Below are 72,089 nucleotides of genomic sequence, written 5' to 3'. Positions count from 1 at the left end.
CACTGAGCGCCGCTGGAGCGGCTATTTCAACCTCCGGCGGTCTCACTCACATGTTCGTTCAACGCCGCATAATCTGCCTTGAAGCTCTCATGCTTGCAAGCATACCTCGCTATCGGAACCACGCTGCTGATCCCTGTATCCCGCTACCAGATCATCCGCTCTTGCCGAACCTCTCCTCTACTACATTGCTACTAGTGATATGTACCCCACAGGGGAAACCGCTATAACCTTCATACTAAAGCTTACACTATCTAGCTCTGCATACTAAGGACTATTACTACATCTGCATTAACTAAGATTGCTAGCTCTTGAGCCTAATACCATCTGCTCTTGCACTGGGTTGGTCTATCCTGTATGTTCACCTGCTACTCTATCATCTGCTACCATACATGATTGCTTAACCTATCTGCATCCCATCTGCTACTATCTTACTTTCAAGAACATTCCTTTCAAGTGTCTGTCATCTACCATCTCTACCCAACCTGTCTCTTCAGCCTATCATCACTATATTACTATACATATAAGTCACTCTAGGAACATCTTATTGAGTGTGTGTATCTACTTGCTGAATTGAGACTATCCACACATGATGAGTCTTGGGAGTTGGGATTGGTGTCTCAGCGTTTCTCTACATGACTACTGAAGTGGAATATTTCTGCAGCTGTAAATCCACATTATACATAAAACGCAGGAGCGTTACAATCCAGTCCTATGCTGTGCAAAATCTCCTCCTTCAGGGAACGAACGACGCCGACAATACGTTCATGTGGTATTATAGGAACTGAGGGAACCTCGGTGCAATCATTCTCGGCTAATCGTGAAAGCGCATCCGCTTTTTTATTTTTGTCTGCAGGTGTGTAGGTTACTAAAAAATTAAATCTCAAAAAGAATAACGACCACCGTACCTGCCGGTGGGAAAGAGTTCTATTAGTCTGAAGGTATTGAAGGTTTTTGTGATCAGTATATATAAGATTTGGCAATTGAGTACCCTCAAGTAGATGTCGCCAATTCTCTAGTGCCAGTTTTATGGCTAGCAACTCTTTCTCACCTACTGGGTAATTCACCTCGGGGCTGCTTAATGACTTTGAGAAGAAAGCAACTGGGTGAAGAGGTGAGGTGTTTGTTGGTCGTTGTGAGAGAACTGCTCCTACTGCCATATTTGACGCATCTACCTCCAAGATGTATTGAAGGGATGGGTCTGGATGGCGTAGTATGGGAGCAGAAGTAAAGCTTGATTTCAACAGACAGAAAGCTCCATTTGCTTCTTCTGACCATTTGAATGATTTTTTTGTGCTTGTGAGTTGTGTGAGAGGTTTCACAATCGCAGAGAAGTTCTTAATGAACTTTCTATAGTAGTTAGAGAATCCGAGGAATCTTTGTAATGCTTTGCGAGTTGTTGGCACAGGCCAATCTAGAATACAGGATATTTTGCTCCTGTCCATTTTGATTCCATTTTTGGATATAGTGTATCCTAGGAATAGTACCTCCTCTTTATGAAATAAACATTTTTTTGATTTAACATATAAGTTATGTGCAAGTAGTCTTGACAACACGAGTCTTACATGTTTTATGTGCTCAGGTAAGGAATGAGAATAAATAAGTATATCGTCCAAATATACTACAACACAAACATCAAGCAAGTCTCTGAATATCTCATTTATAAAACGTTGGAAGGCTGCGGGAGCATTACACAACCCAAATGGCATCACGAGGTACTCAAACAGTCCGTATCTGGTTCTGAATGCTGTCTTCCATTCATCCCCCTCATGGATTCGAATTAAATTGTATGCCCCTTTTAAGTCCAATTTTGAAAAGTAGGAAGCTCCGCGCACCTGTTCGATAAGTTCAGGAATAAGAGGTAAAGGATAACGATCCTTTATTGTAATGGTATTTAATTGTCTGAAATCAATGATAGACCTAAGACTAGAATCCTTATTGCGGACAAAGAAGAGTCCAGCAGCAGTGGGGGAAGTAGAAGGTCGGATGAATCCTTTGCCAAGTTTTCATCCAGATATTCCTTGAGATGAGAGAGTTCATCTTGTGAAAGAGGATAGACGTGACCGAAAGGCAACTTACTTTTAGGGAGTAGATCGATACAACAATCATAGTCCCTATGGGGAGGCAACACTTGAGCGTTTTTCTCAAGGAAAACCTCCGATAAATCCTGATAACATTTTGGTATAATGTCATCCGACACCACAGACAGGATCCTACCATATGGGGGGAGATTACACGTAGTTTCGCAATAGTGAGAAGAGAAGGCTAGCGTTCTTGTTTTCCAATCGATGATTGGTTGATGTATGTGTAACCAGGGAAGTCCCAAAATAATGGGAAAATGTGGTGAGGTTAATACATCAAAGGTGGTGGTCTCCACATGAGACTTGTCAGCAGTTACAAGGAGTGCCTGTGTCTGATTGGTGATGGGACCGGAGGATAAAGGGGTACCGTTAATAAAACTAACAGAGACAGGTTTGGGTTTTGGAACAATAGGTATCCTATTTAAGGAGACAAAACAAGTATCAATGTAGTTTCCACAAGATCCAGTGTCGATCATAGCCTTGGTGGTGATCCTAGTTTGGTCCCACTGCAATGTCAATTGAACAAAAAGATAAGGACTAGAAAAGTAAGTCGTCAGTCCCCCCAGCAAGACATTTGAACACTCACCCTCTTTTTTGCGGACAAGGGGACAGCCGCTTATCAAATGATCCGAGGATGCGCAGTACATGCAGAGATGTTCGGTTTTCCTCCTGGCACGTTCGGAAAGGGTCAAAGGTGGGCGTATCATTCCTACCTCCATAGGAGTAGGGTCAGCAGGCGACATCTGAGAAGGACTGGAAAATGGTAAGCCCATCTTCTCAGCCTTTCTTTCTCGCAGTCGTCTGTCAATATTGATACTGGTCTGCATCAGGCCATCCAAAGTGCCAGGTAAATCCGCTCGGGCGAGCTCGTCTTTAACGGCCTCTGATAGGCCGAGTCTGAACTGCGTTCGCAAAGATGTGTCGTTCCACCCTGAATCAGGGGACCATCTTTTGAAATTTGCCACGAAATCTTCAACAGGTCTCTTTCCTTGTTTTAAAGCCCTCAATTGGGTATCAGCAGTACTCTGCCTATTGGGGTCTTCATATAAACTAGCGAGTTGCGCTAGGAATAAAGGATAGGAGTTAAGGAGTGGGTCATCTTTTTCAAAGAGAGCGTCTGCCCAGGCCCGGGGTTCACCCGTCAGATAGGAGATAATGGTACAGACTTTAATTTGGTCAGTGGTGTAGGTCAGAGGTTTTAACAAGAAAAGCAATCGACATGCGTTTCTAAATTCACGAAATTTACTCCGATCACCAGTAAACACTAGAGGAGGGTTTATCTTAGGCTCACGGGGCTGAGCAACAGAAAGCTGCGTGAGACGGCCAACCTGCTGTCTTAAAGCCTGATTTTCGTTTTTTAACTTTGTAAGAGCAAGGATCAATGCATCTACTTGCTGTTTTAATTGTAGTACCTGAGTGGGTAATTCTGCTGAATCCATAATTTGTTTAGGGCTCGTTCAATCTGTAACGCTCATGCGTTTTTGTTAGTGGATGGATTTGCAGCTGCAGAATTGTCACACTCAGTAGTCGTGTAGAGATTCTGTTGAACAAACATATCCAACTCTCAGGACTTCATCACTGTGCACAGCCTGTTTATGCAATATACTTACACTCAATCTGATGTTAATGGAGGGATAGAATATGTGAGAGTATATAGGTGAGAGACAGGCTATAGTATGGTGAGCACCTAGGAGTAGTATTAGGAGAGTGTTTAGGTGATGGTAGTAAGCAGATAGGTTCTAATGTCAAGTATAGTGCAGATGGTAGGGGACAGCAGATGGAGTATACAAGACAGAGTAACCTAGTGCAAGGATAGTTGATGGTAGTCCCAAGAGCTAACAGTCTATGCAGATGATAGGAAATAGCTTAGATAGAGATAGTCCTGGTATATGCAGTAGATGACAGTAGAAGTGCAGGTTAGTAAGGAATCCCCTGTGGGGTACTTATCACTAGAGGTAGTAGTAACAAAGTTCAGTAGTGAGAGGTGATCCAGTAGCGAGATACAGATCGGCAGCGAGGTTCCGGTTCAGTTCAGGCAAAGGGAATAGCCAGCAGCTCCAGCTTCACAAGAGAAGGTGCGGTGAACATGCGGTTTGAACGAGCAATGAGTGAGAGAAAGCCGGCGATTGAAATAGCCGCTCATAGCGGCGCTCGGCGATGATGTCATTGCCCTTAAAGGTGTATTCGTCCCATTTGGATAGCAAGATGGGACGCAATATTAAGAGAGAAATGTGGAAATAAGGGTACCAGAGGTACCAGAACATTACAAACCCTTCCTTTCTTAAAGAACCTCCAAAATTTTAGTCCATCCCCCCATTATCTACTACTTCAGTTTCTTCAATATCAATTCGCTTTTCCTTCTGTAGTCTGACATTTCACCAACTATTACTACAAATTACCTACATTTCCGGCCATTTACTCTCCCACTGACCTGTTCATATTCTGTTCATTCAAAACCTTATTGTACACAAGGCTTTAAGATTCCTCTAAACTATTCTCTTTCTTTTCACATCAGACATGACCTCAACTTTAAAGCATAGTTCTCAACCTTATAAGATGAGACATATAGACACACCCCTACTATGTCCACAGTAAATGGGACAAGAGGAAATAATTTTCCAAAAATGTTTGGTCAAAACCACATGTCCTTTATTGACCCACAAATTTCCTTAATACTAGCTTAAAGGAGTTGCAAAACCTAATTAAAAAAAAAATAATAACAAACATGCCTGAACCTACCTGCTCTGTACAATTGTTTTGCACAGAGCAGCCCCAATCCACTTTATCTAGGGTCCCCTGCTAGTTTTCAAGGCCCCTCCTCTTCATCATGCCGCTTTCCCCGGGGGCACCCGTGCGGGCTAGCTCTTGAGTCCCGCTGCTGTGTGCAGTGACACAGACAGCGGGACTCGCCCCGCTCCCGCATCACTGGATTTGGTTGACAGTAGTGGGAGTCTCCCCCTGCTATCAATCTGTCCAATGAGGAGAGAGACAGGTAAGAAAAAAAGGGGTCTGGGAGGAGCTGCAGCACAGAAGGTTTTTCACCTAAGGTGAAAAATCTTGAGGCTTTACAGCCACTTTAACCACTTAAAGACCAGAAGGTTTTACCCCCTTAATGACGAGGCCATTTTTGTGATACGGCATTGCTTTACTTGAACTAACAATTGCCCGGTCATGCAATGCTGTACCAAAATAAAATTGATGTCCTTTTTTTCCCCAAAAATAGAGCTTTCTTTTTGTGGTATTTGATCAAATCTGTGGTTTTTATTTTTTGCGCTATAAACAAAAAAATAGCAACAATTCTGAAACAAAAAAAACAATATTTTTAATAACAATCAATTATTAATTAATATTAATTATTATTTATTCACAATAAAAAAAATAAAAAATCGATTTTTTTTTCATCAATTTAGGTCAATATGTATTCTGCCACATATGTTTGGTAAAAAAAAATCCCAATAAGTGTATATTGATTGGTTTGCATATTGTGTCTACAAACTAGGGGATAGATTTATGCCATTTTTATTTGTTTATTTTTTTACAGCGATCGGACACCTAACTGACATTTTTGAGGGGACCAGTGACACTAATACAGTAATCAGTGCTAAAAATATGCACTGTTACTGTACTAATTACACTGGCAGGGAAGGGGTTAACTTCATGGTGATCAAAGGGTTAAGTGTGTCCCTAGGGGATGCTTTCTAACTGTGTGGGGGATCGACTCACTGGATGAACACAGAGACCTGTATTCCTAAATAGGAGTAACACAGGATCCCTGTGTTTATCTCTGACAGAACAGCGGTCTGCTGTGTGTACGTTCTGTCTCCATGAGGTGCGATCGTGGGTGGCCAGCGGACGTCCCATCCCCTGGACCCGCTGATTGGCTCCCCCTCTGGCCTATTAGTGCCTCAAGGCCGCGTGCGGGTGCCCCCACTTTCTGTTACACGAAGCGAGGTACATGTATGTCGTTTCGCGTAATAGAGCCGACCTGCCACAGTTAAACTACAGCAACAGGTCGACAAGTGGTTAAATCATAACTAAACCCCAAAACAACAATTTAATGTATGGTAGCTTACCAATCGTTGGATGTGGTTGTTGCATTCGTTTTCTTTTTCCAGGCATTTATTTCTTCATTTTCACCTTGTAAATGTCCAGTAACACACCTTAAACAGTTACAACATTTTTTTTTCTTTTGGGAAAAAGATTTTACATGAATGAATAAAAGCTGACTATTGTAAGCACCCTGTTACTGTTAAATGATTTGCCTCAACACTCTAAGGGCTCTTTCACACGGGCGTTCCGTATGTCCGTTTTTCATCCCATCCGTTTGCGGATGAAAAACGGACATAATGTATCTCTATGTAAATACGGATGTCAGAGGATGATCATCCGCTGACATCCGTTTTTTGTCAGTTCAGTTTTTTTGAACAGAGGAGAATCCTATTTTTTCTTCCTTTCAGAAAACGGAACGGACGCAAAAACGGATGTCAGTGGTGTCATCATATTTACATAGACATGCATTATGTCAGTTTTTCATCCGCAAACGGATGGGATGAAAAACGGACATACGGACCGGATGACACAAGTGTCATCCGTGTCCGTTACACAAAAAAAAAAAAGGACCTGATCGGGCAAAAAAAAAGGAACGCCCGTGTGAAAGAGCCCTAAGGCTCCGTTCACATTAGCTCGTTCCGACATGAATGTCTATGCAAGTCGCCTCCAGGTCGCCCGGAAGTAGTACAGGACCCTTTTTCTAAGTCGGAGCGACTTGTGTCGCTCCTATTAGAACGGGTCCTGTACTACACAGTGGGAGCGTGAGGACAGCGACTTGTCAGGCTGACAAGTCGCCTGACAAGTCGGATCAATGCGAATGGAGACTCCCTCTCAAGTTTTGTAAACAGCTTGGCCTGTTAAAGTGGTCATAAACTGCTGCACTTTTTTTTTTTTCTTACCTACAAGGCAAAGGCATAATGTGCTAGTATGCATTATGTGAAACGTACTTCAAAATGAAGCATTCCAGCAATGAGAGGGCATCCATTTTCACCCGATCTGCATTCTGAGTTCGGGGACTCCGGCTCTATGACTGTCCGAAGCCGCGATAGTGTCAATCCCACGCATGCACGTGGGAGCCACCGGTCATGGCACAGGGCTTTGAAAAAATGGCCCGGGCGGCCATTCCTTCAGAGCGCATGCGCCAGTGATTTCACTGGCTGCATGTACCGTAAATATTTCCTAAACGGCGCATGTTATTATAGGCTGACCTATAGGTAAAACTTAAAGATGGAAGTTTACTGCTGTGTCAAAGCTAGATACAGACTGTATTACATACAGTATGTGATTTTTAATTTTGGCCATGGTTGCACTTTAAAAAAAAATAACACTTTGCATGTGTATATATATATATTGTCAAAAGAATCGGGACACCTGCCTTAACACGCACTTGAACTTTAATGGCATCCCAGTCTTAGTCCAGAGGGTTCAATATTAAGTTGGACCACCCTTTGCAGCTACAATAGCTTCAACGCTTCTAAGAAGGTTTTCCACCAGGTTTAGGAGTGTGTCTATAGGGATGTTTGACCATTCTTCCTTGCTTTGTACACTGGTGTGCAGTCATGTTGGAACAGGAAGGGTCCATCCCCAAACTGTTCCCACAAAGTTGGGAGCATGAAATTGTCAAAAATGTCTTGGTATGCTGATACCTTAGGATTTCCCTTCACTGGAACTAAGGGGCCAAGCCCAACCCCTGAAAAACAACCCCATACCATGACCCCCCCCCCCCCCCCAGTAAATGATTTGGACCAGTGCACAAAGCAAGGTACATAAAGACATGGATGAACGAGTTTGGGGTGGAGGAACTTGGCTGGTCTTCACAGTGTCCTGACCTCAACCCGGTAGAACACCTTTGGGATGAATTAGAGCGCAGACTGCGAGCCAGGCCTTCTCGTTCAACATTAGTGCCTGACCTCACTAATACGCTTCTGGAAGAATGATCAAACATTCCCAAAGACACAGTCCTAAACCTTGTGCACATACTTCCTATAAGATTTGAAGCTGGAATAGCTGAAAAGAGTGGGCCAACTCAACTCGGACTAAGACTGGAATGCCAGCAAAGTTCATGTGCGTGTAAAGGCAGGTGTCCCAATACTTTTGACAACATTGTGTGTGTGTGTATGTGTATATATATATATATATATATATATATATATATATATATATATATATACAGTATATATATATATATATATATATATATATACATACATTATATATATATATATATATATATATACATACATACATACACACTCACTGGCCTCTTTATTAGGTACAGTACATCTGTTTAATTGCTTGGTAACACAAATTGCTGACACCATCAGCCAATCACATGGCAGCAACTCAATGCATTTAGGCATTTAGACTTGATGAAGATGACTTGCTGAAGTTCAAACCGCACATCAGAATGGGGAAGAAAGCGGATTTAAGTGACTTTGAACGTGGCATGGTTGTTGGTGCGCTGGTCTGAATACTTCAAAAACTGCTGATTTACTGGGATTATCACGCACAACCATCCCTAGGGTTTACAGGAAATGGTCCAAAGAAGAGAAAATATCCAGTGAGCCGCAATTGTGTGGACAAAAATGCCTTGTTGATGTCAGAGGAGAATGAGCATACTGGTTCGAGATGATAGAAAAGCAACAGTAACTCAAATAACCAATCGGTACAACCAAGGTATGCAAAATACCATCTCAACACATCAAACCTTGAAGCAGATGGGCTACAGCAGCTAAAGACCACTCCTGTCAGCTAAGAACAGAAAACTGAGGCTACAATTTGCAAAGGTTTACCAAAATTGGACAATAGAAGTTTGGAAAAATGTTGCCTGGTCTGATGAGTCTCAATTTCAGCTGCAAAATTCAGATGGTAGAGTCAGAATTTGGCGTAAACAACATAAAAGCATGGATCCATCTGGCCTTGTATCAATGGTTCAGACTGGTGGTGGTTTAATGGTGTGGAGGATATTTTCTTGGCAAACTATGGGCCCTTTAGTATCAGTTGAGCATTGTTTAATTGCCGTGGCCTACCTGTTGCTGACCATGCCCATCCCTTTGTGACTACAGTGTACACATCTTCTGATGGCTTCATCCCGCAGGATAGTACACCATGTCACCAAGCCCAAATCATCTCAAACTGGATTCTTGAATATGACAATGAGTTCACTGTACTCCAATGGCCTGGGTGGTGGAACGGGAAATTTGCATCATGGATGTGCAGCTGGCAAATCTGCAGCAACTGCGTGATGCTATCATGTCAATACGGACCAAAATCTCTGAGGAATGTTTCCAACACCTTGTTGAATCTATGTCACAAAGTATTAAGGCAGTTCTGAAGGCAAAAGGGGGTCAAACCTGGTATTATTACTGGGTCTGCTCACTCTGATTATGGGCAATCCAGAATTTCCTCCGCGTGTATCCTCCTCTAGGTTCTTATGATGGACTATTTTGCCCCCTTCCCCGCTTAAACAAGATCTTTCCGGTAGGGGTTAGCAGCCGCTGAATACATTAGTTACTGCAGATCATACTTACCCAGGCTGATGGCTTCCTTTTTTCCAACTTCGGCACCTTTACACACACCTTTCCAAAATTGGTTAATGGGATAGGGGGTTAATGCTCTTTGAGTCACTCTGTCTTAGGTGCTTTGACTGCCCTTGCGCGATATACACTATTCTTCTATCTCATGCATTCCCTCAAGGCGTGTATTACACCAGAGATTGTGAGAGAGAACTAGCCCATATGATTACTGCAGAAGACTGGAAAAAAATATATTTCTTTGCACTTTTAAATCAAGTCTCTCCACTCATATACAAGAGAGGAATTACAAAATATTTACCAGGTGGTATAGGTGTCCTATAACCACTTGGTATAGGTGTCCTATAACCAGGTGGTATAGGTGTCCTATAACCAGGCGGTATAGGTCTTCTATAACCAGGCGGTATAGGTGTCCTATAACCACTTGGTATAGGTGTGCTTTAACCAGGTGGTATAGGTGTCCTATAACCAGGTGGTATAGGTGTCCTATAACCAGGTGGTATAGGTGTCCTATAACCAGGCGGTATAGGTGTCCTATAACCAGGTGGTATAGGTGTCCTATAACCAGGTGGTATAGGTGTCCTATAACCAGGCGGTATAGGTGTCCTATAACCAGGTGGTATAGGTGTCCTATAACCAGGTGGTATCGGTGTCCTATAACCAGGTGGTATAGGTGTCCTATAACTAGGTGGTATAGGTGTCCTATAACCAGGTGGTATCGGTGTCCTATAACCAGGCGGTATAGGTGTCCTATAACCAGGTGGTATAGGTGTCCTATAACCAGGCGGTATAGGTGTCCTATAACCAGGCGGTATAGGTGTCCTATAACCAGGCGGTATAGATATCCTATAACCAGGCGGTATAGGTGTCCTATAACCAGGTGGTATAGGTGTCCTATAACCAGGCGGTATAGGTGTCCTATAACCAGGCGGTATAGGTGTCCTATAACCAGGCGGTATAGGTGTCCTATAACCAGGTGGTATAGGTGTCCTATAACCAGGTGGTATAGGTTAACCAGGACTAAATAGGATGTTTTCAATCTATCCGGAAAAGTATTGGTGCTGTAGAGGAGGTGTAAGCACATTGATCCACATATGGTGGACCTGCCTCCGGATAAAACTGTATTGGGAAACAGTGTTCCAGCTTTGTTTCTTAGTTACTGTGGCGACATTCCAGATGTCTCCAGAATTGGCCTTACTTTCTTTCTTTCCAGGTTCCCTGATGGTGGCTAAAAAGGGGAAACTTTACTTCCTCTTTTCTGCAGCATGGACACTTATACCTAGACACTGGATTACTCCGGCTGCTCCTACTATTAAAGAATGGGTAGTCGAAATGAACCATTTAATGAGAGTATAGGAACTCATGGAAAGTTTACAGGAACAGTACTCTACATTTATAGCAGCGTGTTCCATGTGAAGTGAATTTTGACTTCTGACACCTTGAGATCCTTTCTATGATATTAATCTGGAATTGGAGATATCAATTATAAAATGGTGGCTCTAGGAGTTTTTGGACAAAGAGGATCTCCAGCTGTCTTGTCTTTTTTCTTTTCCCCCCCTTGTTTGTTTAACTTTTTTTCCTTTTCTTTGCCTCTATTTTTTCTTGTGTATCCTGTAGCACAACCCCTATTTTTCTCTTGTTTTTGGGAAACACTGGCTTGCAAACTCCATATATTTTTAAAAATGATGTGCTTGACATGTGTCCAGCACTGATGTTATTGACCTCATCCTTAAGTGGGGTACACACTATAAGAAAATCGACAAACGATCGTCCTCGTTGTATCACAGCAAAGTCGGAAACGAGGAAGGAAATATTGTGCGAAAAGTCTTGTACGACAAGCGTTTTTTGTTCTTTATTGTTTCTTATCACGCGCAGTATTTCTTTTCTGATTTTCATACAAAAATGGTACACATTAAACGAAAATTGTTCCTTCTGTTCCCATATGAAAAAAATGTTAGATTTTCTTTCAGGAGGTCGGAATTGGCTGTCGAAAGTTGTGTACATATTATCAGAAAATTGCACAATCCTTCCTCCTTCTTATAGTGGGTATGAGCCATTAGCTTTCAATGATCTTATAGTCGGAATGTCATATTTGCGTTTTGTTGCTGTAATACTGTAACTGAATAGGACTATGATGTTTTACCGTTTGTGCTTTCCAAGTGTTTCCCCTTAAAGTTGTTCAATAAAATCTATTCTTAAAAAGGAAGGAAAAAAAAAAAAACGAAAAAAAAAATTGTAAATACAAAATGCAACATGGCCACAGCATATGTACAGCCAAGATAGGCTGTATTTTCATCTTTAGGCTTCATGCGCACTAGAAAGCTAAAAACTGCTTTAGAAACACTGGACAAAATGAATGTTTTAGTGTGTTTTTGCGTTAAGCAGTGTTTAGCCTTTTAGCTATATTTAGTAGCTTCATCATTAAGGAGCGGGGCCGCCGGTGCTCTTAACGACCAGTGAATAGCTTTGTTAAAAAGTGGGCCAGGAAGCCAGCTGACGCTTCTTTGGCAACGGATGAGTCATAAGCTGTCAGCGAAGTTGCCTGCTGACAGCTGAATGTTAAAAACAACATTGCTGGCAATAACAAAAATGTGGCTCTCCCCCCAATCCATACCAGGCCCAAAGGGCCTGGTATAGATTATAAGGGGAAACCCATGCTAAATTTAAAAAGAAAAGTGGCGTGGGGTCTCCCCCACATTCATACTAGACCCTTATTCAAGCATGCAGCCTGGCAGGCATGGAAAGGGGGAGAACGAGTGAGAACCCCCCCTCCTGAACCATACCAGGCCACATGCCCTCAACATGGGAGGCTGCTTTTGGGCAGGGGGGGCTCTGCCTCCCCCAAATTACCTTGTCCAAATTTTGATGGCCATGGTTGTAGGGATCTGCAGGCAGGGGGCTTATTGGAATCTGAAAGCCCCCTTTTAAAGGGGTCCCTAAGATCCCGCCCCCCCACATGTGAATGAGTAGGGGTACATAGTATCCCTACTCATTCACCAAAAAAGTGTAAAATAAATAAATAAAAACACAACACAAGTTTTTGACAAGTCCTTTAATAAAAAAATAAAAACTAAAACAATTGTCACCCGCTGTAGATCCATCATCAATGGTGACACCCTCTGCACCACCAACCCAAAAAAGCAAAACCTTCGGTCCCGATAAAGGCTCCCGCCGTCTGACAGCTCTTAAATAATAAAGGGGTGTGTCCTCTGCGTTTATCAGAATTTAGTAGAGTTTAGGAGCTGGTAGCATTTATTCTGCCAAAACGCTGCTACTCCAGAATGCCCTGGCCGAGGGTTTTTTTTTCTGCCACTAAACTCTCCAGCCAAAAAAATGCTGTTAAAAGTCTATGTGTGCATGGACTTATAGGATAACATGCAGGGGAGTTCAGAGGCAATTAAATTAAACCTTAAGAGCCTTTAATGTGATTTCTTGATGATTTTTGAAGATGAATTACTTCACAGTACAAGCTAGAGAGGTCAGGGATTGTTTTTTTCAAACCTCAATTACTGCTTGTTAAGAATATCTAAACATTTTAATGTCTATAGTCTGGGCACAGGTGTACTTTAAAATGTTCAAAGTAAACCTATAATTTTGATAATAGCAGCAAGGATAACAATACTGTAATACTGGTAGGGTTCTTATTAGTACAGTTAATCTGTAAATCCACAGCTGAATTTTGCACACATGTAGCGCTACCCAGTAGGAACCACTTAAATAGTCTCTCTTGCTTTATCTCTTTAGGCAGGTGCACAGTATTCTCCACAGCCAGGCACACAGGCTAATTTCTTAAATAATCAGTCTAGGGCTTTTGGTTGTTTTTGATGTTTTATTGAGAACTTGGATAGGGAAGGGTAGCTATATAGTGGGATACTCCAGATTTAACTAATTACAGGAAGGACAACTTCTTCAACTTGACTGTGGAATTTCTACTTGAAGAAACATGCAGTCTTGAACAAGTCTTCTATAGGACAAGGACAGTTAGACTATTGTTCTTCAGGACACTAGCCAGTATCCTCTTTCTGCTGCACCCAGTAGCTGACTTTCCTAGCATAGAGGGGTAGCCTACAAAAGAACAAGCCCCTAGATCCTTGGCCTGAACTCACATGAGTCGCATCTCAATCCTTCCAGGCATGGCAATAAGCTCTTCAGAACATGTGGATCAGCTCTCCAGCTTCCAGGCCCAGGGCCGGATTAAGAGCATCATGGTCTTGGTGCTGAGGATTTTGAAGGGCCTTAAGGGCCGTGCCTTGGCATGCACCCAGAGGAGGAAGGGTGCAGCCATGCCTGCCTAATTCAACATGGGATGCTGTCTCTGAAGCCCATAAACACATCCATGCATCGGCAACTGTCCCTCCTTGTCCGGCCTTCGTGCTGTGTGGGGAGGTTCTGAGGGAGCTGCCTGGGGAAGCGAGCATAGAAGCCAGACTTCTGTGTTTACAAGTGACAGAAGAGCGGTCACAGTGAATATGGCCAACCCGGGGCCTATATAAAAGGTAGGGGCCTGGAGCTGCAGCTCCAATAGCCCCTACGTTAATCTGGCCCTGTCCAGGCCTCCAGCATCCTCAACTGGACTCTCCTCTCCAGGCAAAGACCACTTCCTGGTTCTCTTCACTGAATGTAAATACCCCTTCCCAGCATGCATAGGGCCCTATTCCTGCAATTGGCTGAGATGGTATCCCATACCTGCCAATTGTCCCATTTTTGCAGGGACAGTCCTGGCAAATAGGACCCTGTTCCGGGTAATTTAATTTGTCCTGGCTGTCTGTAAATGCCCGATACGTAAAAAAATGCCCGTAAAAAAAATGGTTGCGGGCCGACATTGTAACGGCGCATGCGCCGTTCCAATGCATGTCGGGCTTGGGAAAGCTCATACAAGCTCGGTTTTGGGGCCAATCTCTGACAAGTAGAAGCATTCAAAGGAAAAATGTAAGAGATAGGCAGAGGCACTTCCTGGAATTAAACAACAGGGCTACAAGCACCATTGAAAACATATTCTGCACCTACTACCCTTCATCAAAAATAAACATAGGATTTATGAGTGCAAGGCTTCACTTACAAAAATAATGAGCATGTGTCACTTATGATATCATTTATTATATGTGCACCTCCCTTTTTCAATTTCCTGCAATTCTCTCTCTTTTTTGAGTAGACCCTATAATCTGATGACAAGTAGGTGTAGATTAATTATGCTGAGTGGGCGGAGCTTCAGGGAAGCGGGTGTGGTAAGTAATTGAAAGCTGTGCTGCAAAGTGTCCCTGGAAATTTTTTTCAAATGTTGGCAACTATGGCATCCATATTCATACCACCGATCTGCATGAGTCACTCCTGTCCACCCAGCAATTTACAAAACTGCCTGGATACAGCTGAGTCAATGCAAATCCAGTAACACAGTAACACCAGTTAAACACTCAGGACTCCCTGGCTGTACCAATTCAGTCACACTGAATTGGTACAGCCAGATTCTACCTTAGATTCCTGTTAGGCAAGAGAGCACACTATACTAACTATATACATCCTATCAGCCTACCTAGTAGGGTGCTACACACATGATATTCAATGGCCTTGTCTACTGCCTGGTAAGTCCCAGCAACCCTGGAACACAAAAAAACATCCTATCTGCCCAGTGTTGCTGTAGTCAAGACCTTTAGTTTAACCTAGGACAAGAGATCAGAATCAAACCTATATTAAACATTTTCAGACAGAATCTGAAAGTGTGAACCTAATTGGTGGCTGTGGTGAAAATAATACCATTTACTATGCTAATACTATGCTTTCAGACATGATTTTACTGCCTAACTATAAGCTTTTATATCCAGTAATATGGAAATACTTCAGTATAGTTTCTGTAATTACTTTGTAAAGTGCTGTAACTACATTTTCTAAGGTTTTATCGGTATATTGTTTATTATAAAATAATTTATGTAAATTAGGCCTCATGCACACTGGACATTATAAAACGCCAGTAGCTTTAGCTGTAGAATGCCATGTTAAAAACGTGAGTTTTGCCGTGTTTTGCAGTGTTTTTGCATTAGCGTCTTTTGGCGTTTGCGTTTTGTAGCAAAATGATACTCCCAAAAAAGCTTATGGCTCAAAAAACGCTCATAAACGCTGAATCGCCTTGTTGTTCAGCGAAGGAGTTAGAGCATTTTTACAGCTGAAAAACTCCTCTTCAAACCCACTAGTTCTTTTTTACAGCCAGAAAATGTGTGCATGAATGCATAGAATAACATGCTGGGGAGTTTACTTTCTGCAGAAAAAAAGCGTCTGAAGCCAAAAACAGCAGCTGTAAAAATGTCCAGTGTGCATGAGGCCTTGTTCATACAGGGTATATAACAAGTCCAGAATAAACATATATTATACTTTCTTATATTGTCAAATATACATTTGAAATGAATTAGAATAGTTTTTTTTTTTTTTTTTTTTTTTTATTAAAAAGTTCATTCATTAAAGCTTAACAAAAAGTTAAAGGATAAAAAGGAAAAAAAAAAAACCCAAATACAATAAAAATAATATAGAAAAAACAATGGCTACACAAGCCATATTGTAATTAAATGTTAATAAAAATGACCTTTCCTCTTCAATCTGTAGCATTGTAATTTTCTGTAAAATTCAATGCAATATGGCACCCCGTAGGCCATCTGTACACATTTGGTGTACACTGTACAGAATGTCCCAAGAAATGTCAATTCCTGCTTGTGTGATTGGCTCACTTATTTTCCCAGAAGTCTGCACTAAGATACAAGTCAGAATTTAGGCATCCTCTGCAAAAAAAAAAAAAAAAAAAATTGTGAGATACTCAAAAAGGTAATTACTTCTAAAAGGATGCAGATAAAGCAACTTTCCTCATCAAAATACTATAAGTGCATGAGCTGATTAAAGAGGAAATAATGCTTCCTCTGTAACTTGTACCTATAGGTGAGCCTATGATAAGGCTTACCTATAGGTACTGTAAATATCTCATAAACATGTACCGTTTAGGAGATATTTACTTTGCATGCAGCCAATGACATCACTGGCACATGTGCTCTGAAGGAATGGCCACCTGTGCCATTCCTTCAAAGCTCTGTGCCGTGAACGGCGGCTCCTGTGCGCATGTGCAGGAGTGACATCATCACGGCTCCGGCCAATCAGATGACCGGAGGACGCGAGCCCAGAAGGAAGACGGGTTAACATGTCGACCGCGTAAGTGTTGTGCATGCAGCGCTGCGGGGGCTTCGTTTTAAGGTAAGTATTTCATAATGTGATGCATACTAGGTCATTATGCCTTTGCCTTTCAGTTTTTTTTTGGGAGGTTTACAACCTCTTTAACTACCTCAATACTGGGCACTTAAACCCCCTTCCTTCCCAGACCAATTTTCAGCTTTTAGCGCTGTTGCATTTTGAATGACAATTGCGCAGTCATGCAACACTGTACCTAAACCAAATTTGTGTCATTTTTTCCCCACAAATAGAGCTTTCTTTTGGTGGTATTTGATCACCACCAGGTTTTTTCTTTTTTAGTGCACAAATAAAAAAAGACTGAAAAGTTTGGAAAAAAAAAACTTTTTTTTGTTTAGGTTATAAAATTTTGTAAATAGATACGTTTTTTCCTGCACTGATGACGCCGCACTGACAGGCACTGATGAGGAGACACTGATGGGGTGGCACTGATGGGGTGGCACTAATGGGGTGGCACTGATATGCAGCACTGATGGGCACTGATAGGTAGCACTGATATGCAGCACTGATGGGCACTGATATGTGGCACTGATAGATAGCACTGATATGCAGCATTGGTGGGCACTGATAGGCAGCGCTGATGGGCACTGATAGGCAGCACTGATGGGCACTGATCGGTGGCACTGATTGGCACTGATAGGTGGCACTGATGGGCGTCACTGGGCGGCACTGATCGGCACTGATGGGGGGCACTGATGAGCACTGATAGGCAGCACTGGTGGGCAATAATGGGCACTGGAGGGCGGCACTGATAGATGGCATTGATGGGCAGCACTGATAGGGAGGGCACCACTGGCAGGCTCTCTGAGCCCTGTTTGCCATCCCTGGTGGCCATGGTGGGCATCCCTGGTGGTCATGGGTGGGCATCCCTGGTGGCTCTAGTGGCACCCCCCCCCCCCCAGGGCTGCACTGGTAATCAATGTTCTGATTACCAGCACAGACCCCCCCTGTGATCAGTGAGTAATTAGAAATACTCACTGATCCCCCCGGCTGCAGCACCGATCCTCTCCTCACTGACAGGATCTGTCAGGAGGAGAAGAGATCAAAGCCGTTACGGCTGTGTTTACATTACATGACTATTATATATTAAAAAAGAATAGCGCGCAAATGCAAAAGAAATTACTACCAAATCTGAAGAGAGTCCATAAATAAAAATGGGGATTTGGTCCCACCATATGGCCATATCGTGCTCAAGCCCACTACTGCGTCAAAGTAGTGCATTTGCACATTTTTCCCAGCAAGGAGTGTTGTCTCCAAGGGTTAGAAAGGCTGGATTCATCTCTTTTTCATGGATAGTGTAGGACCCACTGATAATGGGGTACTTTGACGCAGTAGTGGGCTTGAGCACGATATGGCCATATGGTGGGACCAAACCCCCATTTTTATTTATGGACTCTCTTCAGATTTGGTAGTAATTTCTTTTGCATTTGCGCGCTATTCTTTTTTAATATACATGTCTTTTGGTTCATAGCTGCAGCAGCTTTGGAAATACATGGGTATGCTCCCCCAAATTTTTTGCCTGTTTATTACATTACATGACGACTGTGATTGGACACAGCCTTCATGTGATCAGGAGGGCCAATCACAGGGCCCTCCTGCCGCATCTTGTTGCTCTGTGACCGAGGGACGTCCGATCAGAAGGACGAGACTCCCACCTGGCCGTGTATGTACAATGGCCGGGTGGGAGGTGGTTAATAATGAAAAAGTAATTTCCATTCAAATTCACTCAGCACACAAAAAACAGCTATTTCTTCAGAGCAGAAACAGATAGAAATCTGCAACAAATTTTGTTAAAAAAAGGAACTGGATTCAGTGCTGCACCAGTATCACAATTTTAAATAATAAATATAACATAAACAAAAAATAAAACCCATTAATTAGTGTCCCAGTGTAAAAAACAGTAGTCCATGTACACGTGAATCCACTGCCAATCAAATTGTGAAGATCCAAAGTTCATGAATCTTCGAATCACATCTTTTATAAGTAAACACTAAACACTACACTGTGTGAGATACACTCCACCACCGCCACCAGCTCACCTCATATTTTGATCCATTCAGTGTTCAATCAAAATTGCGCCTATCACTTTAAGAGACAAAAAGATCCGCTGTCTTACACGGTGTATGTTACCTCATACATCCATCAGTTCCCGGAGGGATATATTCCAGAGATTGATTACCCAAAATATTATTAAAAGATCACAGTGCTTTCCACAGCAGTAACTAAAGCATTCGGTAGGTAAATAATGCCCCTGACAATGACACAATGGAAGCTGCAGCTTATGTACATATATCAAAGGTGCTGTGTGATATTTTGCCGCTGTTCCTTTAAGCCTGGTTCACACCTATTCATTCTTCAGTGCGTTTTCAGTTTTGCAGTGTAGCACCCTCCTAGGTGGGTGCTAGGAAAAGCATATGGGTGGCCCTGTCTGCTTATCAGGGGGGCCTTAATTGTTCAGCTAGGCTGTCATGTGTTTCCAGGTGCGCCTGTTGAGCTTGGGGAGTCTCCCCACTGTGCTCAATGAGGGCTCTCATTGGACAGTGGAGGAAACCTGACCAATAGCACACTAGGGCTTGTATCTAACCCAGAGGGCAGAATATGCCGCAATGCATCCTGGGATGGGATATAAGTCTGAGGGGAGCACATGACAGGGTGTCTTTGGCGGGAATCAGAATCCCAGGAGGAGGGTGACAGCTGTCTCTCCTCCTGTTGGTGTGAGGAAAGGTGTCCTTGGCGGTTGGCCTAGAGGACAGAAGGTTGAGCTGAGCTGCAGAGAGGGATCCAGTGTGCTGAGGACCGTGCGGAGCTGTTGGGGCCGGAGTTTCCAGGAAAGCAGAGTCGTGAGTACTGGAAACTGCCCTGGGGTCTGCCTAGGATAGGAGACTACTCGAGAAGGTCAGAGGGATCCAGGAGCCAGCTAACCAGGAGGAAGCTTAGAAAGGGGGTGCCTGAGTCTAAGCCCTGAGAAAGGAAGCCCTGCGAAAGGATGCCGATGAGGGCCCTGAAGTGTTAAGAGTTGCAGCAGTGTTTACAAGTAGCTACCTCAGCCAGGAAGGCTAAAGGGAGCAGTACAAAGGACTTTTGAGTCACAAGGAAGTGTCAGAAGTCAGTTCAAGTCCACAGACAGCAAGATAGAGTTCACTCGCGCCAACGGGCGTTGACCGGCATTCAGCCAGCGTCAAGTCGGCGTCAAGAGGCATTTTTCTCAGAGTCCCATTCTATTGTGTATAGTCGAGCCAGAGGAGTATCCCACTCATTCCCTTCTCCCATCCAAGTTCCAAAAATAAATACAAAAACCAAAGACGCCAGACTGTTTCTTGTCTCAGTGCTCACACTTGGAGAACATGCTTAAATGTGCTGTTGTTACTAGCTGCAACCCTGGCAGACCCATATCCAGCACAATGGCTGGGAATTCTGCTACAACAGAAATGCACTGCAGTCCATTTACCATGGTTTCCTATGGGTCAAGTTCACATCGGTGCCTTTTCCACTGGTGTATTTTTGGAAACATCTTTCCCATAGCCGGTTTAGTTCTGGGTTTTATAGACTTCAATGGAAGTGAATAAAAAGAGCGTATGAAAAAATGCAAAACGCACCCAGAAAATACATCAACCACAGCCTGCATAGGTGTGAACCAGGCCTTAGGGCTGAGAAAAATTGAATAGCTCTCTCCATTACTTTCTTTCATTGTTTGTCACATGACCCTTCACTCATGTCACTGGCTTCACCGAGTCCCTCTGATGAAGCCACACCCAGTGGCGTAACGCCTAAGTGACCTGAGTGAACGATCACATGACAGTCAATGAAAGAATGAACCTGAGAAAGCTATCCTGCGGTATTAAATGTTCTTCGCCCTTAATGTCACAGCGGCATAATATTATACAGCACCTTTGATATATGTACACAAGCTGCAGCTTCCATTGTGTCATTGCCTGGGGCATTATTCACCTACTGCATGCTTTAGTTACTGTTGTGCACCAGCAAAGTGCACAGGTGTATCTTTTTACTTTGTTTACAATAAATAGCATTTTTATGGAAAGCACTGTGATCTTTTAATAATATTTTGGGTAATCAATCTCTGGAATATGCCCTTGTGAGTGTATCTTTTTACTTTGTTTACAATAAATAATATTTTTATGGAAAGCATTGTGATTATATTTTCGGTAATCAATCTCTGAAATATATCCCTACGGGAACTGATGTATGTTTGAGGTGACATCTACCATGTAAGACAGTGGATCCTTTTTTCTGTTAAATAGAAAGTCGCAATTTTGATCAAACACTGAATAGGTCAAAATTATGAGGTGAGGCGTTGGTGGTGGTGGTGGAGTGTATCTCACACAATGTGGTGTTCACATATAGAAGATGTAATTAGTAGATTCATTAACTTTTGAATTGTCAAAATTTGATTGGGAGTGAAGTTACTTGTGTATACGGACTACTGTTTTTTACACTAAGACACGAAGCGCCGGTTCACACTACCGCAACGCTACTTCCCGGGGCGACCTCCGAGATCGCGGTGCAAGCAGCGCGCCGCGACCTCGGAGCGGCCGGCACGGACTTCATAACATTGAAGTCTATGGCGGTCACCTCCTGGTCGCCCCAAAGAAGCTCCGGACCCTTTTTCTAGGTCGGAGCGACTTGTGTCGCTCCTATTAGAACGGGTCCGCAGCTTCCCTATGGGAGGCGACCTGCGGCGACCTGTGAGGCGACCAGGTCGCCTCACAGGTCGCCCTAGTGTGAACAGGGACAATTGTTATGTTTTTGATGATTGTTTATGTTATATTTATTATTTAAAGCGTAACTCCATTTTTGTTAAGAAAAAAGACATTTTGCAAGGATTTTACCAAACTTTGTTGCAGATTCCTACCTTTTGTTATTCTGCAGAAATCCGTGTTTGTTCCTCTGTGCCTCTGTGCTAAGTGGGTCTAATGGGAGTGGTTTCATAATTATGAGTCAGCCGTGGCAGCTGCAGAGCACTAATGAGGGAATTTACATTCCTTTAGACATGTTCCTATTGGCAGTATCTCACCAAAAATGACAATTTTGTTGCAGGGGATGCCTGAAATCTGACTTGTATCTTAGTATCTTAGTGCAGACTTCTGGAAAAATTGATAAGCTAATCACACAAGCAGGAAATGATGTTTCTGGGATGTGTTCAGTGCACATTCTGTGTACTGAACAGCTCCAGGTAGCTCCAGGGAGCCATATTGCATTGCATTTTCAGAAAATTACAGTGGCTGCAGATTGAAAAGAAAAGGTAATTTTTAATAACATTCAATTACGATATGATTTGCGTCGCAATTGTATACTTTATATTGTTTTTCTTTATTTGCAATTTTTTCTCCATGAAAGTGGAGTTACCCTTTAACATTGTGATATTGGTGCAGCAATAGGTTTAGCAACAGCAAATTGGGGTAAATATTTTTTTTTGCATAACACTTTCGTAGGTTGCGTAGGAGTATTTATTATTTTTTCACTTTTCTTTGTTACTCTTTAAATCAGTTTAATAGATTTCAGGTGCATCAAAATAAAAAGGTGTGCAAAGGTTTACAGTTAGATTTCTTTAGCATAGAAAAGGCAGAGCTAAAGCTCTCCAAAGCTCTCCGATCAGCAAGGAGAATGGACTTTGTTGAAGTATAGGGCTTACTCAACAGGAGGCACGTGGGATCTCTGCACACAGGCTGCTGCTTCACACCCGCACATACAGGGCAAGGGTCTTTTTCTGCTAGAGATGCTTTCTAAAGGTGCACTCCCACAGGCAGTTTTACCTATGCCCGGGCACTGTTCACTCTCTTGGTCATTTGTGTACTGCTCCCAACTGTGCCTGGGAATGGTTAAGATTAGGGTTGAGCGGACACCTAGATGTCCGTGTTCGACGGGTTCGGCCGAACTTTAAAAAAAAGTCCGGGTCCGTGTCCCGGACTTTTACCGAACTTTTCCCGGACACCGAACCCCATTGAAGTCAATGGGGACCCGAACTTTAAGGCACTAAAATGGCTCTAAAACACCAAAGGAAAGGGCTAGAGTGCTGCAAATGGCAGCAAAACGTAATTAAGAGCATGGCAAGTGCTCTGCAAACAAATGTGGATAGGGAAATAACTTAAAACAACAAAAAAAAACAGAAAAATAAAACAATGTTCTTCTTCATCTCTGAAGGACGAGGCCCATATGGAGTAGGAGGGAGGTTGAGGTGGTGGTGGATGTGGCGGTGACATAGGCGTGCGCACAGGGTGTGCTGGGTGTGCCTGGGCACACCCTAATCACCTAGGGCACATAGCATTGCCAGTGAGGAGATGGGAAAGATCTCCCTGGGACCTGCTCTGCTCTATTTCTCCTTGCCTACAGGTACATGGCCCCGATACATTACTCTCCCTGCTGGCAAACACATGCATGTGTATTTCAACTTTGGGGTGCACACCTTAATGCAATAGGCTGCGCACACCTATGGGCGGTGTAGGTGGAAGCGGCGGTGGAGGAGGACCAGGGCCGGATTAACAGCATCATGGGCTTGGTGCTGAGGATTTTGAAGGGCCTTAAGGGCCGTGCCTTGCCATGCACCCAGAGGAGGAAGGGTGCAGCCATGCATGCCTAATTCAACATGGGATGCTGTCTCTGAAGCCCATAAACACATCCATGCATCGCCAACTGTCCCTCCTTGTCCGGCCTTCACGCTGTGTGGGGAGGTTCTGAGGGTGCTGCCTGGGGAAGCGAGCATAGAAGCCAGACTTCTGTGTTTACAAGTGACAGAAGAGCGGTAACAGTGAATATGGCCAACCCGGGGCCTATATAAAAGGTAGGGGCCTGGAGCTGCAGCTCCAATAGCCCCTACATTAATCTGGCCCTGAGGAGGAGGACGAGGTAGCCAACACTGCTTCTTTTCAAAAATTTTAAATGAGGGTACACCCCAAAAGAGTGAGAAAGAGCAAAAATGGAACAATGGGTGGGTAAGGTCGGTATCCATTGCTATTCTGCATAAGGTACGGAAAAGTCCCGTGGGATCCATGCCTGGTTCATTTTAATGAACGTGAGCTTGTCCACATTGTCTCTGGACAGGCGGCTGCGCTTGTCTGTTATAACGCCCCCAGCCGTGCTAAATACCCGTTCAGATAATACACTGGCTGCAGGGCACGCCAGCACCTCCAAGGCGTAAAGGGCAAGCTCAGGCCATGTGCCCAATTTGGAGACCCAGAAGTTGAAGGGGGCAGACCCGTCATTCACTACATGTAGGCGTGTGCACACATACTGCTCCACCATGTTGGTAAAATGCTGCCTCCTGCTAAGACGTTCCATCTGAGCTGCTGGTGCTGCTGTTTGTTGTGGCGTGCTGACAAAGCTTTTCCACATTTCGGCCATGCTAACCCTGCCTTCTGAGGTGCTGGCGGTGCCCTGGTTGCGTTGGCGACCTCCTCCTCCTCCTCTGCCTTGTGCTTCCACTGTGGCCCCGCTGTCAGATGGGAATGCCAGCAGCATGGCGTCTACCAGCGTGCGCTTGTACTCGCGCATCTTGCGATCGCGCTCCAGTGAGTGAATTAAGGACGGTACGTTGTCCTTGTAACGGGGATCCAGCAGCGTGGCCACCCAGTAATCAGCACAAGTTAGAATGTGGGCAACTCGGCGGTCGTTGTGGAGACACTGCAGCATGTAATCGCTCATGTGTGCCAGGCTGCCCAGAGGCGACGAAAGGCTGTCCTCTGTGGGAGGTGTATCGTCCGTGTCCTCTGTATCCCCCCAGCCACGCACCAGTGATGGCCATGAGCTGGCCTGGGTGCCACCCTGCTGTGAACATGGTTCCATCTCCTCCTCCAGCTCCTCCTCCTCCTCATCCTCCTCATCCTCCAGAACTGTGCCCCTGCTGGACAATTGCGTCCCTGGCGTTTGCGTGTGCAGGAACCCACCCTCGGAGCCCCTTGCGAATGACTGCCCTGAAAGCCTTGGAAATGTTACCTCTTCATCCTCCTCCTCCTCCTCATCCTGTGCCACATCCTCTTCCATCATCGCCCGAATTGTTTTTTCAAGGAGGCATAGAAGTGGGATAGTTAAGCTGAGAACGGCGTCATTGCCACTGGCCATGTTGGTGGAGTACTCAAAACAGCGCAACAAGGCACACAGGTCTCGCATGGAGGCCCAGTTATTGGTGGTGAAGTGGTGCTGTTCCGCAGAGCGACTCACGCGTGCGTGCTGCAGCTGAAACTCCACTATGGCCTGCTGCTGCTCGCACAGTCTTTCCAGCATGTGCAAGGTGGAGTTCCACCTTGTGGGCACGTCACATATGAGGCGGTGAGCGGGAAGGCCGAAGTTACGCTGCAGCGCTGCCAGGCGAGCAGCAGCAGGGTGAGAACGCCGAAAGTGCGCACAAACGGCCCGCACTTTCTGCAGCAGCTCTGACATATCGGGGTAGTTTTTAAGGAACCTCTGCACCACCAAATTCAGCACATGCGCCAGGCAAGGGATGTGCGTCAAACCGGCTAGGCCCAGAGCTGCTATGAGATTTCGCCCGTTATCGCACACCACCAGGCCGGGCTTGAGGCTCGCTGGCAGCAACCACTCATTTGTCTGCTGTTCCATGCTCCTCCACAACTCCTGCGCGGTGTGTGGTTTGTCCCCCAAACAGGCAAGTTGTAAAACTGCCTGCTGTCGTTTACCCCTGGCCGTGCTGAAGTTGGTGGTGAAGGTGTTACGCTGTCCGGATGAGGAGGCGGTAGAGGATGAGGAAGCGGAGTAGGAGGAGTTAGGAACAGGAGGCAAACTGAAGCGCCCTGCAATCCTCGGTGGTGGAAGGACATGCGCCAAATTGCTATCCGCCTCAGGCCCATCCGCCACTGCATTTACCCAGTGTGCCGTTAGGGAGATATAACGCCCCTGACCGTGCTTACTGGTCCACGTATCCGTAGTTAGGTGGACCTTGGCACAGATGGCGTTGCGCAGTGCACACCTGATATTTTCCCCCACTTGGTTGTGCAGGGAAGGGATGGCTTGCCTGGAAAAGTAGTGGCGGCTGGGCACGACGTACTGTGGGACAGCCACCGACATAAGGTTTTTAAAACTGGGCGTCTCCACCAGACGGAATGACAGCATTTCAAAGGCCAATAATTTTGAAATGCTGGCATTCAGGGCCAGGGATCGCGGGTGGGTAGGGGGGTACTTCCTCTTCCTCTCAAGTGTTTGGGAGATGGAAAGCTGAACGCTTCCACGGGACATTGTGGAGATGGTTGTTGGTGACCCAGGTGGTGGTGTTGCTGACAGATCGTCTGTTTGCGGGGTGGCAGGTGCCGGTATCACTACAGATGTGGCTGGAGCGGCCGAGACTGCAGCAGAAGAGGAAGCAGGATGAGCCAGAGACGTTTCTTGGTTTTGAAGGTGTGTACTCCACTGCAGCTCGTGCTTTGCACTTAGATGCCTGATCATGCAGGTTGTGCTCAGGTTGAGAAGGTTTATGCCTCGCTTCAAGCTCTGATTGCACAGGGTGCAAACCACTCGTGTCCTGTCATCAGCACATTTTCTAAAGAACTTCCACGCTAGAGAACTCCTTTGAGCTGACTTTGGTGCGCTCGTTCCCTTGCTGCGTTGGGCAGTAGCGGGCGTAGTGTCTAGGGCACGGCCGCTCCGCTTCTGCACCCTGCTCCCTCTTCTGCTGTGCTGGTGGCTCTGTGCGACCACCGCCTCTTCCTCCAAACTACTCAGGTCACCTGCATGACGTTCATTCCATGTGGGGTCGAGGACCTCATCGTCCTCCACATCATCTTCCACCCAGTCTTCACCCCTGCCCTCCTTGTCGGTCTCCACAATGCTGAACGCCGCAGCAGTTGGCACCTGCGTTTCGTCATCATCGGAGACGTGCTGCGATGATCCTTGCATGTACTCATCTTGAGAAATAAGTGGTTGGGCATCGCTGCACTCAATCTCTTCCACTTCTGGGGCAGGGCTAGGTGGATGGCCCTGGGAAACCCTGCTGACAGAGTCCTCAAAAAGAATAAGAGACTGCTGTATGGCTTGGGGCTCAGACTACTGGCCTGATTTGCAAGGGGGTGAGGTGAAAGACGGTTGGACATTGGCTGCAGGTGCCAACTCTGACCTTTCTGCAGTAGACTGGGTGGGAGACAATGTGAAGGAACTGGAGGCACTGTCAGCAGCAAACCAATCTACTATCGCCTCAACTTGTTCTGGCCTCATCACTTCTAGGGGCGTTTGATGCCCTACCAAATACTGATGCAGGTTCTGTCGCCTACTCACACTTGAGGAAGGTGTTTCACTTGTGCGTGTAGCTGGCACAGATCGACCACGTCCTCTCCTTGCAACAGGAGCTCTACCAGCAGCACCACGACCCAGGCCACGGCCCTTATTTGACGGTCTCCTCATATTTCTGTAATTTAAGATCTTGCCCTAGAAAGGTTTTTATTGAATAGCGGAATAGGAAATATGATCCAAAAAAGTGTATGTATCTCGCACGTACAAAACCACACTAGGCCCCAATTACTATTGTTTCTACCCCTAAAAGGATGGATGAGGAGTAGGAGGAGTATGGAACAGACAGCACCCTCAAATCTTCAGAAGTATGAGATGAACCCCAAAAACTTGGAAAGGTGGATCTCACACGTACCGACACAGACTATCCCGCAATTCAATTGATCCTCAAAGGTTTTTATTGAATAGCGGAATAGGAAATATGATCAAAAAAAGTGTATGTATCTCGCACGTACACAACCACACTAGGCCCCAATTACTATTGTTTGTACCCCTAAAAGGATGGATGAGGAGTAGGAGGAGGAGTATGGAACAGGCAGCACCCTCAAATCTTCAGAAGTATGAGATGAACCCCAAAAACTTGGAAAGGTGGATCTCACACGTACCGACACAGACTATCCCGCAATTCAATTGATCCTCAAAGGTTTTTATTGAATAGCGGAATAGGAAATATGATCAAAAAAAGTGTATGTATCTCGCACGTACACAACCACACTAGGCCCCAATTACTATTGTTTGTACCCCTAAAAGGATGGTTGAGCAGTAGGAGCAGGAGTATGGAACAGGCAGCACCCTCAAATCTTCAGAAGTATGAGATGAACCCCAACAACTTGGAAAGGTGGATCTCACACGTACCGACACAGACTATCTCGCAATTGAATTGATCCCCAAAGGTTTTAATTGAATAGCGGAATAGAAAATATGATCAAAAAGAAAGTGTATGTATCTCGCACGTACACCACCACACTAGGCCCCAACTACTATTGTTTGTACCCCTAAAAGGATGGTTGAGCAGTAGGAGGAGGAGTATGGAACAGGCAGCACCCTCAAATCTTCAGAAGTATGAGATGAACCCCAAAAACTTGGAAAGGTGGATCTCTCTCACACGTACCAACACAGACTATCCCCCAATTTAACTGATCCCCAAAGGTTTTTGATTAAATAGCGGAATAGAAAATATGATCCAAAAAAAGTGTATGTATATCACACGTACACAACCACACTAGGCCCCAATTACTATTGTTTGTACCCCTAAAAGGCTAGATGAGGAGTAGGGGGGGTATGGAACAGGCAGCACCCTCAAACCTTCAGAAGTATGAGATGAACCCCAACAACTTGGAAAGGTGGATCTCTCTCACACGTACCAACACAGACTATCCCCCAATTTAACTGATCCCCAAAGGTTTTTGATTAAATAGCGGAATAGAAAATATGATCCAAAAAAAGTGTATGTATATCACACGTACACAACCACACTGGGCCCCAATTACTATTGTTTGTACCCCTAAAAGGCTAGATGAGGAGTAGGGGGAGTATGGAACAGGCAGCACCCTCAAACCTTCAGAAGTATGAGATGAACCCCAACAACTTGGAAAGGTGGATCTCTCTCACACGTACCAACACAGACTATCCCCCAATTTAACTGATCCCCAAAGGTTTTTGATTAAATAGCGGAATAGAAAATATGATCCAAAAAAAGTGTATGTATATCACACGTACACAACCACACTAGACCCCAATTACTATTGTTTGTACCCCTAAAAGGCTAGATGAGGAGTAGGGGGGGTATGGAACAGGCAGCACCCTCAAACCTTCAGAAGTATGAGATGAACCCCAACAACTTGGAAAGGTGGATCTCTCTCACACGTACCAACACAGACTATCCCCCAATTTAACTGATCCCCAAAGGTTTTTGATTAAATAGCGGAATAGAAAATATGATCCAAAAAAAGTGTATGTATATCACACGTACACAACCACACTAGGCCCCAATTACTATTGTTTGTACCCCTAAAAGGCTAGGAGTAGGGGGAGTATGGAACAGGCAGCACCCTCAAACCTTCAGAAGTATGAGATGAACCCCAACAACTTGGAAAGGTGGATCTCTCTCACACGTACCAACACAGACTATCCCCCAATTTAACTGATCCCCAAAGGTTTTTGATTAAATAGCGGAATAGAAAATATGATCCAAAAAAAGTGTATGTATATCACACGTACACAACCACACTAGGCCCCAATTACTATTGTTTGTACCCCTAAAAGGCTAGATGAGGAGTAGGGGGAGTATGGAACAGGCAGCACCCTCAAACCTTCAGAAGTATGAGATGAACCCCAACAACTTGGAAAGGTGGATCTCTCTCACACGTACCAACACAGACTATCCCCCAATTTAACTGATCCCCAAAGGTTTTTGATTAAATAGCGGAATAGAAAATATGATCCAAAAAAAGTGTATGTATATCACACGTACACAACCACACTAGGCCCCAATTACTATTGTTTGTACCCCTAAAAGGCTAGATGAGGAGTAGGGGGGGTATGGAACAGGCAGCACCCTCAAACCTTCAGAAGTATGAGATGAACCCCAACAACTTGGAAAGGTGGATCTCTCTCACACGTACCAACACAGACTATCCCCCAATTTAACTGATCCCCAAAGGTTTTTGATTAAATAGCGGAATAGAAAATATGATCCAAAAAAAGTGTATGTATATCACACGTACACAACCACACTAGGCCCCAATTACTATTGTTTGTACCCCTAAAAGGCTAGATGAGGAGTAGGGGGGGTATGGAACAGGCAGCACCCTCAAACCTTCAGAAGTATGAGATGAACCCCAACAACTTGGAAAGGTGGATCTCTCTCACACGTACCAACACAGACTATCCCCCAATTTAACTGATCCCCAAAGGTTTTTGATTAAATAGCGGAATAGAAAATATGATCCAAAAAAAGTGTATGTATATCACACGTACACAACCACACTAGGCCCCAATTACTATTGTTTGTACCCCTAAAAGGCTAGGAGTAGGGGGAGTATGGAACAGGCAGCACCCTCAAACCTTCAGAAGTATGAGATGAACCCCAACAACTTGGAAAGGTGGATCTCTCTCACACGTACCAACACAGACTATCCCCCAATTTAACTGATCCCCAAAGGTTTTTGATTAAATAGCAGAATAGAAAATATGATCCAAAAAAAGTGTATGTATATCACACGTACACAACCACACTAGGCCCCAATTACTATTGTTTGTACCCCTAAAAGGCTAGGAGTAGGGGGAGTATGGAACAGGCAGCACCCTCAAACCTTCAGAAGTATGAGATGAACCCCAACAACTTGGAAAGGTGGATCTCTCTCACACGTACCAACACAGACTATCCCCCAATTTAACTGATCCCCAAAGGTTTTTGATTAAATAGCGGAATAGAAAATATGATCCAAAAAAAGTGTATGTATATCACACGTACACAACCACACTAGGCCCCAATTACTATTGTTTGTACCCCTAAAAGGCTAGGAGTAGGGGGAGTATGGAACAGGCAGCACCCTCAAACCTTCAGAAGTATGAGATGAACCCCAACAACTTGGAAAGGTGGATCTCTCTCACACGTACCAACACAGACTATCCCCCAATTTAACTGATCCCCAAAGGTTTTTGATTAAATAGCGGAATAGAAAATATGATCCAAAAAAAGTGTATGTATATCACACGTACACAACCACACTAGGCCCCAATTACTATTGTTTGTACCCCTAAAAGGCTAGATGAGGAGTAGGGGGAGTATGGAACAGGCAGCACCCTCAAACCTTCAGAAGTATGAGATGAACCCCAACAACTTGGAAAGGTGGATCTCTCTCACACGTACCAACACAGACTATCCCCCAATTTAACTGATCCCCAAAGGTTTTTGATTAAATAGCGGAATAGAAAATATGATCCAAAAAAAGTGTATGTATATCACACGTACACAACCACACTAGGCCCCAATTACTATTGTTTGTACCCCTAAAAGGCTAGATGAGGAGTAGGGGGGGTATGGAACAGGCAGCACCCTCAAACCTTCAGAAGTATGAGATGAACCCCAACAACTTGGAAAGGTGGATCTCTCTCACACGTACCAACACAGACTATCCCCCAATTTAACTGATCCCCAAAGGTTTTTGATTAAATAGCGGAATAGAAAATATGATCCAAAAAAAGTGTATGTATATCACACGTACACAACCACACTAGGCCCCAATTACTATTGTTTGTACCCCTAAAAGGCTAGATGAGGAGTAGGGGGGGTATGGAACAGGCAGCACCCTCAAACCTTCAGAAGTATGAGATGAACCCCAACAACTTGGAAAGGTGGATCTCTCTCACACGTACCAACACAGACTATCCCCCAATTTAACTGATCCCCAAAGGTTTTTGATTAAATAGCGGAATAGAAAATATGATCCAAAAAAAGTGTATGTATATCACACGTACACAACCACACTAGGCCCCAATTACTATTGTTTGTACCCCTAAAAGGCTAGGAGTAGGGGGAGTATGGAACAGGCAGCACCCTCAAACCTTCAGAAGTATGAGATGAACCCCAACAACTTGGAAAGGTGGATCTCTCTCACACGTACCAACACAGACTATCCCCCAATTTAACTGATCCCCAAAGGTTTTTGATTAAATAGCAGAATAGAAAATATGATCCAAAAAAAGTGTATGTATATCACACGTACACAACCACACTAGGCCCCAATTACTATTGTTTGTACCCCTAAAAGGCTAGGAGTAGGGGGAGTATGGAACAGGCAGCACCCTCAAACCTTCAGAAGTATGAGATGAACCCCAACAACTTGGAAAGGTGGATCTCTCTCACACGTACCAACACAGACTATCCCCCAATTTAACTGATCCCCAAAGGTTTTTGATTAAATAGCGGAATAGAAAATATGATCCAAAAAAAGTGTATGTATATCACACGTACACAACCACACTAGGCCCCAATTACTATTGTTTGTACCCCTAAAAGGCTAGATGAGGAGTAGGGGGGGTATGGAACAGGCAGCACCCTCAAATCTTCAGAAGTATGAGATGAACCCCAAAAACTTGGAAAGGTGGATCTCTCTCACACGTACCAACACAGACTATCCCCCAATTTAACTGATCCCCAAAGGTTTTTGATTAAATAGCGGAATAGAAAATATGATCCAAAAAAAGTGTATGTATATCACACGTACACAACCACACTAGGCCCCAATTACTATTGTTTGTACCCCTAAAAGGCTAGATGAGGAGTAGGGGGGGTATGGAACAGGCAGCACCCTCAAACCTTCAGAAGTATGAGATGAACCCCAACAACTTGGAAAGGTGGATCTCTCTCACACGTACCAACACAGACTATCCCCCAATTTAACTGATCCCCAAAGGTTTTTGATTAAATAGCGGAATAGAAAATATGATCCCAAAAAAGTGTATGTATATCACACGTACACAACCACACTAGGCCCCAATTACTATTGTTTGTACCCCTAAAAGGCTAGATGAGGAGTAGGGGGGGTATGGAACAGGCAGCACCCTCAAACCTTCAGAAGTATGAGATGAACCCCAACAACTTGGAAAGGTGGATCTCTCTCACACGTACCAACACAGACTATCCCCCAATTTAACTGATCCCCAAAGGTTTTTGATTAAATAGCGGAATAGAAAATATGATCCAAAAAAAGTGTATGTATATCACACGTACACAACCACACTGGGCCCCAATTACTATTGTTTGTACCCCTAAAAGGCTAGATGAGGAGTAGGGGGAGTATGGAACAGGCAGCACCCTCAAACCTTCAGAAGTATGAGATGAACCCCAACAACTTGGAAAGGTGGATCTCTCTCACACGTACCAACACAGACTATCCCCCAATTTAACTGATCCCCAAAGGTTTTTGATTAAATAGCGGAATAGAAAATATGATCCAAAAAAAGTGTATGTATATCACACGTACACAACCACACTAGGCCCCAATTACTATTGTTTGTACCCCTAAAAGGCTAGATGAGGAGTAGGGGGGGTATGGAACAGGCAGCACCCTCAAACCTTCAGAAGTATGAGATGAACCCCAACAACTTGGAAAGGTGGATCTCTCTCACACGTACCAACACAGACTATCCCCCAATTTAACTGATCCCCAAAGGTTTTTGATTAAATAGCGGAATAGAAAATATGATCCAAAAAAAGTGTATGTATATCACACGTACACAACCACACTAGGCCCCAATTACTATTGTTTGTACCCCTAAAAGGCTAGGAGTAGGGGGAGTATGGAACAGGCAGCACCCTCAAACCTTCAGAAGTATGAGATGAACCCCAACAACTTGGAAAGGTGGATCTCTCTCACACGTACCAACACAGACTATCCCCCAATTTAACTGATCCCCAAAGGTTTTTGATTAAATAGCGGAATAGAAAATATGATCCAAAAAAAGTGTATGTATATCACACGTACACAACCACACTAGGCCCCAATTACTATTGTTTGTACCCCTAAAAGGCTAGATGAGGAGTAGGGGGAGTATGGAACAGGCAGCACCCTCAAATCTTCAGAAGTATGAGATTGTGTTCACTGTACCCCACAAAGATTGAGTTCACTGCACCCCACAATGATTGTGTTCACTGCACCCCACAAAGATTGTGTTCACTGCACCTCACAAAGATTGTGTTCACTGTACCCCCCAAAGATTGTGTTCACTGCACCCCACAAAGATTCTGTTCACTGTACCCCACAAAGATTGTGTTCACTGCACCCTAAAAGGATGTTGTTCACTGCACCCCACAAAGATTGTGTTCACTGCACCCTAAAAGGATGTTGTTCACTGCACCCCAAAAAGATTGTGTTCACTGTACCCCCCCAAAGATTGTGTTCACTGCACCCCACAAAGATTGTGTTCACTGCACCCCAAAAAGATTGTGTTCACTGTACCCCCCAAAGATTGTGTTCACTGCACCCCAAAAAGATTGTGTTCACTGTACCCCCCAAAGATTGTGTTCACTGCACCCCACAAAGATTCTGTTCACTGTACCCCACAAAGATTGTGTTCACTGCACCCCAAAAAGATTGTGTTCACTGTACCCCCCCAAAGATTGTGTTCACTGCACCCCACAAAGATTCTGTTCACTGCACCCCACAAAGGATTTTGTTCACTGCACCCCAAAAAGATTGTGTTCACTGCACCCCAAAAAGGATTTTGATCACTGCACCCCAAAAAGGATGTTGTTCACTGCACCCCAAAAATGATTTTGTTCACTCCACCCCAAAAAGATTGTGTTCACTGCACCCCACAAAGATTGTGTTCACTGCACCCCAAAAAGATTGTGTTCACTGTACCCCCCAAAGATTGTGTTCACTGCACCCCACAAAGATTCTGTTCACTGTACCCCACAAAGATTGTGTTCACTGCACCCCAAAAAGATTGTGTTCACTGCACCCCAAAAAGGATGTTGTTCACTGCACCCCAAAAAGGATGTTGTTCACTCCACCCCAAAAAGATTGTGTTCACTGCACCCCACAAAGATTGTGTTCACTGCACCCCAAAAAGATTGTGTTCACTGCACCCCAAAAATGATTTTGTTCACTGCACCCCAAAAAGGATTTTGTTCACTGCACCCCAAAAAGGATGTTGTTCACTCCACCCCAAAAAGATTGTGTTCACTGCACCCCAAAAAGATTGTGTTCACTGCACCCCACAAAGGATTTTGTTCACTGCACCCCAAAAAGATTGTGTTCACTGCACCCCAAAAAGGATGTTGTTCACTGCACCCCAAAAAGGATTTTGTTCACTGCACCCCAAAAAGATTGTGTTCACTGCACCCCACAAAGGATTTTGTTCACTGCACCCCACAAAGATTGTGTTCACTGCACACCAAAAAGGATTGTGTTCACTGCACCCCAAAAAGATTTTGTTCACTGCACCCCAAAAAGATTGTGTTCACTGCAACCCAAAAAGATTGTGTTCACTGCAGCCCAAAAAGATTGTGTTCACTGCAGCCCAAAAAGATTGTGTTCACTGCAGCCCAAAAAGATTGTGTTCACTGCAGCTCACACACAGAAAAATGGATGTGGATCACTGACACCTGCCTATCTCCAATCCCACACCACACAGCAATATCGATTGTAGTTTGTAGAACACAGTTTCCCTAAAATTCAGCAGACTCTGTCCCTAACAGGATTGAGAAGAGATCGTAGATCAGGATTGAGTGCAGATTCACCCCACCCCCCACACAGCAATATCGATTGTAGTTTGTAGAAGACACTGACCCTATAATTCAGCAGACTCTATCCCTAAAATGCCTACAACTCGCCCTGCCTAAACACTCCGACCTGTCCCTCAATTCTATCCGGACACAAATGGTTTTTTCCTGCCTATCTTTCCCTAATCAGCAGCCAGCACATTGATGTGTGCTCTGTCCCTTAGCTAAGCAGCAGAATGACGCTGCTGCGGCGGCTGCCTCGAACTTATAAAGACTTGGTCACATGCTTCAGACGGCCAATCACAGCTACTAAGACATTTGCAGGCATGGCTGGGATGGCTTAAGGCACACCAGTTAAACGATTGTTGATTGGCTGTTGAAAGCCCGCCATGAAAAGAGCGCCAAAGCATGCAAAACCCGGAAATAAAACGACCGAACACGGATTTTTACCCGAACATACAGTAAAGTGTCCGTGTCCGTGTTCGGGTAAAAAAAATCCAATTATTCGGTACGAACACGAATAATACAGTCCGTGTTCGCTCAACACTAGTTAAGATGCCTTAGAAGTGGATGGTCCCAGGAAAAATTTGCTTGTGGTCTGGTACATTCTGCCTCACTGTCAACACAAACTGTCCCTGAGCACAGAAGCAGGGATCACTGTGGTCTAATTGGCAGAGGGAATGATGTAAGTGTGCCCGGGAACACTTGCTTACAATCCAGTTTGAGTGCAGACCAGCAGTGGAGTGGGGGGGGGGGGCAATTAAATCTGGGCATTGTTTAGGTAAGCCATGCCCAATGTGAGTGCACTATTAAGAAAACAAACTGTAAGGCTGGGATCACACTTTTGCGAATTGGATGTGGGTTTCCCCGCATCCAATTCGTATGTCAGGAGCTTGTGACTGTCTCTGAATGGAGCCGGTTCACACACCTCTGGGACGGCTGCGGAGTGAATTGCACAAGAGTCCTGTGCGTCTTCTGGTCTGTTTCAGGTCTAAATTTAGCCAAAAATTCAGACCGAAATAGGACCTGAAATGGTGAACAGGGAGGCACCGGACCCCTGCTGTGAGCTGCTCCACACAAAGGTGTATGTACGAATTTTTCCTATTTTTAAGTTTTGGGCATGCATAGAGTTTGAGGCTCGGTTCACATATATGCGATGCGGGAAGGCTGCGAATTCGCAGCCTGTTCCCGCATCGCACACGCACCCCCGGCAGTTCACACTGCCATATGCGATACGCTGGGGGTGTCAATGTAATCTTAACGACACCCCCAGTTTGATCGCATATCGCAGTGCGATCGTGCAGCTCGCACAGGATCGGATCGCACAAGTGTGAACCGCTGTGCAATCCGATCCTGATGCGGCTAGAAAAAGGGTCCTGTGCGTGTTTGGTGCGGCTGCGGTGCGAATTTAGCCATACAAACTGTATGGCTAAACTCGCACCGCACAGCCGATCGCATGTAATGTCGGAGCAGTGCGCTCCGATATTACATGCGAACCCCGCACACGCACAAGTGTGAACCGGGGCTGAGACTTTTTTAATTGTATGCCAAATGTTTAGCTTGCACGTTTATTATGTTTTACATATTAAATATTTATATGTGTAACTATCCATGTACAAACATGCTTATCTGAAAGACATGAATATAAATTGGATTACACAGTACTTTATCCTACAAAGACTTCCCAGGTTTACTACCTTGTTTCTGTTCCTCAGGGCACCAGCATTTATCCTTTATGTATGGTGAAATACCATCGATCTGCAGGGACGCTTGGGAATAACTTTTCAAGTTAGCCCTTTATGCAGAAAACTAGTGTCAAAGAGAATTCACATGAGAGCTTTTGACAAGTGAGTCCGCTTCAGATGAAGCTGATTCCTTGATTACAGAAGAAGAGATTGCCGGTGGGAATACAGAAATGTATTCAGGAATCTATAGAAAAAGAGGCAACAATTGTGTCTTGGGTCTTAATGTACGCTTGATGCGCAAATAACTCAGTTGCGCTAATAAGTGCACTTTTGGATATTAATATACGCCAAGCACAATTAATCCTGTTGTGCTAAAAAGCACAGTTCTCAGCTCTTTTGCATAAAGTAATGGAGTGCGCTCAGTGGTACCCCGTAATACAGCCACACAGGCTTTTATTACATTGGATGCTCCATAGAATGTCTTGCCTAAAGCATTAAGCTCCATTTATTTATGGGAAAACACAGGCATAACAGCAGGAAGTGATGGCTATACAACATCAGCCAATCAGTTCCAAATGTACATAGGTTACTCACATAGAATCAGCCAATGACACACATGTATACATTCAAATATACAACAGAAAGGGGGAGTACATGATCGTGAATGAGCAAAACAGCGTACACGGTTTCCTGCCGTTGATGTGTGGAAATCCGCACACCGTAGTTAACGATGAAATCTACATATAGCGCAATTTGCGCCTAACACTACGCAATGAAACCAGCGTGTAGAACCGTGAACACTGCTCTGATCAAACGAATGCATGGACTCCCGCCACTACTACTAGCCTGAATCCCACTCAGCAAGGCTCAGAGAACAATGCCTAATAGGATTTTACTACTGTTCCCAAAGACATGAGGCTATCTACAGGGAAAGAGCCATGCTGTTTCCACTATGGTGATCAGGCACAGTAGAAAGACATTAGCGTGTATCCCTTTATAAAGGCAGACAGATATCAAAATTATATTGACTTCACAGAGCAAACATATCCCCGCAGAGCGAAATAATCTGCACATTATACAGGGGCCCCCGCTCGTGGTCATATACTTGCTGCCTGATCCTTGACCTCTGCACCGCAGTACACATAGATCTCTACCGGCAAACAGACCCATGCATAGCGCATGGAGTGTTCACCGGCTGAGATGTCTATGTAGAGCGAACGCATCTACACATCTAAAGGAAAGTTTTCCCTGCCAGTAGTCTTTCCTCAATGCCGGTTCCCCCGTACCCGCTCTAATGAAGCTTATTGCAAGCAAACCGACAACAGGAGCCATTATGACAAGCTAAATAAAACACATCCTGAAAAATGTCCACACTAGTCCTAATAAAATTTCCACAACAATTGTATGATGGTGAATAGCAGTGGCGGCTGGTGCTCAAAATTTGGGGGGCATACAGAAAAATGTAATAGGCATTGCCTTGCGGCAAAAAAACTATGTAAAAAATTGCGTGACTTTGAGGTCACAAAAGTGTGAAAGGGGCCTTCAGTAAGCAATGTATTGTATTCCCCCTTCAATGCAGAGTGACCAGCGTGCCCCCTTTCAATGCAGAGTGACCAGCGTACCCCCTTTCAATACAGAGTGACCAGCGTGCCCCCTTTCAATGCAGAGTGACCAGCGTGCCCCCTTTCAATGCAGAGTGACCAGCGTGCCCCCTTTCAATGCAGAGAGACCAGCGTGCCCCCTTTCAATGCAGAGAGACCAGCGTGCCCGCTTTCAATGCAGAGAGACCAGCGTGCCCCCTTTCAATGCAGAGTGACCAGCGTTCCCCCTTTCAATGCAGAGTGACCAGCGTGCCCCCTTTGAATGCAGAGTGACCAGCGTGCCCCCTTTGAATGCAGAGAGACCAGCGTGCCCCTTTCAATGCAGAGTTACCAGCTTGCCCCCTTTCAATGCAGAGTGACCACAGCGTGCCCCCTTTCAATGAAGAGAGACCAGTGTGCCCCCTTTCAATGCAGAGAGACCAGTGTGCCCCCTTGCAATGCAGAGAGACCACAGCGTGCCCCCTTTCAATGCAGAGTGACCATAGCGTGCCCCCTTTCAATGCAGAGAGACCAGCGTGCCCCCTTTCAATGCAGAGAGACTAGCGTGCCCCCATCAATGCAGTGACCAGCATGCCCCCTTTCAATGCAGAGTGACCAGCATGCCCCCTTTCAATGCAGAGTGACTAGCGTGCCCCCATCAATGCAGAGAGATCAGCGTGCCCCCTTTCAATGCAGAGTGACCAGCATGCCCCCTTTCAATGCAGAGAGACCATCGTGCCCCCTTTCAATGCAGAATGACCATCGTGCCCCTTTCAATGCAGAATGACCAGCGTGCCCCCTTTCAATGCAGAGACCAGCATGCCCCCTTTCAATGCAGAGTGACCAGCGTGCGTCCGGCACCCCGCATGTAGATTAGGGAGCCGGACGCATGGACCCCTGCGCCCCAATGCACCAGCCGCCACTGGTGAATAGTCTACAAAAATAAAGGTTGATCCTAAAGATAGAAATAGCTCTGTACTACTAATTTTGTTATTATTTTACAGGATTTATATAGTGCCAACAGTTTGCGCGTTGCTTTACAACGTTAGGGCAAACAGTACAGTTGCAATATGATTCAATACAGGAGGAATCAGAGGGTCCTGCTCGTAAGAGCTTACAATCTAGGAGGGAGGGTCAAGTGATACAAAAAGTAATACAGTAACTGTGGGGGATGAGCTGATGAAGAAAATGAAAGAACAGTTGTTAGGCAAAGGCAAGATAGGCTTCTCTGAAGAGAAAAGTTTTCATGGATCGCCTAAAAGTGGATAGAGATGGAGATAGTTGGACAGAATGGGGTAGGGAATTCCAAAGGATGGGAGAGGCTCTGGAGATGAGTATGGGAGGAGGTGACAGAGCAGGAGGTCTTGGGAGGAACAAAGACGATGATTTGGTTGATATTTTGAGAATAGGTTAGTGATGTAGCTGGGGGCAGAGTTGTAAATGGCTTTGTAATTTATTGTTAGTATTTTAAATTTAATTGTTGGGTGAGTGGCAGCCAATGGAAGGATTGGCAGACAGGAGTAGCAGCTGCTGAACGTGGAGGAGTCTGGCAGAAGCATTCATGATGAACTGAAGGGGGAATAATCTATTTAACCACTTTCAGACTGGAGGATTTGGCTGCTCAATTACCATGCCCTATTTTGCGATTCGGCACTGCATGACTTTAACGGACAATTGCGCGGTCATGCGACACTGTACCCAAATGAAATTGAAGTCCTTTTTTTCCCACAAATATAGCTTTCTTTTGGTGGTATTTGATCACCTGTGCAATTTTTATTTTTTGCGCTATAAACAAAAAAATTGCGACAATTTTGAAAAAAAAAAAAAACAATATTTTTCACATTCTTTTATATGAAATTCTCAAAAAAAACTGTAAAAATCAAATTTTTTTAACATTTTAGGCCAATTTGTTTTCTGCTACATATTTTTGGTAAAAAAAATCGCAATAAGCGTATTTTGATTGGTTTGCACAAAAGTTATTAAGTTTACTAACTATGAGAAAGATTTATGTAATTTTTATTGTTTTTTTTTTTTTTTACTAGTAATGGCGGCAATCTGCGATTCTTTGAGGGACTGCGACATTGCAGGGGAAAGATCGGACCCCTAACTGACATTTTTGACACTTTTGGGGGTACCAGTGACATTACTACAGTAATCAGTGCTAAAAATATGCACTGTTACTGTAAAAATTACACTGGCAGGGAAGGGGTTAACAGTATTGGTGATCAAGGGGTTAAATGTGACCCTAGGGGTGTGATTCTAACTGTGGGGGGGCGTGGCTTTTAAAGTCATCATGACATCTGTGATCACTTCAGGGAGAAGTAAGGATGGCTGTGTTTACATCAGACGTCCGTCCTTCTCTGTCAGTGGCGGGAGATCGCCAGTAGCCGGCAGCCATCAGAGATGCCTGTCACACGCACTAGCTGCCCCACTGACAAACGGGGGCGGGAGCGCACCTCCAGCGGCGTGCAATCGCCCCCTAGCTCCTCCCAGGCGAGTGCCGTACATGTACGGGACTTTGCCTGGGAGAGCCAGCCTGCAGCAGTACATCTGCGGTGGCTGGGGCTAACGTGGTTAAAGGTAATCCAATTTGGATGTAGTTACAGTAGTCGAGGTGAGAGATAACCAGGGAGTGAATCAGGAGCTATGTGGTTTCATTGGTTAGGAAGGGACGTGTTTTGGAGTAGGGATGATCGAACGGTTCAGGTCGACCATCGGTTCGGCCCAAACATTGGGTGTTCGAGGTTCGGCCGAATTTAGAACTTTTTGCCCAAAAAGTTTGGAATTCGGCAACCAGAACCGACCAAAATGCAATGGTTCAGGAAATGGGCTTTAAAAGCCCGTGATTGGACCAGAACCATTATCAAAAGCCAATTGAGGGGGCAGAAGAATGCTAGGAATGTGATTGGAGTGACTAGGGGGTCCATAGTCCAATCATTAGTGAATACGCCCCCCAGTATATAAGATAGCCCCCGCCAAATTCCTAGCATTGTTATACTGGACATGGAAGAGAGTGGAAGCAGTTCTGTTAATTTTACTTTAAAAGTGTCATTTAGCATTTATTAGTGTGAGGAAAGGGATATCTAGTGTAGTTAGAGTGCTCCTTTACACTTTAGTTAGCTTCAAAAATGTAGTTTCTGTAGGGAAAGTATGAAGTGTCAGGGTGACCGTAATGTAGTGTAGGGTTAACTGACTGCTATGGCAGGGTGACCGACTGACCAAACCCTTCCATACCAGGGTGACCGTAATGTAGTGTAGGGTGAACTGACACTGACTGCTATGGCAGGGTGACCGACTGACCAAACCCTTCCATACCAGGGTGACCGTAATGTAGTGTAGGGTGAACTGACACTGACTGCTATGGCAGGGTGACCGACTGACCAAACCCTTCCATACCAGGGTGACCGTAATGTAGTGTAGGGTGACCGAACCCTTCCATAGCAGGGTGGCCGCAATAGAGAAAAGCTAGTTTCTCTCAAGTCACTTTCGTTTCCGTAATATGGCTTCGCCGCCGCCAGCATTCTTGGCTGCAGGCGTTGCTAATGCTTTTTTGAGCACATGTTTGGAGTCAGACATGACATCTGAACATGTGTATAGGGGGTATATATACACACCCATGTCTGTATATATACACCTGCACATATATAGGTGTGAAAGGAGCAGAAAAAACTACTTGCACTAATGAAATAATTAACACCAATATATTTCTGCTCCTATCACACCTATATATGTCTAGGTGTGTATATACATATAAGTATGTGTGTATATACACCACTATACACAAGTTCAGATGTTTTGCCTGCCTCCAAAGAACCCAAAAAAATGCCCAAAAAACGCTAGCGTCAAAAAAAAAAAAAAACCGCCCAGGTGTGTTGTTTGCAGGCATTTTTTGGGGGGTTTTTGGAGGCAGGCAAAACATCTGAACTTGTGTATAGTGTACCTGTGAAGTTTCAGCTCTGTAGCATGTCCAGAACCAGAAAAAAAGATCATTTTTCAGTAGAGCAGGGATGGTGGGACCATACTTTTACACCTATATATGATCTTTTTTTCTGATTCTGGACATGCTACAGAGCTGAAACTTCACAGGTACACCTTTTAGACCCCCCAGACACTAAATCACACAAAAAAAAAAATGTTAATTTTTGATAGATTTTTGATAGAGAGCCAATTATTGAAAAAAAAAAAAAAAATTTCTTTGGATTTAGTATCTGGGGGGGGGGGGGGGGTCTAAAAAGTGTACCTGTGAAGTTTCAGCTCTGTAGCATGTCCAGAACCATAAAAAAAAAGATTGTTTGTATTACTGCAATTATAGATCTGCAATATGGCTTCTCGCTTTTCACACCTTGCCGGTTTAATAGCAGGCTTTTTTTTGGGCATTTTTTTGGGTTCTTTTGAGGCAGGAAAAAGAAAAATAATTGGCTCTCTATCAAAAATCTATCAAAAATGACAATTTTTAAGAACTTTTTTTTTGTGTGATTTTGTGTCTAGGGGGTCTAAAAGGTGTACCTGTGAAGTTTCAGCTCTGTAGCATGTCCAGAACCCCCCAAAAAAATCATATAAGTGTAAAAGTGGGGTCCCACCATCCCCGCTCTACTGAAAAATGATCTTTTTTTATGGTTCTGGACATGCTACAGAGCTGAAACTTCACAGGTACACTTTTTAGACCCCCCAGATACTAAATCCAAAGTCAAAATCAAAAAATATCTTTTTTTTTTTACATTTTTTCAATAATTGGCTTTTTTTATCAAAAATGACAATTTTTAAGAACTTTTTTTTGTGTGATTAATAGTCCCTGGGGCATGACCCAGAACCCTAGGCACTTTTTAGGGGCATTTATTGGGTTTTAGGGCTTTAAAATTGTGTTTTTTGATTACCGAAGTTCGGGACCATTGATTTCAATGGGGTTCTGAAATCCGGGCCGAACTTTCGGGTAGTTCGGATGTTCTGGCCGAATTGAACTTTTCAAAAGTTCGATCATCCCTATTTTGGAGATGTTGTGGAGGTTGAGGCAGCAAGCTTTTTTCATAGCAGGCACAGTGAGTAACACTGGCAATGTATACAGCAGTCAATATAATAAGGTGCCTTCTCACCATTTTTTTCACAGTATAGTTTCTATTAATCTTTGTTAGACAAGCAAAGTACAATGGTAGTTAACATTTTTGGCACATACGTAGTTGTTGCAGTACAGAACAGGATAAGCAAACACAGTCATATTAGATCATTCCACAGTACATGAAAGTTATGTCTACAACAGTTGTTACAAGTAGGGAGGGGGGAATAAAGGAGGGGAGGGGGGGATTATACAAGACCATAATTACAGTGTAAGAGGAAATAAAGAGAGCCTCACATGTGGGACAATAAACCAAAAATGCAAATAAGTACCAGAACTCTGATGCTCCATTCTACATGGGTAGACAGTACTCCCCTTAGAAAGTGGACTTGTATTGTAGCCCATTATCAGAGTATCAGAGAGTTAGGTACCTAGCTTCTACCCAAGAAGTCAAATTTTACCCTGTCAAATTTTAGGGCACTTTTAGCCCATATACTATATGTGAGTTTAAAAAAAGAATAGGGCTGAATTTATTAGGGGACCACCACTGAGAAACTGTAGGAGGTTCCAGAAGTATCCATTAGGAGAAAATAGCCTTTCTCACATAGAAAGCAGCAATAAATACAAAACGTTTTTCAAGAATAGTATTAGCTATTGTGTCAGAGATCCCTAGCAGGAGCACCAACAGAGGATCCACCACCATAGCCAGGCCTCCCACTGTGTTAATATCCACCACCACCTCTCTCCAGAAGCTCTGAATGTAGGAGCAGGACCCTTCTCACCATTTGCCGCAGAGGCTCATACAAAAAAGAAAGTTTGTATTTCTATAGGGCTAGGTGTTAAACCCCCATATACACACTCTTCATGTTGCAGTACTAAACTGTAGGTCACAAAGGTACCCAGCAATGCATTGTATGAAGCAGAGGGAGTGTTCTTATGCATCCCCTTCCTTTAGGTTTTGTTTTTCAGGGGTTCCCATGGTACACTGCAGTGTTACATTAGTGTTACTGCTTTTAAATTACAGGTTTCCTTCATGTTTCAACTTTAAAGTAAACCTGTCAGCATTATAAACTTCAAAAGATAAAATTGCAGGCTAAGAGCAGACAACTTGAAGTATTTGATATTTTAAAGACCAATTCCAGTTATTTAAGGTATGCAATGCAGCTATCATTGCTATAAAGTGCATGTAGTACTGTATAATAAAGCAGTAACAAAAAATGTCAACCTCAGTGCCCCTTAAAGTGCAAAAACGCAGGATCATTATATATTTATATATATATATATATATATATATATATACTCTGCCTGGCCAAAAAAAAAAAGTCGCCACCAAAAAAAAAGATCACACACTCTAATATGTGTTGGTTTTGATTACGGCACACATTCGCTGTTGCATTGTTTTGATAAGCTTCTGCAATGTCGCTAGATTTCTTACCATCCAGTGTTGCATTTATTTTTCACCAAGATCTTGTGTTGATGATGGGAGAGTTGGACCACTGCTCAAAGCCTTCTCCAGCACATCCTAAAGATTCTCAATGGGGTTAGGTTCTGGACTCTGTGGTGGCCAATCCATGTGTAAACATGATGTCTCATGCTCCCTGAACCCTTCTTTTACAATTTGAGCCCTATGAATCCTGGCATTGTCATCTTGGAATACGCCCGTGCCATCAAGGAAGAAAAAATCCATTGGTGGAATAACCTGATCATTCAGTATATTCAGGTAGTCAGCTGACCTCATTCTTTGGACGCAAGCAGTAACTATCCAATAGGATAGCTACTGCATGCTTAGTTTAGTTAGTTGCTTAGTTAATTCCAGGTGGTGACTTTTTTTTTTTGGCCAGGCAGTGTACGGTATATTGTATATATTCCTTTAACTGTATTTGCTGTAGAAAGGGTTTGGAGCAACTTGCAGCCATTTTTCAATCAACTATTACTCAAATTATATTTATGCCAGCCATTTTTAATATGTAGTAAGTAAGTTTAATAATTTCTTTTAATTGGATAATTAGCAGAATGTGGATTAATATACAACTAAATATCATGGTGACTAAACATTTCCTTTTGCACTGATTCATCAATCCCTGCTAAAAACAATTCATTAAGAAATGGAAACACATTTCTAGAAAAATGTTTAGATCATTTCAAGGAACATGTAGCCACTAAAAATTAGCCATTCAGATCAGTTATAAACAGTGAGAGTGTTTTTTTTGTGCTATTAAATATGACTTACACCAGAACGACTTTCCAATATTTGTCTCTTATTTTCACAGTCATGGTCTGAATTCTTATGAGTTCTCTCACTGCATGTGTAAATGCCACAGTCCAGAGAAAATTATCCACAAGCCAGGGACAGAAAGCTCTCCAGGAGGTGATAATGAGTTGGAAGCAGTTTTAAAGCTTCTTAATAGTTTTGTAGTCAGCAAGAGAACTTCAAGGCTAACTGGCATTTTTCTGAAGAAATTATTCAACTTCAGCTATTTGTACGCCAATAAAACAAGCACAGTAAAATAGCTAACAAAATAAATTAATTTGATATTTAAGTGGAACCAAACCTTCCTATCTTTTATAGACAAAGAAGCTGCCATCTTAGCCTCTGCTTGATCTGCAGTGGATAAGTGATCAGTTATGACACCAGCCATTTGATGGCTTGACACTTTGGTTGAGAGCACAACAGGTATCATTTACACCATGCCTTGAATGTAACTGATCCAGGAAACAGTTAAATCAATGGGTTTAGTTCTGCATTATTAATATATTGACTAGAATTGATATACACTGCTTGGCCAAAAAAAAGTCGCCACTTGGAATTAACTAAGCCAATAGGTAGGAGCCTCCTATTGGATAGTTACTGCATGGACGATTATCTTTCAGCTGGCAACAAGTTATTTAATCCTAACTGATGCAATGAGTAGCTTTTCATTTCTTAAACAACCATGTCGAAAGACACATCCCGTGGTCGTGGAAAAGATGTTAGTCTGTTTGAGAAGGGTCAAATCATTGGCATGCATCAAGCAGAGAAAACTTCTAAGGAGATTGCAGAAACTACTAAAATTGGGTTAAGAACTGTCCAACGCATTATTAAAAACTGGAAGGATAGTGGGAACCAAAGTCTTTGAGGAAGAAAATGTGATCGGAAAAAAATCCTGATTGATTGTGATCGGCGATCACTTAAATGTTAAGTGAAATCAAATCGTAGAAAAAGAACAGTAGAACTCATGTTTAATAGTGAAAGTAACAGCATTTCCACACACACAATAGGAAAGAACTCAAGGGATTGGGACTGAACAGCTGTGTAGCCTTAAAAAAACCCACTAATTAGTGAGGTTAATTGGAAAAAAAGGCTTCAAATTGCTAGGGAGCATAAAGATTGGACTCTGGAGCAATGGAAGAAGGTCATGTGGTCTAATGAGTCCAGATTTACCCTGTTCCAGAGTGATGGGCGCATCAGGGTAAGAAGAGAGGCAGATGAAGTGATGCACCCATCATGCCTAGTGCCTACTGTACAAGCCTGTGGGGGCAGTGCTATGATCTGGGGTTGCTGCAGTTGGTCAGGTCAAGGTTCAGCAACATGAATTGACCAGGTTATTCCATCAATGGATTTTTTCTTCCTTGGTGGCACGGGCATATTCCAAGATGACAATGCCAGGATTCATCAGACTCAAATTGTGAAAGAATGGTTCAGGGAGCATGAGACATCATTTTCACACATGGATTGGACACCACAGAGTCCAGACCTTGACCCCATTGAGAATCTTTGGGATGTGCTGGAGAAGGCTTTGCTCAGTGGTCCGACTCTACCATCATCAATACAAGATTTTGGGGAAATATTAATGCAACACCGGACGGAAATAAATCTTGTGACATACATTGCAGAAGCTCATCGAAACAATGCCACATCAAATTCGTGCCGTAATCAAAGCCAACAAAATAATAGAGTGTGTGACCTTTTTTTTTTTTGGTGGCGACTTTCTTTTTGGCCAAGCAGTGTATAAAACCCAGATAATTTGGTGGGGGCAACTTGTAAAACCATTCATACTAATAGGAAAAATTTCCTCAGGGATTTATCACTACCTAAACAGTCAGTCTATCCAAAACTGATGCTTTGAAATTAAAGCGACAGCATTTCCAAAAGAGAATTCACCATTGGCAGCCTCCATTATTTTATAATGACAGATTCTCTGTAAATGATATATAAAGCCAAAACAATTTTGTTTTGTTTTGGATAAAATAGGGATAAAGTAGGGAATGGGTAAAACCATCACCTTTGCCTGTGTCCTATTGGGGAGAGTTCTTTTTGTTTCCTATCAGCGGGACACAACTTAAAATGAAATGAAAGTGTGAAGAAGTAGCCGCAGTTGGAAGATTTTTCAGGGGACAATGGTAACATTTTGGATTAACCATAACTGTCTGTATTGGTTCAAATGGTTATCAAGAAAAATAGGGGACGCAGACAGCAATAAACCAAGACAGAGATTTGAACACTCCCACACTATTTCAAAAAGTTTTACTTTTTGATATACATTATGTGTTTGTAGATGCTGGTACGTAAAATAACATAGTTACATAGTAGATAGGTTTGGGAAAGGACACAGGTCCATCCAGTCCAAACTATGTTTATGTGTTCTACCTCCAGCAGGGAAATTCATTAAGTTTTTCTGCCTGCACTATTAAATTTGGCCATTACATGGAACCAGAAATACATTTACTGTTTGCGGAAACCAAAGACTGTTCACCCTTAATAAAAGTTCCCATTATCCTTCATTCTAAGAAAAGGAAACAGGTGCATCCTGGGAGCACAGATTCCATTTTAAGAACTGAGTAAGAGAGGAAACCAGCTATCATATCTGCAGCACATGTTGTGGACTGAACTTACCAGCATTGCTGATGAGCATGGACTCATTGCCATTTGCAGCCAAATTTTTTCATTGTGTTTTGTATGTTTCATACATTGATTGTATGTATTATGTATGTATTTTTCATCTGTTTTTCCCAATAGTTTCATCCACCCTGTTTTGTTTATAAAGCTTCAAGATTACATTCAGTCTGGCGTATTGCAGGATAGGAGGGTTTAGCTGCATGTCAAGTTACACATAGGGAAACATGTAGTGAGGAGAGAACAGTATGTGTGTGTCTATTTGTGTCAATTTGAGTCTCCTACAAATATACATACCCCTGTGTATTATGTCCATTAAGGAAGACATCAAGAAGTTTTATTCGATTTGTAAATATTTACAGCTGATACCACTATCTGGGGAAGGTAGTTCCACATTTTATTGTTATAACTGTAAAAAACTCTCTACTCTATTTCAGATTATATCTCTTTTCCTATAACCTCAACAATTGTTTTCTATGTGCCCTAGCAGTAAGCCTGAGGATAAATAAAGCCCAACTGAACAATAAAGTGGCTGTAAAGACAGAAGTTTTTTTATCTTAATGCATTCTATGTATTAAGATAAAAAAAACCTTCTGTGTGCAGCAGCCCCCCTAATACTTACCTGTGCTCCCTCTCGATCCAGCGATGTTGCATCAGAGCCACTAGAAATGGGTTGTGTTTTCGAGTCGAACATCAGTTGTTCGTGTGTTCACAGAACACGTGAACAAACAGGACGCTCGGCGGAAAGTTTGCCCGCTAATGAGCACCCCCATAATCTACTGTGCTCTTGTAGTGCATTAAATTGCTGATGATTGGCCAAAGCATGCACCTGACCTGTATGCTTTGGCCAATCACAGCACAATGTACTGTGAGAGCTATGATTAGCCAAAGGCAGAGTGCCTTTGGCCAATCATGGCTCAGGGGCTAAGTCCACGCCCCACACTTTATAAGGCTGCTGCTTGCACGGCAGCCGTGTATAGTGTGTGACAATAGAGATTAGGCAGGTAGTTAGTGGATAGTGTGTGGTAATGGAGATTAGGCAGGTAGTTAGTGGATAGTGTGTTCAGTCAGTTTAGTGCAGTCAGTGTAGTGTACAGGCATACTCCACTTTTAGTACACAATGGGACCAAAGCATGTATGTAAAAAGAAAATGTACTTAAAGTTAAGCAATACCTTTTTTCACTTCTCAATGCATGTACTGCATTGCAAAAGTAATTTACAGGTATAACTGATCTAGGCAAGCTGGTTGACCCCAAAATCAGATATGTTGTAGTCCCAAGTCCCCTCTCAGTGCTCTCCAAGATTTATTAGTTCAGGAGCAGTGCCATGTCCATCTGACCAAGATTTCCCATAGACACCAATATTAACCACCTCCCACCCGGCCACTGTACATATACGGCCGGGTGGGAGCTTCCTCCTTCTGAGTGGACGTTCCGGAACGTCCTTCAGAAGGAGGGCGATCGCGCCGCCGCATGCACGCGCAGCGGCGCAATCCCGATGTGTCTGTGTTCCTAGGAATATCGCCCTTCACATGTCCCACATCTGTCCCACACATGTCCCACACATGTCCCACAACTGTCCCAATAAAATATTATATCCCAGTAAACATTTTCCACATCTGTCTGATCAACTGGTGCATACCTGGCGCACATCATCTGACACATCTGTCCGTAATCCTCTGCCGCACATCTGTCGCACATCTGTCGCACATCAGTCCTTGATCTGGTACACATCATTTACCACATCTGGCGCACATCTGGAACATCTGTCCGCGATCATACGGTGCACATCTGGAACATCTGTCCGTGATCATCTGGTGCACATCTGGCCCGCATCTGCCACATCTGGTGCACATCTGGCCGTGATCATCTGCCACATCTGGCGCACATCTGCCACTTATGTCCTTGATCATCCAGCGCACATCTGCCACATCTTTCATCCCAGTGAACAACATCTGGCACATCTGTCTATGATCATCTGACACATTTTTCCGTGATCAGCTGTCACACATTATCTGCCACATCTGGCGCACATCTGTCTGTAATCTGGTGCACATCTGCTACATCTGTCATCCCAGTGATCAACATCTGTCACACATCTGTCCCAGGAATCATTTGCACACATCTGTCTACGTGGCTAAAAAATGACCCAGGGCCTTCAAAAATGTGATAGGTACTCAGGAAATGAAATGTGTAATTTATGCTCCTAGAACGTCTGACGGTGCTCCCTGCATGTTTCATCTCTGTATGTGGCCGGGCTACGTAAATGTCTCACACATGTGGTATCGCCATACTCAGGAGGAGTAGCAGAATGCATTTTGGGGCGTCATTTTTTCTATGTACATGCTATATGTTATAAATATCTTATAAATTGACAACTTTGTGTAAAAAAAACGAAGTTTTCATTTTCTTTCTACGTTTTCCATAAACTTGTGGAAAATAATGACATGTTCAAAAGACTCATTATGCCCTGTAGAATATACGTTGGGGTGTTTTCTTTCCAAAATGGGGTCATTTTTTGGGTAATTCCATTGTCCTGATGCTCCAGGGCCTTCAAAAATGTGATAGGTACTCAGGAAATGAAATGTGTAATTTATGCTCCTAGAACACCTGACGGTGCTCCCTGCATTTTTGGCCTCTGTATGTGGCCAGGCTGTGGAAAAGTCCCACACATGTGGCATCGCCATACTCAGGAGAAGTAGCAGAATATATTTTTGGGTGTAATTGTTTAATCTAAAAAAAAAAAAAAAAAAAGTTTATCTTTGCCATTTGAAATTAATAACTTGTTAATATTACAATTTTGTACGAAAAAAAAAATGTCATTACCCAAACTATTGTGAGCAAAAAAAATTGCAACTTCAAAAAACTCACTATGCCTCTTACTAAATACCTTGGACTGTCATCTTTACAAAAAGGGGTAATTTGGGGGGTATTTGTACTGTCCTGACATTTTAGGGCCTCAAGAAATGAGACAGGTAGTTAGTACATCAGGATTGATCAATTTTCAATGATACATAGCCTAGCTTGTGGGCTCTATACCTTTCACACAAACTTATTATCATACACATATTGGGATTTTATTTACCAAAGACATGTAGTAGAATACATTCTGGCCTAATTTTATGACAAAATTTGATTTTATTGGATTTCTTTTATAACAGAAAGTAGAAAATATTTTTTCATTTTCAAAATGTTTGTTATTTTTTCACTTATATCGCAAAAAATAAAAAACCCAGCGGTGAATAAATACCACCAAAAGAAAGCTCTATTTATGCAAACAAAATTATAAAAATTTCATTTGGGTACAGTGTAGCATGGCTGAGTAATTGTCATTCAAAGTGTGAGAGTACCGAAAGCTGAAAATTGGTCTGGGAAGGAAGGGGGTGAAAGTGCCCAGTATTGAGGTGGTTAAAGCCCACGAGCAGTTCCATGTCAAGCTGACCAAGATTTCCCATAGACGCCAGTGTTAAAGACTGGGAGCAGTGCCATGTCAAGCTGACCAAGATTTCCCATAGATGCCAATGAGCACTGAAAGCTGAAAATTGGTCTGGGCAGGAACGGGGTGCAAGTGCCCTGTATTTAAGTGGTTAAGGGGAACCCTATGACAGAATAAAAAAAAAAAAACAGGGCATGAGCCCCCCCCCCCCCCAAAATCCATACCAGATCCTTATCCGAGCATGCAGCCTGGCAGCGCCCCCTCCTGAACCATACCAGGTGGCTTGCCCTCAACATGGGGACAAGGGCCTCTTCCTGACATTCCTGGGCTGTGGTTGTGGGGCTCTGTGGGTGCGGGGCTTATCTGAATCTGGAAGCCCCCTTTAACAAGGGGGGCCCCTATTCCTCCCTCCCATGTGAATGGGTATTGGGTACATATTACCCAATGACCATTCACCAAAAAAGTTTCAAAAAGTAAGAATCATGGGAAACAGTTTTTGACAAGTCCTTTATTAAAAAATAAAAAAAGCCATTGTCAATTACGACTCCCACCGGACCTGAAAAATAGAAAAAATAAAAGATGCTTCTGCCTCTTGGGAGATGTCCCACCGTCTGCCCGATCTGCGCTTTGGCAGTTCATATATAGGGAAGGGGCGAGGCCACCCAGCTACGTCACCCAGTGGCACCGCCCCTTCTGACGTCGTGTAATGCCACGTGATGTCAGAAGGAGGCAGGGCCACGGTAGAGACCCCTCTGCCCCAAAGCACCCACCCCCCATTTTGAGGGCATGTGGCTTAATATGGTTAAGGGGGTGCCCTCGCTCATCCCTCCCCTTTCCTGACCTGCCAGGCTGCATGCTCGGATAAGGGTCTGATATTAATTATGGGGGGGGGGGACCCTACGCCGTTTTTGTTTTTTTGTTTTTTTACATTTTGGCATGCTTTTTTCATCTATTTTTATCTGTAATGTAATTATCAGCAATACATTACAACCACGAGCAAGTTAAAATTACATTTTTTTCTTTAGAAATGTCAGTATTGCTGCAGCGGGCTCTATACATTGTACAGATGTGCAACTTTACAGGCAGACTAAGGGCTAAGGGACACCCCCCCCCCCCCCGGCACGATATTTAAATGAATTTTTCATTTTTATTGTTTCACTTTAAGTTTAATTAAAATCACTGCTTCTTTAAAAACAATTGTTTGAAAAAAAAATGTTTGTATTGATACATGTGCACCAGGGCAGTACCCAGGTTCCCATACACTTTTTATGGCAATAACTTGCATAAAGCCTTTAAAATTAGAACTTTTGATTTTCCATGTTCGTATCACATAACCTTTAATAGGGTTTGCATGTTTGCTAGGGGGTGTTCAAGCCATCCCTAAGAGCCATGAAGTCTGGTGACTCTCCCTCCAGATTGACTGAGACACAGCAGCAGGTGCCATTGGCTCCCGCTACTGTCACTCAAAGTCAGTGAGCCAATGAGGAGAGAGGGGGCGGGGCTGAATAGCGGTTCAGTGTCTGAATGGACACACAGAGCAGCGGCTCGGCTCAGGTGCCCCCTTAGCAAGCTGCTTGCTCTGGGGGCACCCGGCAGGAGGGAGGGGCCAGGAGCACCGACGAGGGACCAGAGAAGAGGAGGATCTGGGCTGCTCTGTGCAAAACCACTGCATAGAACAGGTAAGCATACCATGTTTGTTATTGTAAAAATAAAACAAGACTTTAGTATCACTTTTAGGCAGGGGTGTCCAAACTTTTTTCAAAGAGGGCCAGATTTGATGAAGTGAACATGCGTGAGGGCCGACCATTTTACCTGACATTCTTTGGACCATTCAAATTAAATACAAACAAACTATTTTATGCAAAGTTTATTGCAAACGGCATACTTTTCATTTCATCACATGGATGACAAATCTAAACAGATGTTAAATTGCTCTGCCTTTCATATCTGAAGGCCAGATGAAAAAAAAAATCCAGGAAGCTGAAATATATGTCAGGAACATTGTAAAGTACATGACATATTATTGGTAATAAAGGTTGTCTGTCAACTTTTAAGTAAAAAAAAATATGAACAGGAACATAACACCAAGTATGTTGTGTCCAAATATATTGATAACTGATTTAGACCAACTGACCTAACTGAGATTTTACAATGTATTCATCTCAATCCAGAGCATGCGTGCTCCCACATATAAGCGCTATATGAACCCACCGATGTTGATTAATGAAGGTAGCAAAAAAAGTCATGAATGATGCCAATGTATTTTTCCAAATTACCTGTGGGGCCGTATTCAAGCAGCCCGGGGGCCGCATTTGGCCCGCGGGCCGGACTTTGGACATGCCTGCATTAAGGGTTGCCCTTTTATGAACAAAGGTCATTACTTGCCTAGGCCAAATTTTGCAATGTCAGTGTTTTTTTTAGTATTAACTCATTGGCCTTTGACTTGTTTGTGCACCCAAATAATTTTATATGGATATATTACGTTTTTTTTCTAGTTTTGTAATAATGTAATATAATGTATCTTTTTTTATGTATTTTTGTAACACTGTATCTAACAGTTACACTGTTCCCTACTATTATGCGTGTGGTAACATTTACTGTGAACTGTGGCTGGAGCATGGAGAGAACTGAGGAGTATCATGCTTGTTGGACATCCTATTCCAAAATCCTGGACAGTTATACTGAATTTGGCCCCTATTTGCAGCTATAAACAAAATAAACAGCCTCCATAGTTCTGGAAAGAATTTCCTTAACATTTTTGAGTGTGTCTGTTGGGATTTGTGGCATTCAACCAAAATAGATTTTGGGGCCATGAATTGAAGATGGACAAGAAGACCTGGCTTACAATAGGCATTCTGGTTCATGCCAATGGTGTTTAATAAGGTTAAGGTCAGCAATCTGTGCCAGTCACTCGACTTCCTCAACACTGATTTCCTCTAAGCATTTCTTTAAGGATTTGGCTTTGTACATAGTTACAGTCGTACAGTGGGTGCCAAAGAGTAAGTGAATCCTCCATGCCACCAGGGAGGGATGTTCCCCAGGTAAAGGCTCTAAAGGCACTGTTCCCCAGGTAAAGGCACTGACCGATGATACAGGTTGGTCAGATGTTGGTCAGATGTAAAGTGCTGAGTTTCTAGGAGCTTGCCAAAACTCTGGAATGGCAGCAGAAAACAAGTGCAGAAATGAAGAGACTGTGGTAGTCTCAGGGCAATTGTAAAGAATATTGCAACATGGTAACAAAATAAAGGGACAGAATGCATGGTCAGACAAGCTGAGGGTCAAAAAGTAGACAGCGGACAAAATAGATCCAAATGTAAGCTTGGTGTGGTAGCTAAGCTATCAAAGTTCAGCTCAGGGTTCATAACTAATCAAAGAATACTTATATTTAGACAATGAGCTTTAGATAATTTTCAGGTAACATAGCCTACAACAGGTGTGAAGAACCTAGGATGTGCACCCCAAAGCTCAAACACATATGCGTGTGTGTGCATGTGTATATATACACTGTCAGTAGGGCAGTGGAGGGTGTCAGTAGTTTTATTTTTATAATTTTTTTTATATTATTATTATTAATAAAATATATATCATTTTTTTAGGAGCCCCCACCTAAAATATCAGGCGTTTAAACAGGGGGAATCTGCACAAACGGGGTGATTAGGGTGTGCCCAGGCACACCTGACACACCCAGTGCGCACACCTATGGACCTACCCACTTCCTGCAGTCTGGTGAGAATGCAGTGTGCTGAGTCTCCTCTCCATCAGATGACAGCAAAACAGCATAAAGGACAAACAAACTATTCTAGGAAGAGCTATCCACAAGGTGGCCCATAATCAGGATTTATGATCAAGTTGGGTTGTAATAGTAAAAAACAGACAGATTTAGTTTGGCTAAATCATTTGTGGCAATTAACTAATATACAATCCCAAATAATTGTTAACTTTGTAGACCACTGATGATAGTTTTACCATACCTATAGTTTTACCATACCTATACCTATTTGGAACAGTTGCCTAAATGATGAAAAATCTATATACAAGCCCTGTTTTTTTCTTGGCACAGCCCTTTGTTGCTTGAGTCATATAAGCTGTTACATCTCATGTATTCACCGTTGTGACTGGCTGGAACTGAGCTGAACTCGAACTAAGAATGAAAGCAGAGCAAGTAGTCCTTGCTTTTCAAAGCCTGCTTATATCATTTTTATATTCACAAGAAGGGCACGGAAGTTACTTTACAGAGATTAACAAGGCACCCCTTAAAAAACAGCTGCAGGAACTGCTAAGCCCAAAGTTACAACCTTGAACATTTCTACATATGGTTGATACAATGAATGTGCTTAATCAGTGAATGAGACCTGACTGTTACATTTTTCTCCTAAATTAATCTGCCATCTAAATTAATTTACTCAACTATTGATCTGCTCAACAAGCCGTATTTGCACACTCAGTCAAATCATAGTTTGAACAAATTATCCCTTAATCAATTACTGACTGACTAATGAGAGACCGGTTCCTCATTATAAGAAGGAAAGAAATGTGTACAAATAACTTACACTAATATGCTTTACTTAATGTTAACCTTTTAAAATGAAAAAGCTATAAATGGGTGAATAAAAGTTTGGAGTTCGTTAAGTGAGCCTATACCTAAAATTTTAAATGTTCCTTTGTAAAGGGTTTATTAGCACAGTTTATGAGACTAAGCAAATGAGCAACAAATACAGTTTATTATATCATTTCTGATTAGAAGCATAGCAATTCCACGCTTATGTGAGAGCCTAGGCGCACTCTGTTCTTCTAGTCCCTTAGGAACCTTTTAGGAGTTTGATAGGAATACCATGCCCAGTCCTGCTTCTGACCAATGGATTACGCTGATGGTGTCATAAGGGCACTGGTCCTAGCAACTAGAAGAGCTGTTCCACAGAGACATTGTGCAATGGATGTCAAAGTGAGTTTAGGCAAGGAAGCAGCTGCTTACTGTAATTGGTATATCATTGTAATTGGTACATCATTAAAAAAGGACTTAACACTGTTTAAAGGAAATAGTTGCCGGAGTCTAGGTCTACTTTTACAACACTAATCAATTAGATACTTTATTTTATTCTTTATACTGTGCCAGAAGATATAACTGGAAACTTATTGGATTTCAATTACAATAAATACTAAATCATACTAAATTATAATAAATACAATAATAATTTTTTTTTTTTTTTTATACAGGTGGCCCTTTTTAAAAAAAATCGTATGCAAGGTAGACGATACAGTGCCCAGTCACCAACAAGAGAACTAGTGTAATCCAGAATATTAACGTAAAACTCCAATTTTGGGATGTAACATAATATTATATTGCAGACAATGAGAACTTTTTATAGTTAAGATTTCTTGCCTATCTTTTTCTGCTTTCAAAGCCTTCTAAATAATTACGTGTCCAATGTTTAATGTTCACATTTTTCTTGTTGTCATAGAAAAATAATCAACAGCATACTGTACATCATTAGTGTATGTTCCATGTTCTGGTCGCCAAGAGATGGTTTTGAGGACAGGCTGATACAATTATTCGATATTGCAATAGTTTAGAAGAAAATATAATATCTTTCAGAAAGTGTTTGCACTAAAAGGTCTTTTAGTGTTTGAATGACCTTTTCATTGAACCAGAAGCTATACTGGCAAAAAGAAAAATCCAGTTCAGTTTACCCAAACCTTGCTGTGCCAAATTATTGTTTTAAGTGAAGCATCATTTGTACATTGCATGTCTAATCAATCATTTGTTTATTGCTACCCATGTAGCCGGAATCAGCCACGTTGATAAGTAACCTGGATCTGGGCCTCACACAGCCCTTGGGTCTTCCTGCAGTTAATCAAATGAAAGTTGTTTTTTTACAGAACACCCCATCATTCTCCTAGTCACCAGGCATAAATGTGCAGGATATGGGAAGGCTAACATAGCTTTTTCGTGTTCAGAAGAATCTCTTTGACGTCAAATAAAATGGATGTGTGCTTTTTGATGGCAGTCTTTTTATCATTACTGAGTAGTTATTCTGTTGTATGAAATTCAGAGAATATAAAATGTACTGGTTTCTATATGTGCTGTGGCCGTTCATTGTAATAATTAATGTGTATGTTGTTCCTTTTTAAAGTTTATTTATGTTTTTTACAACTTTGCATTTCCCATTGTACTTTTCTTTATTTCGGAATGTTGTGTATCAAACTAACTGAAATGCTTATCGGTTGGCAGATATAAATACACAAAATAATAGAATTATATCTTCATTAATAAAGCATTAAATGTATTTAAAACAATAACGTGTACAGTAAGTACCTGAATTTGACTAGTTGTCAGCTTTTTGCAATTCCCTCTACATCAACATTTAGATTTAGGAAAAAGAGAGAAAGGAGGCGCAAACACCTAGTGCATTACCCGTGGTCACTGTTAATAATTTTATTAAAATGCCAAATGCATACTCACAGAAATGAAGATGATAAAAGCGTGTTACAAGAATCCACCATAGATGAACAGGAACATGTCCTTGAAATCAGAACCGCTAACGCATTTTGGGAGTCAAGCCCCCTTCCTTAGAGCTGCTCTGAGGAAGGGGGCTTGACTCCCGAAACGCGTTAGCGGTCCTGATTTCAAGGACATGTTCCTGTTCATCTATGGTGGATTCTTGTAACACGCTTTTATTATCTTCATGTCTGTGAGTATGCATTTGGCATTTTAATAAAATTATTAACAGTGGCCACGGGTAATGCACTAGGTGTTTGCGCCTCCTTTCTCTCTTTTTCCTATGTACCCACGTTGGAGTTCCCTGCCTGAGGAGAGCAGCACGCCAGTCTTCCCCTTCGGAGTGAGCGCTTGGCTGAATTTTTTATTTGCAACATTTAGATTTGGTTCATTGCTGGGAACCAAGCAGGAGTGCTGAATGCAAATATGTTGACAAGGACCAGGTGGGTAGGAAGAGAACAGAGCGAGCAGAGAGATGCTCTCATTAGCTTGCTGCCGCCCTTTCATTGCTCCATCACAGATTGAGATGATTTTACCATGTGTTTCTTAAAGTGACACTAAACAATGTCCTTAACCACCTTAAGACCGGAAGGATTTGGTCCCTTAATGACCAGGCCCTATTCTGCGATTCAGCACTGTGTTACTTTAACGGACAATTGCGCAGTCGTTCGAAGCTGTACCCAAATAAAATTGATGTCCTTTTTTTCCCCACAAGTAGAGCTTTCTTTTGGTGGTATTAGATCACCTGTGCAATTTTATTTTTTTGCGCTATAAAAAAAAAAGAGCGACAATTCTGAAAAAAAAAAATATATATATTTTTCACTTTCTGCTATATAAAATTCCCCCCCAAAAAATTGAAAAATCAAAATTTTTTAACATTTTAGGCCAATTTGTTTTCTGCTACATATTTTTGGTAAAAAAAAAAAAATCACAATAGGCGTATTTTGATTGGTTTATGCAAAAGTTATCGTGTCTACTAACTACGAGAAAGATTTATGTCATTTTTATATTTTTTTTTTTTTACTAGTAATGGCGACGATCTGCGATTTTTGCGCAGACAGATCGGACCCCTAACTGACATTTTTGACACTTTTGGGGGGGGGGGGACCAGTGACAATGCTACAGTAATCAGTGCTAAAAATATGCAGTGTTACTGTAATAATGACACTGGCAGGGAAGGGGGTAATACTGTGGGTGATCAAGGGGTTAAATGTGAGCCTAGGGGAGTAATTCTAACTGTGGGGGGGGGGGGAGTGGGGCTTGTGAAATGATCACAGAGACCTGTGTTCCTATATAGAAGGATCACAGGCGCTCTGTGATCATTCTAGAGAGAAGAACAGTCAGCTGTGTTTACAATGTATACCTACGTCAGTTTGCATAGGAGGGGCTGCCTGCCACAGTATAACTGCGGCGGGCGGTCCTTAAGTGGTAAAGTGACACTAAACAATGTCTTTAAAGTGATTGTAATGTCAGAAGGTTTTTTTTTTTTTATCTTAATGCATTCTATGCATTAAGATAAAAAGCCTTCTGTGTGCAGCAGCCTTCCTCAGCCCCCCTAATACTTACCTGAAACCATCTCTATCCAGCGATGTTGCAGCAGTGTCTCAGCTGCCCGAGATTCTCCCTCCTCATTGGCTGAGACGGCAGTGTGGCGCCATTGACTCCCACTGCTGTCAATCAAATTCAGTGAGCGGGGGTGGGGCCTGGTTATGGCTCTGTGTCTGAATGGACACAGGGAGCTGCGGTGCCCCCATAGCATGCTGCTTGCTGTGGGGGCACCCAACAGGAGGGAGCGGCAAGGAGCACTGAAGAGGGACCCAAGAAGAGGATCCAGGTTGCTCTGTACAAAACCCCTGCAAAAGAGCAGGTAAGTATAACATGTTTGTTATTGTAACCAAACAAACCGAGACCTTACAATCACTTTAATTCAAAAAATAGTCTATACATATCTGCTACTTAAAATGTAAATCCAGTCAAATTCTATTTAAGGCCAAATCTACTCCCACCCACATTCTAAGATTATTCCACCTCCCCAGTGGAAGAAAAGAAAATGTCTATACTTACCTATTCTGAAGCTGCTCTGGTCACATGACCGGACATCTTTTCTTTTACTGGCTTCAGTGTAGATGAGGGACAGCTGACAGCGGTTGCCCCATAGTAAACAAAAGTTTAACAAGTGCTGCGCTATATATAATCAGTGATATGAAGTGACCTGTATCAAAATTCAAATGGTGAAAAGTAGGTATCAAACAAATAATAAATATAACATGTCAAACAGATCAAAACGATACAAAATGAATATCATCACCAATACAGTATAATAAATTAATCAAGTTAAAAAAAGTCCATGTGTGAAATTGAAGAAAAATCTCCATAACTGATAAAAACACAAGTAAATTAAACTTCAAGTTTGATAGAAGAACCTTGTTTATTCAACCAAGAAATCGCCCTGGTGTGTAAGCCGCCATCAATGTAGAGGTTTAAAAACCCTTACCCGATAGTATGGACTCAAATGCTATCAACATTGAGTCAGATGGGCATCAGAAGAATAGGCTCTCCCACACTATATGCTGTATGGCAGGTCCAACATCCAATCCTATATCAATCTCGGTGTAACTTCTCTCTCATTAAATAGGTCAGTCGTCATAAAAGTAAAAAAATTCTCCACATAGTGTAAAACCATTATATAGTATTTATTAAAAAAGATTATTGCACTTACATCAAGCAGGAATAAAGCAGGCATATCATCATAAAATCAATACAACTTGGTATTAGAATGCAGTGGTTAAATGAGCGTTGATAGTCTTGCCGGTAACGGCTCTTCTTTCTTCACACAGACACAGCGTGGAAGGAAAGGACTGCCGATAACCAGCAAGTCTGTTTAAATGTGATCAGCTGATCACATGGTAAAGGGCTGTTGTGATTAGCCCTTTACTGGGATTTGTGATCAGCAATCACAGAGCACGCTGGATGCCAGCCCCAGGGGGCATGCAGGAGGCAGGGTTCTGGGAGGATGTCCATACATATCCTTCCAAAACTGGAAGCTTGGGGCTTGGATGGAGGTGGTTAGGGGGGCCCATCATGTTTTTTTGCACTGGGGCCCTGAGGGTTCTAGTTACGCCTCTGACACACTCACAGTTACTGTGCTTATCCTCATAAACAACAGCCCTCTCAGTTAACTCAGTATTTTTTAATTCACATTTTTTACAAATAAAAATAATATAAAAACAAGAGTGTGGCACTAGAAAAATCATAAATTTGTAAAGTCCTTAGGATATAAATATTTTTAAAGTCCTTAGGATATAAATATTTATAAAATCAGTCCACAAGAGTAGTTAAAACAGGAACCGGACCACCAAAGGAGAAGGTAAGAGGGTGACTCAAGACCTCCACTTCACACCCAAGGGGATTAATCAAAATCTGCTTACCAGATACCTAGTTTACTAGGTTATAGGTGGTCAAAAGGGCTTTGGTAGCAGAGCTTTCCTAGGTAGGATGCCCCATACAGCCGACGTATAGAAGTTACCAATGCGATAAAACAGAAAAGGCTTCCATAGTGCATTAAAAGATATCTATTTCATTAAGTAAAAGGTTGGTAATGCACGTATATGTTTGCAGAAGTATAAAGGTATGGGTACAATCATTATAGATAGATGAGACAGGCGAGCGGTGTTCCTGTGGGCTCCATTTTCAAATCTCCAGCTCACGGATGCGATCAGCCAATCGGAGCAAGTAAAGCGTGATGACGTAGCCACCACAGACCTCCTACACGTTTCGTCACAGATAACGTCCACTGGGGTTGGTCCGAGAGTCTCTCCTTAATTGGCTAAAATGCATATTTTTGAACAGGGTTTTTTTTAAAATGAAATGAGTTCTATAGTCCCAGCATACAGTTTTGTTTTATAATGTCACAATTGTAATAACAATACAAACATTAGTTATATTTAAAAGTCCAATATAACCTTTACTTGAACAAATCTCCTTTCATGTTGTGAGTTATGCCTGTCTGCTGGCCATCTCTTTCCACAACTTCCTGGATTCCCTGAAAGCTTTATAGCTTCTCCTCCACTGTTTACTTTCCATTACTAAGGACAACATAGCCCATGGTACCTTGCTGCCTGCAAACAGTGATTCCTCTTACCCCTCCTATATAGACAATGTGGGCTATGTGGGACTTTAAATCAGACACCGGCAGGTATGCCCAGCGTCTCAATCCCTGTATCGGAAAAACAAATTGAAAAGGATTAAAAGAGGTGCATGGAAGGCAGCCAGCCCCCAGTCTGATGTACTCACCCTCCAGTCTGCCACCAACCAAGTAGACCTGTCTCAATATACATAAAGAACAGGGGTTTAGTTGACACGCATTTGCAAACGCATATGTAAGCTGCAGAGCCACGACACGGCACCCTGTTTTATCTGCGGTCCCTAACACTTTTACATTTAAGTGTCTCCACTCTGGGAGCACATGGCTGCTAATGGGTGGATAGGAAGCAGGTGGGAGGGAGCAGCCCAAACTTCCCCCAACCCACCTCCATCCACGACTGGTATAGTATCTCAATGCTCTAATAGCAATGTTCTTAAGATGGTACAAACTTAAAACGACCAGCTGAAAAGCATACACCTCCAATCCCTTGGCAGATGCAGTGTAAAACACAGATTGGGACTTTATATGAGGCAATTTGCCTGTATAGCTCAGTGCCTCCATCCCTAATTTCATAAAATATTTGGGACTTTACATGAGACAAGCAGGTCATGCTATGGTCTCCATCACTGTATATGAAAAAACTGGGGTCAAATTAGACTGCATCCACCAAAAACGCACAAAAATCGCACGGTGGGACTTTAAATGAAGCACCAGCCTGTAGGCGAGGTGCCTCCATCCCTAGTTACATAGACAATGTGGGCTATGTGGGACTTTAAATGAGACACCGGCAGGTATGCCCAGCGTCTCCATCCCTGTATCGGAAAAAACAAATTGAAAAGGATTAAAAGAGGTGCATAGAAGCCAGCCAGCCCCCAGTCTGATGTACTCACCCTCCAGTCAGCCACCAACCAAGTAGACCTGTCTCAATATACAAAAAGAACAGGGGTTTAGTTGACACGCATTTGCAAACGCATGTGTAAGCTGCAGAGCCACGACACGGCACCCTGTTTTATCTGCAGTCCCTAACACTTTTAAATTTAAGTGTCTCCACTCTGGGAGCACATGGCTGCTAATGGGTGGATAGGAAGCAGGTGGGAGGGAGCAGCCCAAACTTTTTCTTACCCCTCCTATATATTTATAAGTTTAATGTTAACATTAGCCATCTCTGAGGAAATGTTCCTTTTAACCAAAGTTCATATAACCTACATCAACAGGCCCTGTTTTGTCCAATCTTTTAAATATCCCCCTTGAAATAGAAGTAAAACATACAGGTGTGCAGAAATTAAAATAAATTATTGGGTGATGGCGCTGCCCTAATTATTCCTATTATCCAATACGATGGGTGTATTAGTAGTAATTTCAAACCACAAACATAATTAGTGAATATTAAATACCAAAAATGCTACTTTAGATTGTGCTATAAACATATAATTCTTATATTAATATGCGGGTAAACATATCCATTCCTATAAATCATGCGCAAAATCACAATATTGTGCCAATCATGATGTGCAAATTACATTCTGTGCAAATAATCGCAAAATCAATGATCAAAAAATTCATGCAAAATCGTAATAAAGTGCTGGTTCTAGATATCTTGAAAATCAATATCTAAATAATTGTCCAGAAACAATTTTTTATGTGTCCATAAAAACATTCACATAAGCGATTCCCTTAGTATCGTTGCTGGACTTGCTGAACCTTATAGTTCCATCCGTGGGGTGACATTAGAGTGATTCAACAGTAAAAAAGACAGTGTTTCAGCATGCAGTGAATCTTGGTGTCTCCACTTGTGCCCCCCACCAGGTATCGCACTCACCAGAGATCCTTCCCCTCTCAAGAGGGGTATATCACTTTAGACAAATATACTAGTGTTGCTCCCTCTTTCTCATTCGATTTGCTGGTGGATCCCTCCCCCCCCCCTCTATATCCTCCAGTTGTAATCACAGTCTCCATAGTGTAAATCTATTTTAAATTACTTTATTAAATGAAATACTGTACATACACTTACATACAGGTATAATGTGTCACAAAAGATGAGGGACGCTTCCACGACTAAAAATCGGAAGTGGCGTAATGACGCTAGGCTCCGTCCTATGCGTTTCCTCACTCTGATGTCATCTGGAGGGGCGCCATCTTACTACACTCCTGGTGATTTATACAGGTCAGTATATTAGCAATCCGTGGGCATGCATATAGCGGCCATTTTGCTCCCTGCATTGTATACACTGCATTCAGCGATATCTCAGCCCCCATATTAGGGCCGCTGCCCTCCTGCCTGATGTCTCAAATCTCTCCTTTCCGGTTTACATCAGTGGGGATTCTCGGCCCTTCCCGCTGTAGGTGTGTAAGATCGGGAGAGGGAGCAGCGAGGAGTCACGTGAGCGCCGAGCAGCGCTGTGAAATAAGGTAGAAATTGGCATATTTTTTACATAGCACAGATACTGGAGCATAGGACGTGTTATAACAGAGGGGATTGCGCGTAATTTACTAAGTGGCTTAACAACCACGTTAAAGCTGAACTTTGGGATAAGCAAACTGTCTAAATACAAGAAACGTGTATTCTTTGTTGAATCTTGGTGTTCTTTATGTATTTCTTCCAGATCTGTCAAGTAAACCAGTATAAAACTTTGTGTTACCGCCATCTCAAACGTGAGTGAATGAGAGACAATAACTGTAGAATAATGAGAAATGAGAGCAGTTTTATTCTGCCATGTTCTGGCTCCTTCTCTACTTTATTTCTACTGTTGGCCATTAAAATAACACTTCAATCACATTTATAACATTACCAAGATTTACAATACTATGCCTAGAAGCATGTTGTCTTGTGTTTAATTTACACAATGATATACACACTCAGGAATAACAAAACAGATTTAAAACAATTGTGGTTTGTAGAACTAATAAATGTGAAATTATTTTTCTTTCTTTTGCTTCTTGAATGGTAGATGGCTGCTGATATTTTACATGTCCGTATACTGCATGGCCTAATACACCAAACAGCATAACACAAACTAAGGCCAAACCTCTGAATCCATCAGATACACATAATATATATATATATACAGTATCTCACAAAAGTGAGTACACCCCTCACTTTTTTGTAAATATTTTATTATATCTTTTCATGTGACAACACTGAAGAAATGACAATTTGCTACAATGTAAAGTCGTGAGAGTACAGCTTGTATAACAGTGTAACTTTGCTGTTCTTTTAACCACTTCCCGCCCGCCCTATAACAGAATGACGGCGGGAATGTGGTTGTGTTATCCTGACCGGACGTCATATGACGGCGGCAGGATAACACAGCTCTGGGCGCCCCCCGGGGGCGCGCAGAGCAGCGATCGGTGATGTAAGGTGTCAATCTGACACCCTGCATCTCCGATCTCGGTAAAGAGCCTCTGATGGAGGCTCTTTACCATGTGATCAGCCGTGTCCAATCACGGCTGGTCACATAGTAAATAGGAACAGCCGTTGATCGGCTTTCCTTAGTTCGTGCCTGACAGGCACGAGTAAAGGAGCGCTGATCGGCGGCTCCCCTGACAGGGGGGGGTCGGCACTGGTAATCAGATCATTGATTACCAGTGCAGACCCTCGGGGGGGGGATGCCACTAGATCCACCAGGGATGCCCACTATGACCCCAGGGATGCCCACCATGACCCCAGGGATGCCCACTATGGCCACCAGGGATGGCAATCAGGGCTCAGGGAGCCCCCCCATTGCCCTCCCCATCAGTGCTGCCCACCAGTGTCCTCCCTATCAGTGCTGCCCACAAGTGCCCATCATTGCCATACTTTAGTGTCGCCCACCAGTGCCCATTATTGCCCACCAGTGCCGCCTATCAGTGCCCATTAGTGCCCATCAGTGCCGCCCGTCAGTGCCGATCAGTGCCGCTCCATCAGTGCCCATCAGTGCCCACCAGTGCCGCCTATCAGTGCCCATTAGTGCCCGTCAGTGCCACCTATCAGTGCCCATCAGTGCCACCTATCAGTGTCCATCAATGCCGCCTATCAGTGCCCAGCAGTGCCGCCTATCAGTGCCCACCGATGCTGCATATCTGTGCTACCTATCAGTGCCACATATCAGTGCCTATCAGTGCCGCATATCAGTGCTGCCTATCAGTGCCGTCTATCAGTGCCACCCCATCAGTGCCACCCCATCAGTGCAGGAAAAAACGTATTTATTTACAAAATTGTATAACATAAACAAAAATTTTTTTTTTTTTTCAAACTTTTCGGACTTTTTTTATTTGTTTAGCAAAAAGGAAAAAACCCAGAGGTGATCAAATACCACCAAAAGAAAGCTCTATTTGTGGGGGGAAAATGACATAAATTTGGTGTAGGTACAGTGTTGCATGACCGCACAATTGTCATTCAAAATGCAACAGCGCTAAAAGGGGAAAATTGGCCTGGGCAGGAAGGGAGGGAAGTGCCCTGTATTAAAGTGGTTAAAATAACTCAACACACAGCCGTTAATGTCTAAACTGCTGGCAACAAAAGTGAGTACACCCCTAAATGAAAATGTCCAAACTGGGCCCAATTAGCCATTTTCCCTCCCCGGTGTCATGTGACTCATTAGTGTTACAAGGTCTCAGGTGTAAATGGGGAGTAGGTGTGTTAAATTTGGTGTTATCGCTCTCGCTCTCTCATACTGGTCATGGAAAGTTCAACATGGCACCTCATGGCAAAAAACTCCCAGATGATTTGAAAAAAAAAGAATTGTTGCTCTATGCAAAGATGGCCTAGGCTATAAGAAGAATGTCAAGACCCAGAAACTGACCTGCAGCATGGTGGCCAAGACCATACAGCGGTTTAACAGGACAGGTTCCACTCAGAATAGGCCTCACCATGGTCGACCAAAAAAGTTGAGTGCACGTGCTCAGTGTCATATCCAGAGGTTGTCTTTTGGAAATAGACGTATGAGTACTGCCAGCATTTCTGCAGAGGTTGAAGGGGTGGGGGGACGGCCTGTCAGTGCTCAGACCATATGTCGCACACTGCATCAAATTGGCCTGCATGGCTGTCGTCCCAGAAGGAAGCCTCTTCTAATGATGATGCACAAGAAAGCCTGCAAACAGTTTGCTGAAGACAAGCAGACTAGGGATATGGATACTTGAACCATGTTCTGTGGTCTGTTGAGACCAAGATAAACCTATTTGGTTCAGATGGTGTCAAGTGTGTGTGGCTGCAACCAGGTAAGGAGTACAGACAAGTGTGTCTTGCCTACAGTCAAGCATGGTGGTGGGAGTGTCATGGTCTGGGGCTGCATGAGTGCTGCTGGCACTGGGGAGCTACAGTTCATTGAGGGAACCATTTCCATTAATGCCAACATGTACTGTGACATACTGAAGCAGAACATGATCCCCTCCCTTTGAAGACTTGGCCGCAGGGCAGTATTCCAACATGATAACGACCCCAAACACCCCTCCAAGACGACCACTGCCTTGCTAAAGAAGCTGAGGGTAAAGGTGATGGGCTGGCCAAGCATGTCTCAAGACCTAAACCCTAGTGAACATCTGTGGGGCATCCTCAAACGGAAGTTGGAGGAGCGCAAGGTCTCTAACATCCTCTAGCTCTGTGATGTCATCATGGAGGAGTGGAAGAGGACTCCAATGGCAACCTGTTAAGCTCTGGTGAACTTTATGCCCAAGAGGGTTAAGGCAGTGCTGGAAAAAAATGGTAGTCACACAAAATATTAACATTTTGGGCCCAATTTGGACATTTTCACTTAGGGGTGTACTCGCTTTTGTTGCCAGCAGTTTAGACATTAATGGCTGTGTGTTGAGTTATATTAGAGGGGACAGCAAATTTACACTGTTATACAAGCTGTACACTCACTACTTTACATTGTAGCAAAGTGTCATTTCTTCAGTGTTGTCACATGAAAAGATATAATAAAATATTTACAAAAATTTGAGGGGTGTACTCACTTTTGTCAGATACTGTATATATATCCAGAGAGTGGTGTGGTGAGTCCTGCGCTGTCTAGGGAGAACGATTAAAAGGGTTGGTGTAGGTCCCAGATGCTGCTAGTACCAGAACTGATAACCATACAGTGTCAAAATCATAAACAGGTGGGGGGTACTGCGCTTCTGGGTTGATAGTGTATGAACTGTGCTTTAGTGTAAATACCTGTCACAATAAAAGAAGGGAACTATGACATGTGTGGGTGATTTAAATAAATAAAATAAATCCGTACTCAAAATACAAATACCACAGTGCTAAAATATTGACACGGCACTCTAAAAATATATAAATAAATAAAAATATATAATAAAAGAATTATAGAGAACCACTTAAAGTGCTGATAATGTTATAGTGACAGATAAAGTGCTCAGGTGCATATAAATAAATATAATAGACAAAGTTAAAGTGTCCTCTGTGCTCCACAAAAATACAAAAGTCTGGGTGAAATATAGTCCAAATGGTTAGGGTAAGTGTTCAAGTGGGGGGAATTATCCACAGGTGCTGCTCCTTCACCTAACACCGTGCTTAGGGTGGTGGGGTGCTTCTCCTCAACCCCTCTAAGTGTTCTAGCAGCTCACCTTAAGGTCTAAGGGTAAAGGCCTTATAGTTAATCCAGGGGACTCCTCTCCAATCCTATACCGTGCTCCACTAGGGCCAGATATCTGGGCTGCTGCGGGTGGGTTGGCTCCCTCTCCCTCTCCAGGCTCCCAGCGGTCTCAGTGGATCTCAAAACAAAGGCTCGAAATAGTGCAAGTATGTCATGGAAAACGGGGTGCTTTATTTAAATAAGATTAAAAACACTCACATTTGTTGAATACAACAAGCGCATAAAGTAGCATCGGAGTGGGATCGCAGTCCTCACTTCCGCAATGTGCGTCACTTCCGGTCCGAGCGTCCCTACGCGTTACGCCACTTCCGCGTCACGTGGCTTCTTCAGGGGTTCCCTGGATTTCACGGACAGGATCGGATGCGGATGGCAGCGGGTGTCAGCGGACATGTCATCGCTGACATCCGCTGCTCCATAGGGCTGAATGGGGCATCCGATCAGATCCGCCTAAAAAACTGACAGGTGGATCTGATCGGACCGCCCGTGTGAAAGAGCCCTATTTCTACTGTTGGCCAGAACATTACTTTCCCCCTCATTACAATGTGATGCGCCACCTACAGGTTGCTTCTAGAGCATCTTTTACAGAATTCAAACCTAAAATGTAAGTTCACTCTAACACTAAAATCCCTGCATCTACAGACATCCACAATTTAACACTAACCTATCTAACCTTGTAAAGAAGTAATCAGTATACATACCTTCTTTGAAGCTGATCCGATCCGGTCTCTAGTGGCGGAAGCTCTGCAGAGGACATAGCCAACAATGGTTGTGAAATGAATGGGGGGGAGTGACGTCACCCAAAGACTTAATATGGGGCTTCCATTGTCGGATGTGTCCTCTGCACCCGTCTACACAGCGAAGCCGCGGCTGAGAGCTCAGCATGGAATTGGTCGGATCGTCTTCAAAGAAGGTAGGTATACTGATTTCTTCTTTACAGTGTTAGATAGGTTAGTGTTAGATTGTGGATGTCTGTAGATGCAGGGATTTTAGTGTTAGGGTGGACTTCTACTTTAATAATAATAAAAAAAAAAAAAGTTGTATTGTGTCTATTTTCCTAATAATTTCAACAGTATAATTTCCGGTCCATCACATTTGCAGAGCTTCCTGTAATTTAGACCAGACACTGGTGCTCTCTCCTTGTGCAGGGTGACTGGTCTTGTCTCCGCCCTTTCCTTTAGGTAGCTTGTAATTGGTGGGACCTGCTGGGCCCTTTCCACAGTTCTGCTGTCTGCACAGGCTATGAACAGCACAGTGATAAAGTCACTGCTACTTTTACAAAGTAATACTGGGGTTTGCAAATGTGTTTTTGTGCACACAAAGTGAATTTATACTATTGAGTCATATTGAGGAATATATTTGAATAAAAGTTTTGGTGTCCGAAGTTCAGTGTTAATGGAGTGTGGTGCTCACCCCTTATATGATGCTTTAACCAGATGCTGACCGCCCCACGTATATTTACTGGGGCAGGGCGGCCGCTCTGGTCAGAATCACGTACCTGTACATGATTCTGCACTTCCGGGTCCAGGGGCACTAATGCGTGCCGCCGGCTACCCGCTCCTGCTGTGATTGGACACAGCGGGAGCCAATCAGTGAGTCCGGCGAATGTGATGTCCGCCGGGACCCACTGCTCGTTTGCGAGACAGGCAGAACGGCGATATGCCTATGTAAACAGGGTAGGGTAAGGTAAGGTAAGATAAAGATCCTGCATTTCTGCTAAGCAGGAACACGAATCTCTTCCTTTCCACAGTACAAACATCCCCCACATAGTAAGCAAGCACTCCCTAGGAACACAGTCAACCCTTTGATTGCCCCTGGTGTTAACCCCTTCCCTGCCAGTGTCATTAGTACAGTGACAGTGCATATTTTTTAGCACTGATCACTGTATTAGTGTCACTGGTCCCCAAAAAGTGTCAGTTAGATGTCTGATTTGACCGCCGCAATATTGCAGTTCTGCTATAAGTCGCTGATGCTGCCATTACTAGTAAAAAAATAAAAAAATTCCAAAAATATATAATTTTTGTAGACGCTATAACTTTTGCGCAAATCAATCAGTATATATTCTTATTGGGATATGTTTTTACCAAAACTATGTAGCAGAATACATATTGGCCTAAATTGATGATTTGATTTTTTTTTAAATCTTTTTTATTGGATGCATTTTATAGCAGAAAGTAAAAAATATTGTTTGTTTTTTCAAAATTGTCTGACTTTTTTTTGTTTATAGTGCAAAAAATAAAAACCACAGAGGTGATCAAATACCACCAAAAGAAAGCTATATTAGTGAGGAAAAAAGGATATACGTTTATTTGGGCACAGTTTTGCATGACTGCGCAATTGTCAGTTAAAGGTAACGCATTGCAAAAAAATGGCCTGGTAATGAAGGGGTTAAAGCTTGCGGAGCTGAAGTGATTAACATCACCAACTTTCTTCTTCAGTTCTAAAGAATATATATGGTAGGTTTGCTTTCTTTTTATCACCAGTGACCAACTCTGCTTTATTATTTTTCAGGGGGTTGATCTGCTCAGACTAAGTTCTAATTTTCTGGTGTATGTTTAAAGAATTTATTAGCACCTTCGATGCTTCTCATTCATTGTCCATTTGTGAAGTTGGGGCAGTGGACCCCTTTTTATTGCTATAGATTAGTGATGAGCCGAACCCCCCCCCCCCCCCCCCCTGTTCGGTTCACACCAGAACATCTCAAACAGGGAAAAAGTTCTAGTGAACATGTGAATGCTATTAAAGTCTATGGGACACGAACATGAAAAATCAAGTCCTCATTTTAAAGGCTTATATGCAAGTTATTGCCATAAAAAGTGTATGGGGGCCCGGGTACTGTCCTGGGGGACATGCATCAATGCAAATTTTTTTTTTAAACGATCGTTTTTACAGGA

Source organism: Pelophylax lessonae (genome assembly GCF_965119305.1).
Source record: "Pelophylax lessonae genome assembly, chromosome: 2".
Classification (NCBI taxonomy): domain Eukaryota; kingdom Metazoa; phylum Chordata; class Amphibia; order Anura; family Ranidae; genus Pelophylax; species Pelophylax lessonae.
This window is presented reverse-complemented; position numbering follows the sequence as displayed.